Source organism: Tamandua tetradactyla, chromosome 3 (assembly GCF_023851605.1).
Source record: "Tamandua tetradactyla isolate mTamTet1 chromosome 3, mTamTet1.pri, whole genome shotgun sequence".
NCBI lineage: Eukaryota > Metazoa > Chordata > Mammalia > Pilosa > Myrmecophagidae > Tamandua > Tamandua tetradactyla.
The window spans coordinates 16,988,146-17,060,234 of NC_135329.1; the positions used below are offsets into that span (position 1 = coordinate 16,988,146).

The window sequence follows — 72,089 nt, forward strand, 5'->3', positions numbered from 1 at the left end:
AAGTTACTTCCAGAGGATCTCTTTTGTTGCTCAGATGTGGCCTCTTTCTCTAAACCCAACTCTGCAAGTGAAGTTATTATGTTCCCCCTTATGTGGGACCTGACATCCAGAGGTGAAAGTCTCCCTGGCAATGTGAGATATGACTCCTAGGGATGAGCCTGGCCCTGGCACCATGAGATCAATAATGCCTTCCTGGCCAAAAGGCGGGAAAGAAGTGTAACAGATATCAGTGGCTGAGGGAGTTCAAATAGAGTCGAGAGGCTACTCAGGAGGCTATTCTAACTCAAGCTTCAGCTAGACATGGCCACATATCATGGTTTGCCAAGTCCCAACCCAAACCTTTCCTGCCAACCCTAAAGAATACCTAGGGCTTTATGTGAGATTCTACAAAGTTTCCATGCACTATGATTATTTTCCAGAAACCTACAACTTCCAGATGAATTCCTAGGCCAGATAAGCCCTGAAATCCAGAGGGGCCAGCCTCTTCATAATATCAACTAGTTCCATCCCCCTATCCCATATTATCGAAATAACAATTATATCTCCTGACTAAATGTGACTGCTATAAGAGCTTACAATCTAGGCCCCAATTTTAAAAAATATATTTATTGAGAAATTTTCACACACATACAGTCCATCCATAGTATACAATTAATCATCACAATATCATCACATAGTTGTGTGTTCATCACCATGATCATTTTTAGAACAGTTGCATCACTACAGAAAAAGAAATAAAAAGAAAAATCTCATACATCCCATGCCCCTTAGCCCTCCTTCTCATTGACCACTAGCATTTCAATCTACCCAATTTTTTTTTATCCCTTATCCCCCTATTATTTATTTGTTTTCCCTTTTTGGGGGGATGGGGGGGGGTGCATGGTCCAGGAGTTTAACCTAGGTCTCCTGCATGGAAGCCAATTTTCATTGCTCCCAAGAGAAAAATAACTGATAAACACACCTCAGCAAATAGAAAATCCAAACCTCCCCTTAACTCTCAATTAATTATCCCTGGTATTGCTATGGTACTACCGATGTCATCCTGTTAAATATAGCATGCAACAGTAGTTTCCCCCCACATACCCCGATATTATATACTGTTTGTACAAGATTTGTACTTTTGAAGTAGTTCATGCAAGCACTTATTTATATTTCTGGTGTTAATCAGTAGAATATAAGGCTTTATATAATCCCTTTCAATCATGTTCACCTTCAATGTGGCAGTATTACTTAGAGATGGTGAGATCACTTTTGAGAAGATCCTATACCTGCTCCCTTCTGTATGATTGACATTTGATCCCTGGAAAACATATTCCTTTGCTGCACCATCATGGGAAGTGCAGCTCTTGTCCAATGCAGCCTCTTCACCAAGTCACCAGGAGGTGGCACCTATAGGCACAGCCTATAGGCTTAGACTTTCAGCCTTTAGACTCTTCATACATGAGTCCAAAACTAGGGTCTAAATTCCTCAAACTCCGGTGGACACACAAGAAACCCTCAGAATAATTCTCTTGAATCCTGTCTGCTATGGATTGAATTATCTTCCCCTAAAAAACATGTTCAAGTCCCAAATCCCGGTCCTGTGAATGTTAGCTCAGGTGTAAGTAAAGTCTTTAAAGATATTTTTAGTTAAGATTAAGCCAAACTGGATTATGGTGGACCCTGATCTAATATTACTTAGAGTCCCCATAAGGAGAGAAAATCTGGAGAGGCAGACACAGATGACTAATAAAGACACAGAGAGAAAGAGAGACAGCCATGTGAAAGGAGTAGAGATTGATTGCTGGCAAACCACCACCAGAACTGTATAGACATTACAGAAAGCACAACCCTGCAGACACGTTGATTTTGGATTTCTAGCCTCCAAAACTGACAGACAATAAATTACTGTTGGTTAAGTCAAATACTCTGTGGTACTATGTTACAACAGCCCTGGCAAACAAAGGCAGCTTTTAACTTGGTTTGAGAGGAAATGTCAGAGCATTCCAATAATCAATGAAAGAAGGTCCAAGAGGCTGGTAGAGAGATGGGTGATGGGCTGATGCAGACAGGATGGTTTTACAGTCTCCTTCTAATATGTCCATATAGGTGGTCCAGTACACTGTGACTCATTGTTTCCAGCATATATGGTCCTTGCAGAAGTCTGAAAAAGAAGGAGTTCCATTCTAACAAACTGTCATAGAAAATACGGGGAGGTGGATTTCTAACCAGCAAAAGATTTTTTTTTTTTTTAAATCATGGGATTAAAAAAAAAAATCATGGGATGGGGGTGGTACACAATGACACATAACATGACGTATTGTCCCCCTTCAATTCCTTTCAATCAGGATCCTCCTCTCAAATACCAAGAATGCTTTTCTTGGGTTGCTTTTGCCTTCCAGTTTCCTGGGCCAAAAAAAAAAAAAAGATTTTTTGTTTTACCACCTAGTCTTAGTGGCCAAGGGCTGCAGGGAAAACCCCAAATTAAAGACAGGGAAAGTGCACTGGGAAATATTTCAAAAAATATTACCCTTTCACACATGTGTGAAAATTGTCTGTTTTGTTTGTCTACTTCACTAGACTGAGAGCTTGAGGGCAGAGACTATTTCACTCCTTTTGCTATTCCCAACTGCAAAATACTGACATGTAGAAAAACTGCTCCTGGGAGATCTTACTGATATTGAGTCAGTAAGAAAGCATCAATTTCACTAGCAGACATTTAATGCAAAACAGGGTCAGATGATGGAATAGAATAAAAAGCCAGAAATAGCTGCACACATGTATAAACAACTGATTTTTGATACAGATGCTAAGGCAATTCAGTGCAGAAAGAGAATCTTTTCAACAACTGGTACTGGAACAATTGGATAATCATAGGCAAAAATACTAACTTCAGTCCATAGCTGTGGTTGGCAGAATAAGGCGACCCCCCCCTAAAAACTCCAATGCCCTATTCCCTGGAACCTGTGAATATGTTACTTTATATGGAAAAAAGACTTTGCAGATGTAATTAGAGTTAAGGACTATGAAGTGAGCAGATGATCCTGGATTATCCTGGCAGGCCTAATACTAATCACATGTATCCTGGATTATCCTGGCGGGCCTAAACTAATCACATGTATACTTAAAAACAGCAGATAAGGCGGAAGTGTAGAGCAGAAAGATGCAGCCTAAAAAGGGCTTGACCAGCCATTGCTGGCTTTGAAAACGGAAGAAGGGGGCCATGAGATAAGGAGTGTGGCAGCCCCTAGAAGCTGAGAATGGCCCTCAGCTCACAGCCAGAAATGGTGACCCAAGAAAGTGGGGTCCCAAGTCCTACAACCACAAGGAACTGAATTCTGCCAACAACTCAAATATGAGCAAGGAAAGGGATTCTCCTATAAATCTCCAGAAAGGAACACAGCCTGCTGTCATCTTGATTTAGCCTGGTGAGACCTGTGTGAAAACTTTTAAATCTCAATAAGGGGGCTATTAAAACATGAACAAAATTTTTGCAAAAGATATTAATAGGCTTCTGGCCTACAGAACTGTAAGATACTTAATTTGTATTAAGCCACTAAGTTTATGGTAATTTGTCATAGCAGCAATAGAAAATCAATAAAATAGCTCATACCACTTTCAAAAATTACTCAAAATGGTCCACAGACCTAAATGTAAAGCTTAAAAGCCGTAAAACTCCTGGGAGAAAACTTTTTATGTTTTTTGTGGTAGGCAAAGATTAGTTAGATATTACACCAGAAATATGATTGATAAATTCGCTTTCATCAAAAGGAGAAAGGAATTATATGCAAAAGAAACTATTAATAGGATAAAAAGACAAGCCACAGACTAGGAAAAAATATTTATAAATCATATGTCTGATAAAAGACTTGTCTCCGGAATATATAAAGAACTCTCATAACTCAATAATAGGAAAACAAAATCGAACAAAAAAAAGAGCATAAGATTTTAATAGACAATACACCAAAGAACATATACAGATGGGAAATAAGTACATGAAAAGATGTTCTAAATCATTAGTCATAGAAAAATGAAAATTACAACCACAAGGAGATTCGACTATACAAGTGTTCATGAAGATGTAGACCCACTGGAACTGTCACACCTGCTGGTGGGAATGTAAATGGTGCAACCACTTGGGAAAACAGGTTAGTAGTTTCCTAAAAAGTTAAACTTACACTTAACCGTATTATCTAGTCATTCTACTTTTAGGTATTTATCTTAGGGGAATGGAAACATATATTCTTGTAAAGATTGTAGATGAATGTAGCAACTTTACTTTAAATAGCCTCAAACTGGAAGTAATCCAATGTCCATTACCAGGTGAATGGATAAACAAGCTATGGGATATCCATGCAATGGAATACTACTCAGCAATAAAAAGGAATGAATTATTGATACACACAACATGGATGAATCTCTCAATAAGGTTGTGTGGAAGAACCCAAACAAACAAACAAAAAAGAGTACATGCTGCACAGCTTAATGTATATCAAATTCGAGGAAATGTAAACTAACATGTAGTGACAGAAAGCAGATCACTAATTGCCTAGAGAAGTGGGGAGTGGGAGGAGCAGGAAGCAGGGATTATGAAGGAGCAGGAAGAACATTTTGGGGGTGATGAATGTTTCACTGTCTTGATTGGGATGATGATTACATGGATGTATACATATGTCAGAACCTAGCAAACTGTTCCTTTTAAGTAGGTGTCATTTATTGTCAATGATACTTCAATAAGGTTGCTTTTAAAAATACAATAAAATAAGAGAAAATTTTATGAGCAAATAAAAGGCAGGATGAGACGGAGGTGCCAACAAATTGTTTCGTAAGGCACCATTAGAGAAAGGAAAGATGGGGTCTCTTTGGATGCCTTGGAAAGGGATACCAGCGGCCATGGAGAAGAGCAGAATTGCTTGTGGGCTCGGATCACCTGAAGAGGTGTAAGTCATAAGATACACAACATCTCAGAAAAGAGTGGGAGGAGGCACGCCTACAATGAAGCCCAGACAGGTATATTGAGGGGGCAAATGGATCCCCAGTGGTTTCTATTTCTAAATTCGTGCGCGTAGTTTATCTCATATTGATAGAGTTGGGTGGTGTCCCACGTGTAAGCTGCGACGTCCAATTAAGAGTGAAGATAACCCCTTAAAATCAATGATCAGAAAATGCCTCGCAATCAATAAAGAAGTGACACAAGGAGGAAATCACGAGTTTCAAATCCCTGGATTTTCTTGTCACCTCTGGTCCGCACAGTTCTCTCTCGCCGGCTCGCCCCGCCCCGCCCCGCTCGCCCCGCCCCGCCCCGCTCGCCCCGCCCTGCTCGCCTTTTCCTTCCGGAAAGGCTCCTCTCGGCTGCGCTGGAGGCCGAACTGGCTCCTCGGGCCCCTCCCGCACCGCAGCGCGCAGCCGCAGTAGAGTCGCTTTACGGCCGTAGAAGAGGGTGGGTCACAAGTTGAGGTAGGAAGACGATGTGAGGGGCGGGAGAAAGACGCTTTTTGCGACAGGGCGTAATTGACGGGGAAGGCGGCGCGACAGCAGCTGGAGGGCAGAGAGGAGGCGGGTTCGTGTTTCCCGGGCCGAACCGGGTTGTGGGGGGCGCAGGTCTTGGGCAGGGGCGGTAGCAAAAGACAGGCCGTGACAGCATGGGTGAAGGGGAGCGGGGTGAGAGAAGCTTTGGGTTGCTTTGGGTGATGGGTGGGTCCGAGCAGCTGGCGGGCCGGAGTCCTAGCTTCAGGCCGGGGATCTGACCCTTGGTTGGTGTCCCCCCCCAAATCCGCAGCGCGGCCGGTCCTGTCCTCGTCATGAGGCCGCAGCAGGCCCCGGTGTCTGGGAAGGTCTTCATTCAGCGAGACTACAGCAGTGGCACACGCTGCCAGTTCCAGACCAAGTTCCCCGCGGAGCTGGAGAACCGGGTACGCAGCCTGACTCCCCGGGGCGGGGGAAACTTCCCAGAGACCGGAGGGGGGCTCGCCTGGCACTCGCGGTTCTGGCAAGGGAGAGGCAGAGAAGGCGGCCTTGGCCAAACGTGTACGAAAAGGACCACTGAGCAACACCTGGTCTTGGCAGGAGGAAGAATAAGGTCCCGGGTGTGATGACCGACCCTGTAGAACTCTGTGATGCCCCTTACGGGGGTCGGTACCCTCTAGCCTGCTTTCCCGACTGTCCCCCACCCCGGGTTATTGACAGCAGTGATGAGCAGCTAATTCCTGAGACTCCAGGCCACCTCACTGTGCAAGTTGTAAGCTGTATCTTCCTAGCTCGCCACGCAAGAGAAATCATCATTCTCGTGACTGGCGTTTGTGCCACTGTTCTGGTCGCGCTTTTCGGCAAAGAGTTAAGAGCTGTGCCAGGCAATGCAGTCAGGCCTCCTTGGGACCTGAAAAACCGTAGAGCGTTAGATGGGTCTGGACTGGAAAGTAGCTAAGAACAAGGCCTCAAACTCTTCGCTCCCAGTTGTGATCACTGGGAGCACCTATATTGGCCTGTATATCAAAACTATTCTCAGAATATTTGGGGCAACCTTGACTACAAAAATGGAAGAATGGGATTTGTTTCCCCTTCCTTTGGATTTACCTCGAAAACAATGATAATAAAATGTATCTTATTGTAAGATTATAATTTGGGTGTGTGTGTGTGTGTGTGTTCTTGTGTTTACATGTCTGCACCCACCCAAAAAGAGATTGTTTTGGTCTTGAGCCGTGTTACCTTAGTTTTCTGTTCAGAGGTCAGTTACTGGTTAGATGGGAGCTGGTTTTGTGGCTCTTTCCTCTTTGGCAGTTTACTCAGACTGACAGATGATTAGGCATGCCTGGGTGTGGGGATAGGAAATGCTGGTTATGAAATGGTAGGTGTAGATGAGTCTGTACTAGAGAAATGTGTAGCAGTCATTTAAAGGCAGCTTGTAGCCAGGTGATTTACTCTACCTGATTACCGAGTTTGGAAAATCAACAACCATCAGTTATAGTATTCGTCTTTCCTTTAGCCTGATTTATATCCGTGGGCAGGATAGTGGCCCAAGTATGTTCCTTAAATGCCTTATAAAGATGTTTTGTAGATCAGCTTGTTTGTGAAATGCCATGTAAATACTGTTGTCTGTTTTCACGATGTTCTGCATTAACTCAGCCCGACTGTAGGTGGACTTCCATGGCTGTCTGAAGAGGCAGACATTCAGCAAGTTGCCTAATTGGATAGAGCTACTGGATGTTGTTTTTCAAATAATTTAATAACACATTTAACATGTTTTGCAAGTTGAGACAAGGAGTGGATCAAATGTTTTATTTTTAAACTTCTTATGGAAGCAAGACTAATACTATTTATGTAATTTCAGATCAGAATGTAAACTTTTTTCACCACAGTTATTTGAATGTTAACAAGATTCCTTTGTTTATAGATTGTGAAGTAACTTCAAACTCATAGTCTAGCCAAATTTGTGTGTGCAGAATCAGACATTGGCCTTCCACTCTCTGTGTGTGGTAGAGCCTTTATTATATAGTCTGAATACGGCAACACAATGTAGTCAGTACTCCACTGATTCTTACAATAAATTGATGTTCTTAAATTCTGGAGTCCTTTTATTCTTTGATTTCATGTAGCTTGGAAATGCTTGTGGTACTGAGTACTATACGGAATGTTATATGGTGCTGTTCAGTTGTGCCTTTGAAAAAAAAATTTTAATGTTGGGTTAAAACACTAGCTTATACTTTAAACAGCTTTGGAAAGCTTTGATTTTTTTTTTCTGTGCTGAGATTAAATTTAAATTATAGATTTGAATTTTTCTTGCTTTGTTTGAGGGAAAATTAAAAGGCTTCTCTCTTTTTCTACAACTTACCCTGGAAATTTTACTGATTGTTCTGCTACTAGGTCTGCTATTCCTTTTGTGAAAACATCACAGTTGGCAACTTAATGTAGGAAGAAACTAATATACAAACGTTTTTTAAAACTTGTAAGCATTTCAAAAAAAAAACATTTATGCTCTTTTAATTTGGGAGTGAAGGCAAGTTCTGTCAAAGAGTTTACTTTATCCACTGCCTGTTGGACTGTAATATTTTAAAGTCTTTGTGCTTTATTGCCAGAACATTTGTTTAAAGGAAGCTTTATTCTCATTTTAGCCAAAATATAAACATTTTAGATAGCCTTAGTCTCAGTTGAACAGAAATGAGTGTGTTATCTTTGGGTCATTTCATTATTCCCTTACATACCTTTAAAAATATGTCTCTACATCTTGTCTGTAGGGATTGCCTTTTGACTTGCCACTCTGATCACTTTAAGCTTTAGCATTATGCATTCTATCACATTATTCAACAAATAACAACAGTTCTGGGAAAATAAACCTAATTTGTACTTCCATTCTGATTTTCAACGTTTGTTAGCCTGAATTTGTATTTGGCTCCAACTTCACATATCTCCAAATTTTGACCTCACTCCTGTAGTAATTCCAAGTGCCCAAGCAGGACACAAACATCCCTTCATAGTGCCTAAAGAGAAGACAAAAATGCTGAAATTTGTCCTCTTGAGTCTCGTTTATTACATATATAATTTGCATTTACTGATATCTTCAATGCTTTACTTTTATTTCCCTTTTCTTTTTAAATAACCTTTCTTTTTTAAATGTTTTTTCTTTTTTTTAAATAACCTTTCAAAGATGTGGTTTTTTTTCTTTTTTTATTTTATTTGTTTTTGGTTTCAAAGACATGTTTTTATTTACTTTTTTTTTTTACCTTTTATTCATCTTTTTTTTCTTTTTTATTAACCTTTAAAAAAGTCCTTGACCTTGGATTTTTTTTTTTGTGACCTACAATTGGCTTCCATCCTTCAAAATATTGTAATCTCAGAATAACTCTTGAGAATTAATATTTCTGGTATATACAGAAATAATCTGAAAAAAATAAGATGTTTCTGGGTTGGAGCCTATGATTTCAAATCATTGTGTCTGAAGAATAAATCAGGGATTTCTTTATCAGATCAAATAGTATAAGCAAATCAAATGTGAGTATTTTATATCATCTAGACTTGTAAATTTACTAATTGGCAAACTGAAGGTATTTAACCTGGTTATAGTTACATGAACTTAATAATTTATAATTGTTATTCTCCCAAGTCTATTTTCAGGAAATGAAAACTCTTTGACTTAGGTTCCCTAGATGACAATCTTGATATCTCATCTTCAAGTAGTGGATCAAAGAAAGAACACTAGCCTGGCTCTTAGCACCATCTCCACCCACCTAATCCTTGTCAGTAAAATTCTAACATCCTGAAATTAAATGTAGCTCCTTTTGAAAATAGGTAGAACCACCACAACTTTAAGGTTACATTAAAGTTTTTCATGCCACTGGCTTGAGTCCTCATGGTTTTCCATGCAAAGAACATAAACGATATAGCTCCCTCTACCCTAGAGGATTTTAACAGCGTAAGGGTGATGATCATAAATTGTTTTACATTTAAAAAATTATATTCTTGAGATGTTTTATCCCAAACTGTATAATGAGGTTCTTTGATTTTTTTTTTCTGAATCTATTTCCATACAAAGATTGACAAGAGAGAATTAATATATTTGTAGTTGATATTTTTAGGAATAAGGGAGGCATTATGTGCGAAGGCAGCCAAGGGTAAGAACAGATAAATTGTGGCTTGTTATCAAGAATGATAGTATTGGATGAAATGCTCTACTAATTGGCCTTGAAAGTGCTAGGATAAAGAATTGAGATTTGAAATCTACAAATTACTGTTGGGAGAAAAAGTAAATTGATATTGGAAGAATAAAATAAAAGCAGATGATTAGAGTGAAAAATGAGTGACAATAATTGGGATATTACCTACTTCTCTTAAAAAGGGGAGAGGGTAAAAAAAAAAAAGGGGGGAGAGGGTTAACAATAATAGTATCAGTGTAAATGGAAGATAATGATGTCACTGTCTAGAAAGGGGTTAATAGGAAAGACTTAGCATAAAGAGTTATGTGATAGTTTAGAATTTTGCCGTATTCAGTGTGAGGTTTCAGTAATAAAATAGTTACTTTACAAGAGATGAGACATTGAGTAAACAGAATATAGAATTTGCACCTTTTAGATACTTCTGCTTAAAATGTCCTTTCTTCCTTTTTTTGCCTAGAAAATTCCAGTATGTAGGTACTCAATTTAAAATTACCTGTTCTCCCTAGATAAAGAGAACTTCTCCTTCTTTTGTGCTCCCGCTATACTTTATATCCCTCTGTTATAGCACCTTGTCAATTTATTACATTTTTCTATTTACATGCCTGCTCTGCCTCACATGAATATAAACTCTTTGAGGACTGAGACAGTATCTTATTCATCTTTCTTTAAGGCCTGTCAGTGTCAGGCCAGATGGTAGGTATTTAGTATATGTGAATATAAGTGAATGGATAGATTGTATAATAATTTACTTGAAGTCAGTGTAAAGAATAAAGTGCCAAATTGAGCCTTGAAGATATCCAGTGTCCATAAGAGGGACAAAATTAAATAAACTCAAGGCAGTTTCAATAACATAAGTCCAGATTAAATCATCTAAAAAAAGTTTGGTATTAGATAAGAATGGTGATAAATGGCAAAATAAATTAGTAGAAGCAAACATTAGTGAGTTACTGATCTTTTTCTTTCTTTCTTCCCTACAGATTGATAGACAGCAGTTCGAAGAAACAGTTCGAACGTTAAATAACCTTTATGCAGAAGCAGAGAAGCTTGGGGGCCAGTCATACCTTGAAGGCTGTTTGGCGTGTTTAACGGCATATACCATTTTCTTATGCATGGAAACTCATTATGAGAAGGTGAGGCTATGTTTGTTTTCACAAAATTTCTTAAAATCATAAAGAACATGAGTCTATTACATGTTTATGTTTACATGGTGACAATTGCCGCAAAATTTATAGGGGCGTTTCTAATCATTCACATTTTGTTTTCAGTCCTAACATCTGACTGAATGTTAGGGGCACATAGGAAAGAGTCCTGAGCCTTTCAGAAACAGGTCACAGTTGGTCTGTCAACTCAAAGTTGGCATGTCAGTGTTCATATTGTGCCTATAATTATGAAGAATGTAAGAAATCTGTATGTTTTCACTCTGCCCAACTCTCTGAGATTCTTTTTTAACTCGATTCTCCAAATTTCTATCTTCATTCTTATGCTCCAACCTGAGTTCTCTTTCAGACTGCCAGCTGGCTTCTCAATTGAGAATGTCCAAAAGTCAAACCTCAAGCCTCCTCATTTTGGTTAACAGCACTCCTGTCTTTTCAGTACCATCTTTAGGTGTGCAGGATAAGGAAGAGAGAAAAATTGATCAGTTGTCATAGAGTGAAATATTTACTGCTTTCCCATTCATTAACTTTTTATGGGTTCCTCTGTCACGCTGCTAGTTTATGCCTTTATTATCCTTCTCCTAGACTATTAAAATAGTCTCCCAATTAATCTCAGGTCCTCCATTCTCTTCTTTTCCAATATATCTATTGCTGTCTTCCTAAAACACAGCTTTATATCCCCCACCACTCCTGCCTTCCTTGGATTTCTATTTATAGCCACCAGTAAAATTCCCTCACTTCATCTTTCAGCCGAACTCACTTACTCACTGGTTACCGAACATACCCTCCATGGTTTTCCTCCACCTAGAAGGCCATTCTTTCTGTGTTCAAATCCCACCGTTCCCTTAGTCCCACTTCCACTTAATTTTTCCTTACTCTTCTAATTAGAATTCTCTCTTTTCTCTTTATCCCCACAACATTTTGTTTGGATCTGTTTTACGGCAGTTGTCACTCTCTACTTTGGACTATGGCAGTTAACATTCTTGTCTTATTTGCCCTTCAAGTATAAATTTTTCTTGAAGTCAAGGATAATGCCTTAACCTTTTTTTGTATTCTTCCTAATGCCTACTGCTGTGCCTTGGAAATAGTAGGTACTTATTAAATATGTATTAAATTAATGACTTTAAGTTATTCACAGTAAACCCCTAATATATCATTAAATTCTTACAATGTTTAGAAAATGAAATCCTGTCAGAATATCTGCATTATTACCATCTGATAGAGATGACCATGTGATTACCTTGCACTCCATGTAATGAGGAGCAGATACAGTTGCAACTAAAATTATTTTGAACTCCTAATTAAAAATGTTCCTGTGTTCTTCATAAAATCCTGACATGTATTCTTTCAGTGTTGTTATAATCCTATCTCATGTAAAAGGGTATATTTAAATAACTAAATTAGTAGTTTATATACTTATCCATATCATACAGAAAAGCAACCAACTTTCATTCGTGTTTAATGTCCTAGCATTCAAAGTAGTAATTAGTAAGGATTGGTATCAGTTTTCAGTCTGTTTGGTCTTAGTATCTCCTCTTTAAATAATAAATATCGAGTTCTGTTAGTAAGCTTCTTTTGGTGCCTGAAGGGACAGGGGCTTCATTCATTGCTTATCACATGCTAGGTAATGTGCAGGGGGTGGAATTGAACAAGGCAAACATGATTGCTGACCTTTTGGTCTTTATGATTTAGTGGCAACAACTGATAATAACAAGGAAACAAAACCAACAAAACTGTAAATTGTATGAAGTGAAAAAAAAAACTGTAAATTTGATAATTGCATTGAAGGAGACAAACTGGCCTAAGATAGAAAATAATAGGAAGGACCCTAAATTGATTGTGTAGTGAGAAAAGGCCTCTGAAGTGATAACACTTAAGCTAATATGTGAAGGATGAAAAGCCTGGGACAGTTCTTGGAGATCAATATATGCCAAGACCCAGAGGGCTTGATGGGTCCTCGGAAGTGAAAGAATGCCCCTGTGGCCGGAGAAGAGGGGGACAAGGATGGCTGTAGATGAATTTGAAGAATAAGCAGGAGCTGTATAATGCGGGACTGTGTAATCCATGGAAAGATGTTTAGATTTTATTTTTCCGTGAATTTGGAAGCTATTCAAAAGTTTTAAGCAGGAGAATGACATGGTCATCCAATATTCATTTTAAAAAGATCCCTTTGCTCTGTGGAGAAAAGGTGTGAGTGGCCTTAGGAAAGCAGTTGTTAGAAAGCTCTGAAGAAGTCCAAGCAAGAGATGATGATAGTTCACACTAGGTAATGAGCAGTGGAGATGGAAGGAGGAGGACAAAATCACCCGTAATTGAAAACAGAATCAAGAAAAGCTGACTGTGGGAGGGGAGAGTGAAGCTGAATTGATATAAAAACTGTCATCCACGGATGGCCACTTAAAGTCATGTATAATATTGCCAATTTAAGGTAGAAATACAACCTCTAGAAAATTTTATTCATGGTTAGTTGCTTGAGTCATCATTTCACTGTACCTTTTAGATTTGTTCATAAAATTTTACTTTTTATATATCAAAGTGTATTTGTTAAAATTGATACATCTCCTACCAATGTAAGTAGTAAAAGGAAATTGTAATTGAATGCCAGCCAACTCATTTACTAATTGTGAGATCTTGGACAAGTTATTTAATCTGAGTTTTTTCAGCTGAAAACTAGAGCTTAGAATTACTAAATTGTCTCACATATAGTAGATGCTTAGTATACAGTATTTTCTTAACATAGATTTTAAAATGCAGTTAGCGTTATATAACTTCTAATCTTCTATTTATGTACGCACGTATGTGATTTCTTTATTTCAAGTGTAAGTAATCTGTTTTAACAGCTGGCAATTTATTTAGATGCTAATACATTTAGCAGTTCTCAGTATCAAGAATACAATGAAAATTGATCCCACAGTAGGTTTGTGTGTGTAAAAACATTTTGTTTTATTTTTTGAAATAACTAGAAAAATCTGCAATCACATTCTTAGGCAGTAATTTCCACTTATAAGTAAGCTGGAAGTCAGTTAAAATTTTTGTGCAATCCACTATATCTTTTAACTTGAGTATATAGGGAGTATATAAGGTACTACGTTATGGTTCTAATCAAGATCTCTCTTTTGTAGGTTGTAGAGCAAGTATTACAGGACAAATAAAGACCAAATTAAATTAATCAAGCAATAATGATTAATTATGATTTAGTGGCATAGCCACTTTTAAAAACAAGTGATTTTTTTTAAGAAACTGGGTATACATAACTAGATATGTGAAATGAATAATTAGTGATCATAATTAAGATATAAAGAACCTATACTTTTAAAAGAAAAGTTTTAAATTTGTTTGTAATTTTGATCAAATGAGCACCCCACCCCCACTCTTTGTCTCCTAGGAATTTCTGTGCTATTGTTTTCTACTTTATGAAAGGACAAGGTTGAGTCATTTAGTCTTTATTGTTTTAAACACTAAAATTCCTACTCCACAAACAGCAAGCCAAATATAAAAGTGCTTAGTATCTGTCATGTGGGTTGAAATTATAAATAGGCCTTTTAAATCTCATAGAACAATCATGCCTTTTTGTCCTATAATATGCTGTTTATTGGTATAGAATGAAGATAAAGCCTTCACTGTCATTTCTCTATTGTTGTAACTCATTATAATTAAGGAACAAATGGGCTTGTAGAAGATTCTCCTCTCAGTAGCAGTATACCTTGTCCATCAACTAGAAAATGCCCCTTCTGCCTATAAGCTATAATCTGTAAAATGAGCACAGGAAATTTGGATACTTTATGAAAATACTAAGATCTTGCTGTTCTCGCTTAGCCTTGCTTAGGCTTAATATTCTCAGGGAGGAGAGTAGCCTTTCCTGAGGTTTGATTGTGTTTACCTTTGTAAACATTATACAAACTGAGGGGTTTTTTTGAGTGTTTGTGAATAACAGGAGTAATTTTGTTATATATAATGGTTTGTTTTGACATTGATTTACTAAAAATAATGTATGCATAAAATGTCAACATAATGTTTCTTTGGATGAGAATGGTGCTTTGTCTTGTCAGGGATGCTGTATGAGTTTACTCTTGTTAATGCTTTTATATTGCTAGAGACTGAGAGTTTAGATGCGTCATGCTTAGGACAGTAATGCCTTCATCAAAATACTAGAAGAGGATTTAAAGTTACACAAAAAGAAAACTAATTATTTTCTTTCTGAGCTGATACCTGAATACACATAAATGTTACTAAAGTTTAAATGAAAACTCTTCCCAACAAAGATTGCTTGATGCAAATAAAGGAATGCCATTTTTGTGTTAGTAATCTGTACCCAAGAAGAGAGGGAAGAAAGCTGTTCTGAAGGAATCCTTTTTTTGAAACCAGCCATGCAAGCATTTTTCTGAGTGTCTCCCCGAGCATTAATGGACAAGGGTGAGGGGAGACTGACTCTCCAGTTTCCAGTTCTGGCAGGTGAGCTAAGAAGGAAATTGGAGAAAAGATTGAGAGTCTGGAGCTGGGCACCTTTATGAGCTACTTCCTTCTATTAATTATTTGAGGATGATTGACAAACTATGATACAAAGATAGTACCAAAGATTTTTTTTTTAGCTTGTAAACACCAGGAAAATTCAAATTCCTTGAGAGTTGGAAATAAAAGAATGATATATATATATATTCAGGTAATTAGGTGAAAAATATCTTTTAGAAATAATATTCTTAATTTACTAAACACAAAATTCTGGACCTGCAGCTTGTTCTTTTTATGCTATTTTTAAAAAGCATAAAACATGAGATTATATTATCCCAGAAATTTAACCTGAATAAACTATTTTCCTTGAATGAAAAAATTCTTTATATGAACATGTTTTATATTCTAAATCAATTTATTTTGAAAAACATCTAAACTGTAATATCCCAATTTGTTGCTTTAGCCTGATAAATTATACACCCACCCTTAAATCATTGCTTATTTTCCAACTTAATTTTCATACAGTTCTTTTTACCCTTTCTGTTGTTATCACATTTGTCTATGACTTGATCATTTGCCAATAGTGTGAATGTAGAGAAATAGATATTAATTTAAAGAGCTGGATCAAAGCCTCTTTGAACATTAAGCCCAGAAAAGGGTTATGATGACTTTGAATCTGAAATAAAACATGTAACTCTTTGATTTTGGATATAGCTATTAAGATTTATTTCCTTTTAGTTTATCTGCCTCAGAATTGCCCTTATTAAATCTGGAGATTTGGCAATTTCCAGAAGTTCCTTTGTGTCTTATCTGGTTTTTGTCTGCATTTGCCTTGACTTTTACAACCTTAATACTAAACTTATAAATTGAAGGTCCCATCTAGGACATGAGAGCAAACTATGGAGTAGCACTACATGCAGCCATAGAAATGATATGACACTTAGGGTCATCAGAAACTCCATGGCAGCTAAAGCCCACATGCTTTACAAAGAAAATAAACTCTTCCGTTTTAAAATGACTGGGCTACTTTTTTGTTATAGGCTAACCTGTATCATTACTTAAAGCAGTTGAAAACATACAAAAGAAAGAAGGAACAATTCTTTAAGTATTAAAAAGAAAGCCACAGGGTAGGCCATGGTGGCTCAGCAGGCAGAGTTCTCGCCTGCCATGCCAGAGACCTGGGTTCTATTCCCAGTGCCTGCCCATGCAAGAAAAAAAAAGAAAGCCAGGAACTATGCTTTTTACAAGATGTCATATGAACAACACTTTATGAGAGTAGGGCCAGAGAAAAAGCATAACTAACTATTGTGTTCAGAACTGTATTCCTCCATATGAATAGCTATATGCCTTGCTTTGAAAACTAATTCTGCTGCCTGAATATTTTGAGATCTCGCTGACACTTAAAAAGAAATCTGATGAAATTTGTAAAAAGCTGTGGTGTTTCTTTCTGTCAGGTTCTGAAGAAAGTCTCCAAATACATTCAAGAACAAAATGAGAAGATATATGCTCCCCAAGGCCTCCTCCTGACAGATCCCATTGAAAGAGGACTTCGAGTTGTATCTTTTTAGTCCGGATCAAAAGGCCATAATATTTATAAAAAGAAAATTCTGAAAGTACTTTTTGACATTGCCTAGAAAGAATTTAATCCCTATCTCTTGTATTCACCATAGGAAGATTCTATGTTAATTGCATGCCTGTCTCAAACATTTTTCTGGAAGCATGTCTCTTCTCTGTGTGTATGGCGCAGGTTTTTGCAGATTGTTTAGTATTCTGGTTGTTGACTTTCTTGGTGGTTCTAGGGGCATATTGTAGTAATAATGGGGGTGGCATGAGTAATGCATTTCAGCTGCAGAAACTCTGAACCTAAAGCCCCTTTGAAATGCATAAACTCATAATGTGTGGTGAGACTTGTCATCCAAATGAATTGCAGTTCCATAGGTTCATCTGACTAGCTGAAATCAGTTACAGCTGCCAGATGTATAATTTCATTACCTTTGACATACTGTGCATATTTTTAGAGTCAGTAAGCTTTGAAAATCAGTAAGTGAATTTGGTAAATAAAATTGCAAAAAAACTAATTTAGCTTGATAACTGGAGTAATAAGTAAAATAATTTAAAAAAAATCAAGATCGCATAATCCAAGGCCTTTAACTGGTTATTACAGTATACAGCAATAATTCTTAAACTTTTAGGGGTCATGAACCCTCTCCTAAGGTATAATTTTACATACAATTTCAGGAGGTTTTCAAACCCCTTAATTCATACCTCCACGGACTCTCAGTTAAGAACTCCCTACTCTTACAATAAAGGAACCTTTTTTCAGAAGTGTTTTCAAAAAATGAAAATAAATAGTAAATGTTTAGGAAGGAACTAGATGTAGAGTCCTATAAGTAATTACATTTCTTAAAATTTTCAGCACCGTATTTAACTTGAGTAAAAATAAAGCAGATTTAAAGGAAAGTGTGTACAGAGCACATACATCTTCTTGCCATTGTTACCGTTTATGTTTTTTTTCTAAGGTGTGTTTTCTTAACAGCCATGCTGTTAGATTGAAATAACCATTTATGAAGACAGAGGCATGAGCAGTGGAAGATAAACCATAGAATTAAAGGTAAATGCAAAATTATATGATTTACATTCAGTTCTTGCAAATTTGGAGGATACATAGATTTTCTTCCCTGCGTGGTAAATAAATCCTTAAATAATGGTGTATTTGCTATATTGAATTAATATATAAGCTTATCACTATATTAATTTGATATTTAAAATTGTATTTAACCATAGCTCTATTTTATGATGCAGAATTTAAACATGATTTTTGGGGGTGCAAGGGTAGTTCAGTAGTAGAATTCTGGCCTGCCATGTGGGAGACACGGGTTCAATTCCCGTCCCATGCACTTCCCAAACAAACAAACAAATGAAAAGCCAAACAGGAAATTCAGCAAATGGTGCTGCAATAAGGGGATACTTACATGGAAAAAGAATGAAATGTGACCTCTACCATACAGCATATAAACAAAAACAAAACAAACAAACAAAAAAACTAAACATGATTTTTTTTCCTGTATTTTTTTCAGACTGGTTTTGTTGTGCCTTAGTTTTGTTCTAGGGGCAGGAATGTGTGTGGTATTTGTCTTCTTTTGTTTAATATTTCAGAACTATTATAGGCATTTAAGTAGTTGGGTTTTGCATATAAAAATCAATTCAGAAATTTTCCTGCCTATGTGACAAATGGTTTTAATAACCAAAGGGACATTTTGGAAGCGAATAGGAAACTCTGAATATTTCATTTACTGTATTTAAATAGCTTCAGAGCCCTATAGAAGAAACGTTAACCTAGTAGGTGGAGCCATAAATTTAATCCCTTTGTTTAAAGTTTTTATGCTATTGTAAGTCCATATATAATACCCTTGAATAAATGAGAAACAAAGTGATTAGTAGTAATAGGAATCTATGGCAACATCATGTTGTGACTTTCTGGAACTAGTTTCCAGTTCTTGAAGCCGTAGGATGTTAGCACAGCCTTCTAAGTGGCAGAAAATAATACTTCATTGTTTCTGTCAATTTCAATAATGTGCTCTTTCTACAGATACTGTTCTGCTACTGCATTTTTCTAATTGACTTTGTTTGCAGGTATCTGTCACTAATTAACAGGCACAAAAACAGAATGTACCAAAGCAGACATATTCCTTCCCAAAGCAACAATAGTAACAATAGTTATCATTTTGGGTTGCCTACTATGTTCCAGGTATTGTATAGAGGATTTCTAATTCTGACAAGATTTCTGTAAAATAAATATTTCTCTGACATGGGTGAAATGATATGCTCAAGGTCATACAGCTTGTGAGTGCAGTATTGGAATATGAACCCCAAGTCTGATTAGCCTTAAAACCCACACCAACACCAATTTCCTATGCAGCAGCAGAAACATAGAGAAGGGAAAGAGTTCATCAGATTATTCCAAGTATTTATCCCCCCCCTTTTTTTTGCAATACTTAAAATAATAATTGTTTCTGTACTGTGTATTGAATCCTCCAACCAATCAATGTTTCAAAGCTATTTTCCTTTAGCACTAGTGAACATATCACCTGAATTCTTAAAACTCAAAGATATAAATAATGACATGCTCTGCCATAGTTTATGTCTTTCAAAAAGCTCTGTTTTAGAACACTTAGCATTTCTTGCCCATATACTTTTCTCTTAACAATTTCTAAACTGATATTTCTCAAATGCACAATCAGGAACCTTATGTGTGGTTTTTGTTACATGCCATTGGAGTAAGTTTGTTTTATCAATTGCAGCTGCCTTGAATTGGCACAATCCATTTGTCATGACTCATTTTGCTGCTATTATTACTAAATAGAATGTTTTTCTGAGGTGGTGTGGGGTTTTGAGCAATTACACACCAGAGGCTAATCTATCAATATTCAAACAACTGTGAAATTTTGAAATGGGAAAGATTTACATTAGGAGCCTCTGGATAGTTTCATGAATGCAAATATTTTTGTTCAACACAATTTAGCTTTCAAAGCTATGTTCATCAGGGCCAGGACCTAGTGTGGGCTGAGATCTTGGAGGAAAGGGAAGATCTGTAAGGATAAATAATTCAGCTTTACTGTTTTTTTCAGGTGTGCAGATTGAAGCATTTGGTGGGAATTAATGATTTAATAAAAGAATACACAGACCATGAGGATGGCCTTTATTTAAAAAAAGAGCTTCAAACAAAAATATTTCTAATTTAATTTTTTAACTTCTTACAGATATTAAACAGTCACATCTTTATAGTCACATTATTAAATAGACATTATATTTTCTCTTTTTGAATTAAGAATGTTTTATTTTAAAAATGGAATAAATTATTATTCTATCACAATATATTAGTGGTAACAAAGATCGCTAACATTTGTTGGCATTTACTATGTGCCAAGCACTGTTATAAATGCTTAATTTAATCATGACAACAGTCCTACAAGGTAGGTACTGTTATCCCTGTTTTTCAGATGAAGAAACAGGCAGAGAGAAGGTAAGTTACTTGTCCAAGATTAAACAACTTGTAGGCAGCAGATCCAGGATTACAGTTGAGGCAGAGGGCTCCAGGGTCTTCCCTTAATCTCTGTGGTGTACTACCCCTCATGACACGATTGGGAAAAGATTTAACTATACTTGGATTTCTAGGCTATTGAGCTGTGTACTCACCTAGGCAAAAAGTCCAGATCTAAAGATTTTATTAAATAGAATCCTGGATTAACAGAATATAGTCCGCATATTATGAATTCATATCACTTGGGGTAAGAGAGACCTTTTTAGAGATTATTTTTAACATCCTTTCTAAAACTTTTATTTTTTCCCTCTCTAATTATAGATCCCACCTTAAGCTGGGACCCTCATCTGTCCACTGGCCAATCACAGAGTGTCCCCTACCTCCTCTCCAGAGCATCATTCCTTTGTATCTGCTGCCAGAGCCATGGTGCCATTTACTCCAAGGACTAACTTTCTAAAATTCCACGCCTGGGGTGACTCCAGTCGCTCAGCATCCACTTTGTGTCTCAAAATTGTGTAGGACTCTGTCATCTTTTGATTAGTTTCTGAGAAAACACAATGAAGCATTTCACTTTTTTATTCAAAGCCATGTAATAAAATATACCGTCATCCCAATGCAAAGTTGATTTCTTAAGTGCCATCAGTACCATTGGTTCTCTTCATTCCTCTTGGTAAGCTTCCCACATGACTTTAGATTTCAAGAAGTCATATCTTCACCAGTGTTCAGTTTTATTCCCCCAAGTTAATAAAATGCTCTTCTCTGGGATTTTGGTGAGGGATAGGCTGTACCTGAGGTTTTGCTAATAATGCACCTCCCTGATTTCAAGGAACTACCAGTTTTGCCATGAGTCAGATCTTAAAATCAATTTTTGCTGTTTAGTTTCTTAAACTAGAGCTCATTAGAAAAATAATGTATAATGTTATTTGTTTTATTATAGCAGTTAATCTTAATTAAACCAGTATTTAATGCAATTTCTAGTTATTTTCTTTGGAGAACTTTGTTATTATTGCATTACCATGAATGTTGGGAAGATGTGTGTTTTGCTTGTTCATTACAAAAAATACGTAAGCACAATAAAGTGGATGCTAAACCATCAAATACATAAATGTTTCCTGCTGTGTCCCTGAATGTGTAATAAGCAAGTGTAATAAATATTTTAATTATAGTTTTGTTATAAATATAACTTATGAGGAAAAATTTGATAGGAATAATACTGTATATTGCTGGTTTTTAACAGTCCCTTCTGGCAAACCTTAAGAATCCTAGACCTTCCTTATATACAGTATTCAGTGCACAGAAATCTTATGATTCAGATAAAGTGATTTCCAAGTACAACTCCCAAGTCTAGGTCAACATTTCTAGTCCTTTTGTCTGTACATTTCTTAGTATCAGGGTTTCGTATGCCCTTAGTTCACCTTTGGGAGTTCTGAGCACTGTATTTAGGAGAGAGTTAAGAAATGTATTAGGAGAGAATGAAACAATTATAAATTTTACTTTCAGAGATATTGTAGGTGCTAATACTGGATTTATCTTTCAGATTTAATTTTTCTTATGGGTTTGTTAGATAGTCAATAAATCCCATAAGTTGTGTATTATTTTAATTGTATAAAACCCTTTTGTTACTTTACAGCCTGTAATAGTGTGTCTGTCTGCCTTTTAAATCGTTGCAATAACTTTGCTGATATATTAACATGAGTAAAACTTTTCTTAAACAAATTGTCTCTGTGTCATATTTGGTGTGATTTGGTAAAGTGTTAAACAATATGGCATTCAATCTGGCAGATAGACACTACTAGAATCACTGGTGTAGTATAGCCTAGTATTTGTAAACAAACATCTCACATTTATATAGTGCATAACATCTTTCAGTTTTTACATGCTTTATATCATAAGAGTGGGTATGGTAGAATAGGTAAAAATCAAGAAATAGTCTTTAATAGCCAAAAATGTAGTAAAAGAAATAAAAGATTGAATCATTTCATTAGAAAAAAGGTATTGCAGTTATTGTTACCATTTTGGATCATCCAATGGCTCAGTGTTTAAAAATGATGTGGATTTATAGAGAACATCAGCTTATAAGATATAGTCTGTGTTCTGACATTTTCTTTTGTGAGCTCATTTTTCTACACAATGAAATTAATATTAAATAATATATGTAGTCAGTAATCAAAAAAGAGGTAATAAACCTCAGTTAAGTTCTTTCCATATTCCACTTGGCACTGGCTCCTAGGATAAGCTAAAATCAGTTTCTCAAGAGTTAACATGCTTTGTTTTGTTGTCTTATGTAAAGGAAATCAGAGATTTAGTGTTCTACTTGATTTATATACTTATCTACCCCACTCCCCACTTAGCATCGTTCTCTTCTTCCCCATCCCAACCCCTCTCCCCAACAAAGGAGATTATAAATTCCATGAGGACAGTGATTGTTTCATATTTATCCTTGTTTCTAACCAAGCATCATAAACAGTGTTAACATATAGTTAGTGCTCTCGTGTTTGTAAAGCGAATAAAGGAATGTGATATAGTCTTGACAATCAGATTGTTAACCTCACAAGAAAGTTACTCTACCACACGTTGATTAATAAGGTCTTTGACAAATTAGTGATTTGTATGCTCCCCTGTAAAGTCTTCTGCTAAGATTGGGAAGAGAGAAGGAATGAAGTTTTAAGACATGCAACTAGGTGAATGAATCTTAAGAACTCTGTTGAATGAAATGTCAGCAACAAAAAGACAAATATGCCTCAATCATATGGACTAACTATAATATAAAAATTCAGTGAACTTAAGTCGAGAGCATTGGTTATCAGGTTGGGGCTATTGCAAAGGGTCCTAGACTAAGCTCTTAAAGCGGTCACATACATTCAGGAGATGTAACTGTTAATTCTAAATTCTGAGGTATTGGGCTGTTTGTATATAACATGGTCTTTCCAGGAAACTTCATATATATATGTGACGCATGAGACTCAGAATTAGAGCTCTGAAGCTATGAAAGTCAGCAGTATCCCATACAGGAACTGTTTAAAAGTTGAAAAAATGATCAGACATCGAGTAGAGATATGAATGAAGCTGACCTGGATAGGACTAAGGTATATCAGAAAACTGGGTAAAGAATGATATGGTCCACATTTTAAAACTTCAACTTCTGTGTGAGACCAAAGGGAGAGATGTTGGTGCAAAATTTATATTTTGGGCAGTGCATTTCCTAATTTAACTTGTATGGTAGTTTAGTTGAACACCGTAAGTACATGGAATCTTGAATAGGGTGTGAGATTTTGTTGGTTTGTCCAAGTTAGTGTGATGCCCCGATAAATCCCAGAGTGATTTGGGCAGTGAATAAAGAAGTATTTGCAAAGTCCCCTTGGGGGAATGGGGAGAAAGGAGGACATATTCAACTTCCCTGTTTGGAGAATTTCTGATATTCTCGCAAGCAATGAAGACAACCAAATCAATAGGCCAAGCCCTCAATCTTGGGGTTTGTCCCTGCAAAGGATAAGCTAACCCTACTTAAAATTAGGCCTAAGAGTCACTCCCAGAGAACCTCTTTTGTTGCTCAGATGTGGCCTCTCTCTCTAAGCCAACTCAGCAGATGAGCTCACTGCCTTCCCTCTTATGTGGGACATGACTCCCAGGGGTGTAAATCTTCCTGGCAACATGGGACAGAAAGCCCAGGATGAGCCGGGCCCCAGCATCAAGAGACTGAGAAAGTCTTCTTGACCAAAAGGGAGAGGACAGAAATGTGACAAAGTTTCAGTGGCTGAGAGATTTCAGAGTTGAGAGGTTATCCTGGAGGTTATTCTTATGTATTATATAGATATCCCTTTTTTAGTTTATAGAGTGGCTAGAGGGAAGTACCTGAAACTTGTGAAACTGTGTTCCAGTAGCCTAGATTTTTGAACACGACTGTATAAAGATAGAACGTTTACAATGTGACTGTGTGCTTGTGAAAACCTTGTGTTTGATGCTCCTTATATCCAGGGTATGGACAGATGAGTAAAAAGTATGGATAAAATAAATAAATAAATAAATAAAAGGAGGGATAAAGGGTAAAATAAATTGGGTAGATGGAGATAAAAGAGTGGTCAATAAAAGAGAGGAGTAATGGTATATATGAATTTTTTTCTTTTTTTATATTTCTTTTTCTGGAGTGATGCAAATGTTCTAAAAAATTATTATGGTGATGAATACACAACTATGTGATGATATTGTGAGCCATCAGTTGTACACCATGTATAGAATGTGTGTGTGTGAAGATTTCTCAATTGAAGAAAGAAAAAAAAAAGATTGGGAGGAGCAAAGTATCTGTGGCTCATACTCCATTAAAGTGGGCTTTTTGCCCAGAGATAACTACTCTTGAGGAGTCCAGTGACCTTTCTCTTCAAGATTAGTCATTCCTAAACCTGGCTGATATCAGAATAATCTGCATAGTTCTTTTAAAATACAGATTCCTGAGGCTTAACTCAGACAGGCCTTATAAATTACAGTCTAATGGGAATTAGAAACCTGTATTATTAAGCTCCCCGAGGATGTCCTGATGCAGTCAGGTTTTGCACCATTGCTCCAGAATCCTTGTTCACACTGGTTCCATAAGTCCAGGTTTCTGAGAATTGGATACCTTGCTGAGGTAGAATAGTAGGCCTAGAGAAAGAAAAGGAATTGCATTCAAAACTTCTGGGGTAGAAATAAGATAAATAAGGAATAAAATCTCTTACTCATACTTTGTCATTATTTTCTATATCCTCAACATTGCTAATTTATTGTGATGTTTAATCTAGCTAAGAACAAAACTAGAAAACATTTTAGAGTATATTTATTTCTCCTTAACTCTTTTACATTAATTTAATTGGATAAAAGTTCATTTTTAGGATTACCACTTGTCAAAGCTCTCCAAGGACCTAATAAAGTGTCAGTGATACTTTGTGCTCATTTGCATCCCTGCTAGTATATTTCTCTATACAAAGTTTTTTAAAAAAAGTGTACAAAATGTGCATGTCTCATTAGCAGATGAAATGAATCAGTTCGTAATCTAACATCACCAGAGGTGAATCTAAGAGTGCAAATCCCAACTGTGAGTAGGGCAAAGTGGTCCCCGTCCTCATTTGTGCATCAACATCAGTACATAGAACCATCATATGTGACCAGCTTGAAATCTCTTAACTCAGCAAACGTGTAAGTGTGGAGGATTTCATTTTTACCCCCTACAAGAGCTGGAGTAAATGATTTTATAACATTAACTTGCAATAACCAAAACTTGGAAATGTATAGAAGACAGCAAATACCCAATTAGCATCTTATTTGTCCTGAACTGTTGTTGAGATTGCCAAATACGCCCTAGGAACAATAAAATAGACTCCAGTTGAGGATACAGGTTATCTCTAGAGAAGCGAGAAGAGGAAAGGGGCCAGGAAAGCACTAAGGGTTTAGACTGAATTCTTTTTTTTTTTTTTTTATAACTCAGATGCAGCTTCATTCAGTGTTTTAACATGATTACTTTACAATTAGGTATTATTGTGCTGTCCGTTTTTGAGTTTTTGTATCTAGTCCTGCTGCGCAGTCTGTATCCCATCAGCTCCAATTACCCATTATCTTACCCTGTTTCTAACTCCTACTGAACTCTGTTACCAATGACATATTCCAAGTTTATTCTCGAATGTCAATTCACATCATTGGGACCATACAGTATTTGTCTTTTAGTTTTTGGCTAGACTCACTCAGCATAATGTTCTCTAGGTCCATCCATGTTATTACATGCTTCATAAGTTTATCCTGTCTTAAAGCTGCATAATATTCCATCGTATGTATATACCACAGTTTGTTTAGCCACTCGTCTGTTGATGGACATTTTAGCTGTTTCCATCTCTTTGCAATTGTAAATAACGCTGCTATAAACATTGGTGTGCAAATGTCCGTTTGAGTTTTTGCCCTTAATTCCTTTGAGTAGATTCCCAGCAATGGTATTGCTGGGTCGTATGGCAATTCTATATTCAGCTTTTTGAGGAACCGCCAAACTGCCTTCCACAGTGGTTGCACCATTTGACATTCCCACCAACAGTGGATAAGTGTGCCTCTTTCACCGCATCCTCTCCAGCACTTGTCATTTTCTGTTTTGTTGATAATGGCCATTCTGGTGGGTGTGAGATGATATCTCCTTGTGGTTTTGATTTGCATTTCTCTAATGGCCAGGGACATTGAGCATCTCTTCATGTGCCTTTTGGCTATTTGTATTTCCTCCTTTGAGAGGTGTCTATTCAAGTCTTTTTCCCATTTTGTAATTGGGTTGGCTGTCTTTTTGTTGTTGAGTTGAACAATCTCTTTATAAATTCTGGATACTAGACCTTTATCTGATATGTCATTTCCAAATATTGTTTCCCATTATGTAGGCTGTCTTTCTACTTTCTTGATGAAGTTCTTTGATGCACAAAAGTGTTTAATTTTGAGGAGTTCCCATTTATTTATTTCCTTCTTCAGTGCTCTTGCTTTAGGTTTAAGGTCCATAAAACTGCCTCCAATTGTAAGATTCATAAGATATCTCCCTACATATTCCTCTAACTGTTTTATGGTCTTAGACCTAATGTTTAGATCTTTGATCCATTTTGAGTTAACTTTTGTGTAGGGTGTGAGATATGGGTCTTCTTTCATTCTTTTGCATATGGATATCCAGTTCTCTAGGCACCATTTATTGAAGAGACTGTTCTGTCCCAAGTGAGTTGGCTTGACTGCCTTATCAAAGATCAAATGTCCATAGATGAGAGGGTCTATATCTGAGCACTCTATTCGATTCCATTGGTCGACATATCTATCTTTATGCCAATACCATGCTGTTTTGACCACTGTGGCTTCATAATACGCCTTAAAGTCCGGCATCGCTAGACCTCCAGCTTCGTTTTTTTTCCTTAAGATGTTTTTAGCAATTCGGGGCACCCTGCCCTTCCAGATAAATTTGCTTATTGGTTTTTCTATTTCTGAAAAATAAGTTGTTGGGATTTTGATTGGTATTGCATTGAATCTGTAAATCAATTTAGGTAGGATTGACACCTTAACTATATTTAGTCTTCCAATCCATGAACACGGTATGCCCTTCCATCTATTTAGGTCTTCTGTGATTTCTTTTAGCAGTTTTTTGTAGTTTTCTTTATATAGGTTTTTTGTTTCTTTGGTTAAATTTATTCCTAGGTATTTTATTCTTTTAGTTGCAATTGTAAATGGGATTCGTTTCTTGATTTCCCCCTCCGCTTGTTCATTGTTAGTGTATAGAAATGCTACAGATTTTTGAATGTTGATCTTGTAACCTGCTACTTTGCTGTACTCATTTATTAGCTCTAGTAGTTTTGTTGTGGATTTTTCCAGGTTTTCGACGTATAGTATCATATCGTCTGCAAACAGTGATAGTTTTACTTCTTCCTTTCCAATTTTGATGCCTTGTATTTCTTTTTCTTGTCTAATTGCTCTGGCTAGAACCTCCAACACAATGTTGAATAATAGTGGTGATAGTGGACATCCTTGTCTTGTTCCTGATCTTAGGGGGAAAGTTTTCAATTTTTCCCCATTGAGGATGATATTAGCTGTGGGTTTTTCATATATTCCCTCTATCATTTTAAGGAAGTTCCCTTGTATTCCTATCTTTTGAAGTGTTTTCAACAGGAAAGGATGTTGAATCTTGTCAAATGCCTTCTCTGCATCAATTGAGATGATCATGTGATTTTTCTGCTTTGCTTTGTTGATATGGTGTATTACATTAATTGATTTTCTTATGTTGAACCATCCTTGCATACCTGGGATGAATCCTACTTGGTCATGATGTATAATTCTTTTAATGTGTTGTTGGATACGATTTGCTAGAATTTTATTGAGGATTTTTGCATCTATATTCATTAGAGAGATTGGCCTGTAGTTTTCTTTTTTTGTAATATCTTTGCCTGGTTTTGGTATGAGGGTGATGTTGGCTTCATAGAATGAATTAGGTAGTTTTCCCTCCGCTTTGATTTTTTTGAAGAGTTTGAGGAGAATTGGTACTAATTCTTTCTGGAATGTTTGATAGAATTCACATGTGAAGCCATCTGGTCCTGGACTTTTCTTTTCAGGAAGCCTTTGAATGACTTATTCAATTTCTTTACTTGTGATTGGTTTGTTGAAGTCATCTATGTCTTCCTGAGTCAAAGTTGGTTGTTCATGTCTTTCCAGGAACCCCTCCATTTCCTCTAAATTGTTGTATTTATTAGCGTAAAGTTGTTCATAGTATCCTGTTATTACCTCCTTTATTTCTGTAAGGTCAGTAGTTATGTCTCCTCTTCCATTTCTGATCTTATTTATTTGCATCCTCTCTCTTCTTCTTTTTGTCAATCTTGCTAAGGGCCCATCAATCTTATTGATTTTCTCATAGAACCAACTTACGGCCGTATTGATTTTCTCTATTGTTTTCATGTTTTCAAGTTCATTTATTTCTGCTCTAATCTTTGTTATTTCTTTCCTTTTGCTTGCTTTGGGATTAGTTTGCTGTTCTTTCTCCAGTTCTTCCAAGTGAACAGTTAATTCCTGCATATCTGCCTTTTCTTCTTTTCTGATAAAGGCATTTAGGGCAATAAATTTCCCTCTTAGCACTGCCTTTGCTGCATCCCATAAGTTTTGATATGTTGTGTTTTCATTTTCATTCGCCTCGAGGTATTTGCTAATTTCTCTAGCAATTTCTTCTTTGACCCACTCGTTGTTTAAGAGTGTGTTGTTGAGCCTCCACGTATTTGTGAATTTTCTGGCACTCCGCCTATTATTGATTTCCAACTTCATTCCTTTATGATCCGAGAAAGTGTTGTGTATGATTTTAGACTGAATTCTTAATGTTAGATGACTTATTAATTCCCATCATTTTCAAATTCCTAAAAAAAAATTATTGTGAAAACAAAAACTTGTATTTGTCAATATAAATTATCAAATCATAAAAATTCTGCACACCAGTTAATATCTTCAGTGTCACGAGGTGCTTTGACAGTATAGATAAAATACCCACCACCCTGGGATATCACTCAGGGCCCCAGTGTCAGTTTCCTTTAAGCCTTCATCCCTATTTGTCCCTTTGGTTTTGTTAATTGTCCAGAGGCACTAGTCTCCGGGCTCTGCTAGTTTTAATTACACCCAAAAAACATGAGAAATAGCGCTTTATTCTGCATACAAGTATGTGAGTGGGGCTCTAAAATAAATAAATAAAACTTCCAACCTAGACACAGTATACAGGCCAGGGTAAAGTTCAGGGTCAAACTGAATTTCTCACTTAAAGTAAACATGTCTAAGATAATGCAAAGAGAAGGTGACAGGAGAACTTTGTAATTTCATTTTTCCACAAACAGGGAATGTCCGACAGAATTTCAGCCCTCACAGAGCTTTATGGGTCACATCCAAATCTTACTGGTTCAAATAAGTTAGCAACTCAAAGAATGGCAGCTGCTCACAGCAAGATCAGCTAGAATAGATCAAATGACCCAAGGCTTCTGGTTTCAAAAAATACCAACTCTGGGGTATAATTAACACAATTTCATGACAAAATTTCAGCTCATATTATTTTCATAGCTGAGCTGAACATAACATAAACTGAAAAAAGCTAATATTTTCTCTTACTTTGGGGTACCTGTAAGGTAGGATTCTTACATTATTTGTTTTGAGCTAATTTCATAGTAAAATATTCAGTTAATGGTATACGTCAAGAAACATAATTAATCACCCCATAGTCTTACCTTCTCATAAATAGGGGGTGAATTTTGAACTCAGTTAATTAAGATGCTTCCATTTACCAGTGAGAAACCTGTAAGAATTGTTTAAATGAAGAAACCTAGACATGAAATCAGTATGTTTTTAAGATATCACAAATTTAAAATTTCACAAATTCCTATTTCAAGCCAGGTCTTTTATTCCTTATACTTTAAGTGTTGACACTTCAGGAGAGTTATAATTTTAGATGTTCTATGTAAAAATGAAAATAATAATGGCAATAATTGCAATATAATTACATCTCTATAATTCTAATTAGAAAATTAGGAACGTGGGGAAATTTTTAAATAAATCAAATGAATGTTGTTTTAGTTTGCTAGCTGTCAGAATGCAATATCCCAGAAATGGAACTGCTTTTAAAAAGGCGGAATTTAATAAGTTGCAAGTTAACAGTTTTTAGGCCGTGGAAATGTCCCAGTTAAAGCAAGTCTATAGAAATGTCCACTCTAAGGCAGCCAGGAAAAGATACCTTGGTTCAAGAAGGCCGATGACATTCAGGGTTTCTCTCGCAGCTGGAAAGGCACATGGTGAACACGGTCAGGGTTTTTCTCTTGGCTGGAACGGCACATGGTGAACACGGTGTCATCCGCTAGCTTCCTCTACAGCTCCCCCAGGAGGTGTTTTCCTTTTTCATCTCCAAAAGTCACTGGCTGGTAGACTCTCTGCTTCGTGGTTCTGCAGCGTCCTCTGTTGCAGCTTTCTCGTGGCGCTCTCATTCTTCTCTGCTCTCTCTGAATCTCCTGCTTTCTCCAAAACATTTCCTCTTTTATAGGATTCCAGTAAAGTAATCAAGACCCACCTGGACCCACCTAATCCAGTTTAACACCCAGTATTGAGTGAATCACGTCTCCATGGAGATAATCTAATTAAAGTCTCCAACATACAGTATTGAATAGGGATTAGAAGAAATGGCTGCCTTTACAAAATGGGATTAGGATTAAAAAATGGCTTTTCTAGGGTATATACATCCTTTCAAACTGGCACAGATATGAATTGTATTCTAAGGGTTGCCCCCACAGGGAAATACTATTTCAATAAACTTTAGTCTAAAATAGGATGACCCATTCCATTAGTTATATGAAATTCTCAAAATAGTGTCCATGTAATACTTTTAAAGACACTAAAATTAATAAAGGTGGAAAAATAAATTTTGTTACAGGGTACATTCTTGAGCAAGGCTACACTTTCGTGCTTGAAAAAATTCAAAACTTTTCCTATGACTACATTTTAGAAAAGAGCATTACCCTAAGCTGTAAGCATTTAGAAATACTGAGTTTGGTCAGGTTTATCTTTGGAACTAAGGACAATTCTCCAAAATAAAGTGTATGGACTCTAATAAGCATGAAGACATGCCGGCACTTAGACAAATGAGCCTTTTACGGCCATGACGTAAAGGCAAATGAATTTCTTGATGGAAATGTCACATTTCTCTTTGACCCCAATCCAGAAACTTAGAAAAGATTATTTTACTCAATCTGCTAACTATGTTGGCAACAGTATATCGATGATAAAATAAAAGAGAGAGAAAATTCATGATCATTGTATATTCTGCAAGGAGCAAATGACAGTATAGTTTTTTGTATTGCTTCCTCACAGGGTGTCACGTTAGCTGTCTTGGGACTTATTCATTCTTTTAGCAAACTATGATCAATGTCACCTCCTCAGGGAAAGCTGCCCCAAACATCTTTAGAACCATATTCTAAAATGTCCCCATCCTCAACATTCTCTATCATTTACTGGATTTGTTTTTCTACATCGCGTTTTACCTCCATTTGACAAACAATTGTTATTTGTTTATTGTCTGTCTTCCATCCCAGGGTGTGTGTTTCCCATTCACTGCTTTATCCTTAGCTCCAACACAATGTCTGGCAAAGCAGATCCTCAAAAGCATTTGTTGAATGAAGAAATGAATGAATGAATGAATGAAAGAATGATGAGCACTCCGCAAGTTTGGGGGTTACCTTCAGGGAATTCACAGTCTAATGTGAGAAAGACATGTTAAAATTGCAATAGAGCATAATAAATGTTTTATCAGAATCTTATAAGGTATAATGGTGACCAAAGGTGGGGGAAGATGTGTTAGGGATGGTTTTCGGAGGAAGAGATACTTTAAATGGGTCTTAAAGGATGAATAAGAGTGCACTGGGTAGATAAATGGAAAGAAAAAAATTCAGAAGGAGGAAACAACAGGTATAAAGAAAGGAGGCAAAATACCTCATATCTTTAAGTAGTTCAACATGACTGAAGCAAAGAGAATGCAAGGGAAAAAAAGAGAGAGAGAGTGCAAGGATGGAAGTCCCAAACTAAAAGAAAATTAACAGCACTAACTTCTCAGCAAGAGGACTAAAACCATACCAGCACCTCAGTATCCTCCCTACTTCTCGCAAGAATATTGTGCCAATGTGAAACTATTTTGTATCCAAGTTCCAATACTGATCCAATCTTGTGGGGCCAGACCTACCGTTTACGGTATGATCTGTTGCTTTGATTACTTCCATAGACATGTGACACACCCAATTGTGGGTGTAGCTTTTTGACTAGATGGAGATGTGACTCCACCCATTCAAGCTGGGTCTTGATTAGTTTACGAGAGCCCTTTAAAAGGGGAAACATTTTGGAGAAAGCTCAGATACAGATGCTTGGAGAAGAGGTGCTTCAGAGCTGACAGAAACACGGATGTTTGGAGATCCTTGGAGTGCCGACAGCGAGAGCAGATGCTGAGACATGGGCAGAGCCCAGCAGATGTCATCATGTGCCTTCAAGAGGTGCCAAGCAAGCCAGAACCTAGAAAGAGTCACGGGAAGCCAAAAGATGAAACCTAGCCCCAGAGAAGCCAAGTGAGGAAACCCACAGGAACAGTCGGAAAGCAAAAGAGCCCAGGAGCAAGGCATCAGCAGATGTCAGCACGTGACTTCCCAGCTCACAGCTGTTCTGGACAGCATTAGCCTTTCTCGAGTGAAGGTAACCGCTTGTTGATGCCTTAATTTGGATATTTTCATTGCCTTAGAATTGTAAACTTGTAACATAATAAATTCTCTTTATTTCTTTTCTGGTATATTGCATTCTGGCAGCTTTCACAAACCAATACAAATATGTACTCTATCCTCCAGCAGAATTCTTTGGAACTAATCAGAATTAAAGAAGCAGAGGCCAGACTCTAGCTCCCTAATAGAAGAGCAGGAGGAGATTAGAAAAGTCAGGTTAGCACTAGAGAAGGAAGTCCCTAAATCAGTAAACTATTGGTACTTCCGTGTAGAAGTTATCTGTGCCAGAGTAAATATGAGAATACTTGGCCTCAAATCTATAACACTTAAAGAATATTAATAAAAAAACACTGAATAACTATGTGGTAATGATAATTATGGAAGAATGGAATTGTGCACAGTAATCTAATGCTGCAAAACAAACCACCCCAACATTTAATGCAAATATTTGTTTTTACTCACAAATCAGTAGTCTGGGCAGGGTTCGGCAGGGACAGCTCATCTCTGCTTCTCTCCATGTTAGCCCTGGTAGCTCTAGGTCTGAGAACCATCTGAAAGCTCATTCACTGAGACAACCGGGGAATGGAAACACTGGGGCTGCTGAGCTCTTCTCTGTCTCGCTGTGGCCTCTCTACATGCTCTTTCCAGCATGGGAGCTTCAGGGTAGCCAGACTTCTCACATGTCAGCTCACGGCTCTCAAGGGACATGGTTCAAGAAAAGGAGAGCAGGGTGGAAGTTGTATCACCCTTATGAGAGTGCCTTAGTACTCAAGCAGTATCACTCCTGCCACATTCTCTTGGTCAAGGCAATTACAAAGGTCTTCCCAGATATAAGAGGAAAAAAAGATGGACTTCACCTTCTAATGGAGGAGTGTCAACATCACATTGTAAGAGGACCACATGGGATGAGATATATCTTAGGGCAGCTCTCTATGGAAAATGCAATCTGACACAACTAAAACGTGCTGGATTACCAAAGTAGAGTTTAAACGAACCTTGAAAAGTCTATTTGTCATTAACAAAACTCGTTCTTCAAGATGTGGCCCAAATACCCCTTTCTTTTGGGAATTTCCCTTGGTAAATATGCCCACTCTTTCACTTGGAATATTCTATGTAATTATTGTTTATAAAAGGACTGTAATCAGGTGGGTTCTAGCAACCTGTCAATTGGTCAACTTTTTTCCCTAATAAATCAGTATGGCACATGAATCATCACAAAGAAAAGAAGCTTCAGACTGATGGGGAAGAAATATTTATAGAGAATCCAGAGTGATACTTTACACAGAAAACAAAGGAGAGCATCAGCAATTCAGAGACCAAAAAGCTGACATCTCACAAAGAAAAAATACCTATATCGATATCCTTATGTCCTTGTTGTTCCCCCTGCAGTAAGAGCAGAAATTATAAGCAGCCTAAGTCAAAATAACCTAGAGAATTAAGCAAACACCTGATGTAGTAGCAAGGCTGGAAGCAAATTGCCTAAAGCAGTGGTTCTCAAACTTCACCTGCATCATGATCACCTGAAGAGTTTGTTAAAATAGTGTGTTGTGTCCTATTCCCAGAGCTTCTGATTGAGTAGGTCTGGGTGGGCTTGAGAACTTGTATTTCTAGTAAATTCCCAGAATACGTTGTTGCTTGAAGTGTGGGAACACACTTTGGGAACCAGTAGTCTAAAGGTTTTTAGAGGAGCTGGGGTTAAGAGGGGCCAGCCTCTCCAGAACATCAACTAGTTCCATCCCCCTACCCCATATTATTGACAGCCCTTTCCAACATTTAAAAGTTAGCATGGGCACAGTCTAAATACCCCTGAAAACAGGGAGAAAGATCAAAGGTGATGGTGGAGTTATACAGAGAAGATAGGATTTAGCAAATGAGTATGACTGTGGAGTCATTATATTGATATTTCTTTTAGTTTCCAGTGTCTCGGAGTAGCTAGAAAGAAAAACCTAAAATTGTGGAACTATAAACCATACCAAACTCTGAAATCTGTTTTATATCTAATTGTGGCAGTGTGTTTTGAGATTTATTGCTTTTTTGTACATATGTTATTTTTCACACACACACAAAATTTTTCTCATAAAAAAAAAAGGAGAGGGCAGTGCGACAGTGGCTCAGTGGCAGAATTCTCACCTGCCATGCCGGAGACGCGGGCTCGATTCCCGGCGCCTGCCCATGCCAAAAAAAAAAAAAAAAAAAAGAAGAAGAACTGGGATTAATGGTCGTAGCTGAAGCCCTACAAGAGAGGTCAGTGGAAAAGATGAAACAAGAGGCTATGGCCTAAAACTAGCACAACACACTTCTCCATCGGACCCACTGCTGGTCCAAGGTATATGCAGACGCTTGCTCCCTGGTGGCCCGAAGGCAGACAGCGCCGCATCTCGGAAGAGCGGTGGCAAGGCGCCCCCTCCCGACAGCCCTCGTACTGTACCGCAGGAACCGCACACGGAACAGCAGCCCAGGTGGGCGGAGCTAACGCCGAACCAGCCTCCCATCGCCCTTATTCGGAGTGGGAAGATTCTGAGAGTGAACTGCGCATACGCAAGACCCGCCCCTTTATATTGGGCGGGGTCAAGAACGCTGCCTGTCCCTTCTCCCGAACTCTGATTGGTTTAGCGCCTTCCGTACGCGGTGACGTTGTACCTGCCCGGAGTGTTTTCGAGACGTGCGCGGGAGCCGAAAACCCGGGAGAGTTGCTACGTCCCGGAAAGGCCTCGTGCGCGTTGCTCAGCTGTGGTTCCGTTCCCAGATTCTGTGTGGAAGAACCTGGGCTGCCTCCCCGCGATTTCCCGTTCTGACCGCTCGCTACTTTGGAGTGCCTATCTGCCGCCCAGTCCGCGACTGCGTGTCCGAGTGGGCCCTGAGGTACTGCGCGAGCTGCGTGCGTAGGGGGAAGTGCTGCTCTGGGTTCTCCGCAGCGAGAGGGGCGGGACGGGAGGAGTAGGCCCTCAGTTTCCCTGAGAATCCCCGCGGCTCCCCCCCCGCCGCGCACCACACAGCTTTCTCAAGCCTTTGGGGTCAGTGACTGGTCGGCGCCCCTGGGCCTGGCGAAAATCGAGCATTGATTTATTCCCCAACGATTTTAAGTACTTGCCATGAACTAAACTCCGTACCTGCACGCGTTGTTGTCTCCCACAACTTATAAGTGCCAGGCAGTGAGCACAAGCGCAGTTCATATTTGACCTGAGGTAAGCACAGCCCTTGATGACAAGGAGATCTATCGGGAAGACCAAACAAAACAATAATTATTTTATGGTGTGATAGGTGCTCAGTTCCAGGTATACACAGCGGGAACAGATACGAGGGGCTACCTCTTTGAGAAACTTATTCTCTGACCTAAGCTTTGAAGGAAGAGGCAAAGAATTGAAAAATCCAAGTCTGTGAATTCTCTAGCCACTACTGTTGAATCTCTGCAATCCCTTGTAACCCTTTCCCTTCTCCAGATACAGTTGCACTGTATGGTAAATAAATGGAAAACACATTGCGCACACAATGTGTTGGTTCGTTTATGTTCGTTAGGTTCCTGGTTTCAGTGAAAATGACAGAGGAACTGGATCTCATGGGACAGGATTCTGATGGTAGTGAGGAAGTCGTCCTAACTCCTGCAGAACTCATTGAAAGGCTGGAGCAGGTAAGCATTCCAAATAAAATCCCCTTGCTTCAATCTTAGCCTTTTTAGTTAGTCTAACTATACTAATTACAGACTTAGAAAGTAAAGAAATAGAATTCAAGACTTACTTTATTTCAGAAGAATAAAAGCTGGATCTTACCTCTACACAGAAATAGAGGAATATCCTCTATTAGAAATCCCATAATGTCAAATGCAGAGTTATCCAGTGGAGTCAGTAAGGGACAGCTTTGGGCACATTTAATAGAACAGTGCAGAGAACAAGAATGTATTTCATATTTTGGGAGGACTGCAGACATGTTGTGGTAGAGACTTGTAGGCTCCCCTATCTTAATCCTTTGAAGCATTTACTGGATTAGCAAGAAAGTGTCAAAACACCTTTTTTTAAGAAGGAAACTGGTCTTACTCTTCATTTTCATTCGAAGTATCTTCTTGAGTCAACTGTTCTCTTTATTTACACTAAATTGTCTAAAAGTCTGTTTCAATTTGCTAAAGCTGCCTGAGTGCAATATACCAGAAATGGATTGGCTTTTATAAAAGGGATTTATTAAGTTACAAGTTACAATTCTAAGGCTATGAAAATATCCAAATTAAGACACCAATAAGAGGATACCTTCACACAAGAAAGGTCAATCAAGTCTGGGATTTCTCTGTCACATGGGAAGGCACATGGCAATGTCCTTCTCTTTGGGCTTCTGGTTTCAAACAGCTCTCTCACCATCTCCCAGCATCTGTAGTTGAGCTTTCTCCAAAATGTTCTCTTAAAGGACTCTAGTAAGCTAATTAAAAACCCACCTTATGGGGGTCACATCTCCATGGAAATAATCTAACCAAAAGATCCTGCCCATAATAAGTCTGCACCCACAAGATTAGATTAAAGGAGCATGGCTTTTATGGAGTACGCAACAGTTCCAAACCAGCACAAAGTCCTAAAGTAATTTCTAGACTATCGTTTTAGTCATAATTGTGGTTTGTTGGGTACATCCTGTGTTCTTTCTAGGAATTGCATTATGTTCTTTACAATTCATCAGGCAGGCATTTTTAGAGTTCAGGGTCTGGATTTAAATACCTCTATGTCTTTGACCTATTATTTAACCTTAAACAAGTTATATAGCTTGTCTCAAGCCTTTCCTTGACTGTAAAATGGATGTAATAATAGCAGCTACTTCACGTAGTTAGGAAGATTAAATAAGATAAAGTAAATGAGATATGTAAAGTGCCTAGCTTGTTGTCTGGCTATAATAAGCACTCATTAAACGTTAGCTATTAGTAGTAATAACCCTCAAAACAACCCTGTCAGGCAGGTATTACTGTTACCCCATTTTAAAGTTGAGGAAACTAAAGCTTAGAGATGTAAAGTAACCTGCCTAAGGTCACACAGCTGGCAGCCGAGCCAAGATAGGAGCTCAGGTCTCTTTGACTCCAAAACATGGTGTTAAGCCATTATACCTATTGCCTTATTCCCTCTTTTCTTCTCCCTTTAACTGCCCTTTTCCAGAGCTCTTTCGTGTTTGTTACTTTAGTATTCTTCATTCTTTGCTGCTGTGTTAGTTTGTAAGCTACCAGAATGCAATATACCAGAAACGGGACAGCTTTTAAAAGGGGGAATTTTTTTTATTAAGTTGCAGGTTTACAGTTCTGAGGCCGTGAAAATGCTCAAATTAAGGCATCCCGAGAAAGATACCGTTCAAGTTTACAAGCTGCCAGAATGCGATATACCAGAAACAAAACAGTTTTTAAAAAGGGGAATTTATTAAGTTGCAAGTTAGCAGTTCTAAGGCAGTGGAAATGTCCAAATTAAGGCAAGTCTGTGTAAATGTCCAATCTAAGGCATCCAGAGAAAGACACCTTGGTTCAAGAATGCTGATGATGTTCAGGGTTTCTCTCTCAGTTGGAAAGGCACATGGAAAAACATGGTGACATCTGCTAACTTTCTCTCCAGGTTTTTTGTTTCATGAAGCTCCCCCAGGGGCATTTTTCTTCGTCTCCAAAAGTCTCTAGGTATGTGGGCTCTAATGCTTTTCCCAAAATGTTTCCCTCTTAAATGGCTCCAATAAGCAACCCCACCTTGAATGGGTGGGAACACAGTCCATGGAAACCATCTAATCAGAAGTTACCACCCACAGTTGGGTGGGTGATATTGCCATGGAAACGATCAAAAAGCTCCCACCTGGCAATATTGAATGAGGATTAAAGAACTTGGCTTTTCTGGGGTACACAGCAGATTCAGAGTGGCACAGATAACTTGATGATGTTCTGGGTTTTTCTCTCAGCTGGGGAAGCACATGGCAATGTCTACTAGCTTTCTCTCCAGGCTTCTTCAACAGCTTCCCCAGGGATGTTTTCTTCATGCATCTCCAGAGGTCTCTGAGTGTGGGCTCTGGTGGCTCTTTCCAAAATGGTTCCCTCTTAAAGGGCTCTAATAAGCAACCCCACCTTGAATGGTTGAAGACATATCTCCATGAAAACCATCTAATCAAAAGTTCCACCCAGCAATATTGAATGAGGATTAAAGGACATGGCTTTTCTGAAGTACACAACAGATTCAAATTGGTACGCCTACCGTACATGTCATTATGAGTGACAAAACCCAAGAATATTAATTTAAAAATTATATCTTGTATGATAATCTTTACAGTGATTTGTAATCTGTTATTATGTGTGCTGGTTTGAAAGGATATATGTCCCCTAGAAAAGCCATGTTTTAATCAAAATCCCATTTCATAAAGGCAGAATAATCCCTATTCAATACTGTATGTTTGAAACTATAATCAGATCATCTCCCTGGAGGTATGATTTAATCAAGAGTGGTTGTTAAACTGGATTAGGTAAAGACGTGTCTCCACCCATTTGGGTGGGTCTTGATAAGTTTCTGGAGTCCTATAAAAGAGGAAACATTTTGGAGAATGAAGGAGATTCTGAAAGAGCAGAGAATCCTGTCACACTACAAAGCAGAGTCCACAGCCAGTGACCTTTGGAGATGAAGGAGGAAAGCGCCTCCTCCTGGGGAGCTTCATGAAACAGGAAGCCAGGAGAGGAAGCTAACAGATGATGCTGTGCTCGCCATGTGCCCTTCCAGCTGAGAGAGAAACTGTGACTGTGTTCGCCCTGTGCCTTCTCACTAGAAAGAGAAACCCTGAACTTCATCGGCCTTCTTGAACCAAGGTATCTTTCCCTGGATGGATCCCTTTGATTGGACATTTCCATAGACTTGTTTTAATTGGGACATTTCCTCGACCTTAGAACTGTAAATTAGCAACTTATTAATTTCCTTTTAAAAAGCCATTCCGTTTCTGGTATGTTGCATTCCAGCAGCTAGCAAGCTAGAATATTATACTACAGACCTCTTTGAGAATCCAATGAAAATTCTGGCCCCTTTTTTCAGAGTGATGTACATATGCATTATTTCTGTAAGAAATAAGAAAAGTATGGAGCATGAAGGAAAAAATCTCATTTAACTACATTAAAATTAAGAACTTCAGTTTATTAAAAGACACCTTGCTGAGAGTAAAAAAGACAACAAAACTAGAAAACATTTGTGATATATCTGACAAAATACTAATATTCACAATACATAAGCAATCCTTACAGACAAACTGCTAGAATAATGAAGTCATAACAGGCACCTCCCAGAAGAAAAAACCAGGATGGCCAGTAAGAATATGAAAAAGATGTTCAACCTTTTTACTAATCAGGGAAATTAAAGTCAAAATCAGTAAGGTAGCATTTCATACCCATCAGATTGGCAGAACTGAAAAAAGATGAACAACATAAAGCATTGGCAGAGGTGTAGAATAATTTGAACTCTTATATTATCTGCAAAGGGGGTGTGACTTGATACAGTCATCTTGGAAAATAATGAAGATACACATACCTCGTAGCCTAGAAATTCCACTCCCAGGTATTGGAGTAGTGGAGGTAGTGGGAATCTAAAAATTCTACTCTAGAGAAAACTTCCACATGAATTCCAGAAAACATGCACAGAATGTTGATAATGTTGCTTGTAATAGTTAAAAATTGAAAATAACCCAGATATCCATCTAAAATATAATAGATTAAAATATATATATATATGGTATATATATATTTAATGAGGGAAGAACAGCAGAGAAAAGGAGTAAACGATAGCTCCTGCACTATCATGGTGACTCTCAAGAACATAATGTAGAAAAAAACACAGGTTGCCAAAGAAACCATTTATATAAAGTTCAAAAATTTGTTTAAGGCTGAGCATCCCACCCATGTAATGTGGCACATTGGTGTCCTGCCAGTGCCTCACGATGTTCACCTCTCAGTACTCTGGACATCCAGAGCCCCATGTTAGTTGCCTCTTCCAGGGAGTCATCAGAGACCCCTCTGATGACTCAGACTAGCAGTGGGTGAGCTTCAGTTTCAGTGAGTGCCAGGTGCTCTGTGGGAATGCCCTGTGCAGCCAAGGAGATGATCTGCCACCTGGACAGCTTCTGCAGCCAGATAGAGGTCTTAGGCTGCGTGGCACAGCGTAGGTAAAATCTGATGGAGACACTGGATAAGGCCACAGCTCTATGCACATATATAGGATACTCTTGAGTGCCTTTTTAAAACATGATTTAAAAGTTATTAGCTATAGTGCAGAGTTTCTTGTTTTAATGAAGAACAGATCATCCTTTAAAAATTATCATAATTTGACAGTATGGATGAGCATTCCCCTAAATGTGGTCTGCTATGCAACTGTACTATACAAACACCGTCATTTTCTTTCAGTGTCCTGACATGAAAAAATTGGGAGGCACTATGTAGAGACACAAACAAATGTAGTGAAACTGTAAAGAAAATTAAACACTAAATTCAGGCTAATGATTATCTTTGAGGTGGCAGGAATGCACAGGGACTTTTATTTTTTTTAACTGTGAAAGATAACATATACAAAAAAAACCAATAAATTTCAAAGCACACTGCAACAATTAGTTATAGGACAGATTTCATAATTTATGGGTTACAGTTCCACAATTTTTGGTTTTTTCTTCTAGCTGTTCCAAGACACTGGAGACAAAGAAATACCAACATAATGATTCAGTAGTCATACTCATTTGTTAAATCCTGTCTTCTCTGTTATAACTCCAGCTTCTCCTGTGAGCTTTCACCCAGTCTTTAGGGGTATTTGGGCTATACCCATTCTAACTTTTTCGTGTTGGAAAGTGCTATCAGTAATATGGATTAGAGGGATAGAACTAGCTGATGTTTTGTAGAGGCTGGCCCCTCTAGATTTTAGAAAGTCTGACCTAGGAGAAGGTTGTAGGTTTCTAGAAAGTAATCAGAGTGCATGGAACCTTTGTAGAATTTCAGATAGAGCCCTAAGTGTTCTTTAGGGTTGACAGAAATGGTTTTGGTTGTGGTTTGGCAAACTATCATGAATAGAGGTATCTAGCTGCTTGATTTTTGAAGTTTACATTAGCATAGCTAATGAAGTTTACATTAGTGTAGCCTCCAGAGTAGTCTCTCAATTCTATATGAACGTTTTAAACCACTGGTACCTTATTTATTACTATTATTTTCCCCCTTTTGGTCAGGAAAGCATTGTTGATCCCACAGTGCCAGGGCTAGGCTTATCCCTAGAAGTCATCTCCCATGTTGCCAGGGAGACTTTCACCCCTGGATGTCATGTCCCATGTAAGGTGGAGGGTAATGATTTCATCTGCAGAGTTGGGCTTAGAGAGAGAAAGGCTACATCTGAGCAACAAAAGAGGTCCTCTGGAAGCAACTCTTAGGCATAACTATAGGTAGGCTTAACTTTTCTGCCATATTAAAAAATTTCCCAAGAGCAAGACTCAATATGAAGGACTTGGCCTTTTGACTTGGGAGTCACATGGGAATTTTTGAAATAACAGCAGTATTCTTTAAGTTGTATGTGAATAGGTGTTTGTATCACTATTCTGCATATTTAATATGTATTTCATAAATACTCTTGTACCTATTCAAAATTTAATAAAATCAGTTAAAAAGAAAAATTACTTCATAAGTCCTTTAAGACAGTTTGATCTTTTCTTATTCATTAGGCTGTTTAAAAATACAGGTTGTCTTTCTGGTTAATTTTATATATATGCAACACTATTACAGAAGCTCAAAGACTTGAGAGCTTTTTATGTATAGTAACAATATCCAGTATTTAATAATGTGTCTTGATGGTATTAACTGGAGAATCAGCAACTCAGGGAAATCCAAAGAAAGAAATTGAGCTGATTGACTTTTTTGTATATATGGTTTTAGTGATGCTAAAACTAAATTTTCTGTAACTGAAAAATCAGTATAGTTTCCTTAGTCACCAGCGTACCCGTCGTCATTAAACATAGTTTATCTTCAAATCATTTCCAGTATTTCCAGCTGCTGGAGCAGGCAGTTTAGTTCCTTAAGCCTGCATCTTGGGCTTAAGTCCGAAATTAGGGATTTACCTCTTGTTCCAAAACTGTTTAACAGATGAATATCCATTTTCATTATGAGTTTTCATACTCTTCAGCCTGTAGTTTATTAATCTGTTTTTTTCATCAATAAAATAAGGATAACTATGTCCATTTCCTTTCAGAAATGTCATGATGATGAATGAACAAGCATTTGTAAAATGCTCTGAACTTAAGGAGTGAAGAGATATGTAGATTTATATAAAATGTTATTTCATCTCTCAAAATAGAAATGGTGCCTGTGCCTCTTGGTGCGAAATATCCTGTGAAGAAAGTAGAGATGTGTTAATGCTACTTGGTGAAAGGTGCTGTTTGAACACTAGGTGGTATTACTCTCGGCTGTGGTGCCACACTGATGAGAACATTTTTTTATGTAAACAGTGTGTTTTTTAATGTCATATGAATATAAGGTTGTGAGCACAGCCTCCCCACTAAAGTAAACAGAGAAGTCATCGTTAAACATAATTTATCTTCAAAGCATTTCCAGCATTTCCAATGGGTAGAGCATACAGTTTTCTTTGCCTAAGATATCTGTGATTTTCATCAGGTGTGTACTGAACCACAGGGTTATTTTGCTCCAGAGTGAATGAAGCTCATTTTTTCTTGCTCTGTTTTTCAGGCCTGGATGAATGAAAAATTTGCTCCTGAGCTGCTGGAAAGCAAGTCTGAAATTGTAGAATGTGTCATGGAACAGTTAGATCACATGGTAAGTGTTGCTTGTCTCAGGGTTTCAGAACAAGAGAAACTGGAAAGGGGTTCATCAGTTTAGTTAGACCTGACAGTCTAATAGCAAATCAGTTTTGTTTGGCCTGCTTTTTGTGGATTTTTTTTATTTTTTTGAGATATTGATATTGGTTGCCTACGTTTAGAAAGCATGAGAGTTCCTATAGAAATCTGAGCATTGAATTTCCCATGAAAACTCTAAAGACCACTCACTACCAGTCCCACATTTCTTCAGGAGAAAAGTTTGACCAGAGCAGGATAAGGGCCATTCGCCTTTCTAAAGGTGCTCTCCCCTTTCCGACAAGCCTAACTTCATCTTTCTCATGTCCCTTACCTGCCTTGACCGTGTAGGCATTTGAGTTTGCAATCCTTGGCTTAGATGTTCTGAGCTTAAATCATTATCAGCTCAGAGGAGCATTAAGAATGTGGTATCTGTATAATGATAGTGACTAAATGTACAAATTTTAAAATGTTTTTGCGTGAGAAAGAACAAAAGAATGTCAATTCTACAGGGTGTTGAAAATAGATGGTAATGAATGTTTTAAAACTTTAACTTATGTGTGAGATTAAAGCAAAAAATTTATTTGGTACAAAATTTATATTTTGTGTAGTGCATTTCCTAATATAACTTATTAGAACAGCTTAATTGAACACCATAGTACATGGAACCTTGAGTAGGGCATGAGATTTTGTAGGTTTGTCCAGAGTGATGCCCTGATAAATCCCAGAGTGATTTGAATAGTGAATAAAAAAGTATTTGCAAAGTCGCAAATACTTGGGGGAATGGTGAGAAAGGGGGAAAATTCAGCTTCTCCAAGTGAAGAATTCTTGATAGTCTCACAAGCAGTGGGGACAACCAAAGCAATAGGCTGAGCCCCCAATCTTGGGGTTTGCTCATATGAAACTCAACCTTGCAAAGGATAGGCTAAGCCTACTAAAAATTAGACCTAAGAGTCACCCCCAAGAGAACCTCTTTTGTTGCTCAGATGTGGCCTCTCTCTCTCTCAGCCAATAGGACATGCAAACTCACTGCCCTACCCCGCTGTACAGGGGTGGGACATGACTCCCAGGGGTGTGGACCTTCCTAGCCATGTGGGATAGAAATCCTAGAATGAGCTGGGACTCAGCATCAAGGGATTGAGAAACCTTCTTGACCAAAAGGGGGAAGAATGAAATGAGACAAAATAAAATGTCAATGGCTGAGAGATTGCAGAGTCAAGAGGTTATCCTGGAGATTATTCTTACATATTAAATAGATATCACCTTTTTGGTTAGGGTGAAATGGAGAGGCTGGAGGGAACTGCCTGAGGATGTAGAGCTGTGTTCTAGTAGCCATGTTTCTTGAAGATGATTGTATAATGATATAGCTTTTGCAACGTGGCTGTGTGATTGTGGAAACTTTGTGTCTGATGCTCCTTTTATCTACCTTATCAGCAGACGAGTAAAACATATGGATTAAAAATAAATAATTGGGGGAACAAATGTTAAAATAAATTTAGTAGATTGAAAAGAAAAATGTGGTTTCTTACAGTTTCTCAGCTTCTGTTTTTGAACATTGCATTTTAGACATTTCTTCTATATCCTGTGCTGTCTCTACTATAATTGGTTTACAGCTCTTCTGGACCCTTCTTACTGACCATATTCATATTCTATTCAAATGGTCATTTTCTAAAAGTGAATGAATATTTGAAATTTATATAATAAGCCTATAATCCTGTATTACTTTTGTAATTGAAAAATTAAAAGAAAATGAGAAGTTTTAGATGTTTTTTAGTTTTTTTCTCCCTCCACTGAAATGTCCCAAATTATTGCCAGTGATTTAACAGTCCTTGTGTGCTGTATGCAGATTAAACAGAAAAGGTCCTTAGTTTTTATATATGATCTTTAAACCTGGCTTTCTCCTTTAATAGGAAGAAAATCTCAAGAGAGCCAAAACGGGAGATCTGAAGGTCAGTATCCATCGAATGGAGATGGAGAGGATCCGCTATGTCCTTAGCAGCTACTTGCGATGTCGGCTCATGAAGGTTTGACCTGGAGATTAAGCAATGCATTGTATAATATAGGCTGAGTCCTGGGAAAAAGTTGGGCTAGAGTCTGGGAAAATCCAGGGCCTAAAGATGCTGCTGCGAGCCCAATAGCAGGGTTCCTGAAGAGTAAGGAGAGCAAAAGATTGTCTGAAAAAGCAAAGATTGACCACTCCGGGGACACTATATATATTTTAAATTAATCTACTATGTGAATGGTGTCCCCTGGAGTTACAACATATCAGTTGCTAAGGGTAGAGTTTGCATTGGTTGCATTAGAAATACTGACTGACTACAGGAGAACCGGTTTTAAAATTATTTTGCATTTGTCATACAATGAATATCAAGTGGCCTTGACAATTTGACATTCTGCTGTAGCTTTGTGGTCATCTAATTTATAAAATGAAATTGCGGGGAGTGCAAGGGTAGTTTGGTGGTAGAATTCTCACCTGCCATGCAGGAGACCCACATTCAATCTCCGTGTGTGCACATCCCAAAGACCAAACAAATAAAACAAACAAACAGAAAAGAAGCAAGCAAAAAATTTCAACAAATGGTGCTGCAATAATGGGATACTCACATGGAAAAATAATGAAATGTGACTCTGCTATACAGCATACAAAAAAAAAAGAAAGTGCAAAACCTTCCTATTTTCTATGTCTGTTTTAACCCTGGAAAGTTCTCACCTTCTTGAAGTTTCTTCTCATTTGGTTCCACTGTCACCTTAGGTATTCCAAAACAAGTGCATTCTTTCTTCTACATGAGAATACTTCATGTATCTGAAGACAGCTAACAAAGTCTCATCTGAGTCTTCTCTCAGCTAAATATTTGAACCATTTGAATCAGTTTACTCTCTTGGTCTCTTCTCTGCAAAGGTTCTAGTTGTCAGTATCCTTCCTAAATTATGTTTACTATTGCTGAATACAATATACCAGTTGTAGTTTGCCCATTTTTGTGAAAAACAGAATGATTACTTTCCTTATTCTGGGTATTTAACTGGTAATGATGCTGTCCAGCATCACATTAGCTTATTTGACAGGCACGTCATCCTAAATTCATCCTGCATTCACCATGAACTCTAACCCCTACTGAGGTTGCTATGCCCTTCTTTCCTCATTCTTTCACCACTCTGTATTTGTATGCCTTGGGTTTTGGACCCCTAAGTACAGGGCTTGGTACAAATCCCTCTTAAATTCCATCTGTTAAACTGGGCTGTTTTCCTGGTTTCTGGATCCTAATTTTGTCAACTAATATAGCTATATAACTTAACACTTTATATCATCAACAATTTTGATAAGTGTTGCATCAAAGCTGTTCTCTAATTCATTAAAAGGGCTGGGCTAATGATAGAGCATTCCACCAGAGTCTTCCCTCCTGGTTCATATCCATCAATATTCTTCAGTCAACCTTTCATGATTCTTTGTACATGTAAATCACCCAGCCCCTCAATTATAATGTGTGCACAAGGGTGTCGTGAAGACTTATCATATTGAGGTACATGTTCCTCCACACTCCACCCCAAACTACCAGGCCAAACGTTAATTTTTTTCAGTTGAGTAAATCCTCTTCGTGTTAACTACTGCCTTTTTTTTTTTTTGAGTTCACAAGCAACCTTTTAAATCACCTATTCTAATTTATTACCACATATCAGTGTTAACACTGTATTTGAAGTTTCCACACTTTCAATTTTTGAGAATCAGGAAATTTGCTCCTCTCCAGTCTTTCACATCTCTTCTTCTGGGTGCAGTAATTCTTCTGAGATTAGGAAACTATACTTTTAGTACAGTAAGTGATAACAGTAGCAGTAGTAATTTATATGTAATAGGAGAAAAGCTTCATAACTTAAGCTCCATACAAATGTCAAGTTAGTCTATCCCAAAACATAATTGGTCTAAACCAGAAGATTTAAACTCCTTTAAAACATGTAAGTACTCCTTTATCTTGGCCTTCAGTTCCACCTTACTGTTTTCATTCCATACTTCCAAAGAGCATTTTCTTTGAAAGAAAAAACTATAACACCATTGACTCCAGACAACAGGCAAATCCTTTCCTGGTTCCTGACTACACACCTTTTTATAGTTTTTAGCATTGGAATGGAGGTTGGGATTTGTTCTTGACATTTCTTCCAAGCCCTAACTCATTCTGAACGTTAGCTTCCTGATTCTAATCTTAAAATTCAGTGTCACTCTTCTGTCTGCTTATATATTCTGTGTATTTCTTTTTAGCATTTGTATATTTCAACTTAGGAGTATACTGTGCAGTTACAAAAGTTTTAAAAATGATACCCTCCTCTCTTCCTCTTAAATATTTACAATTGTATTTTCAGATTTTCTTTTTTGAAAGTTTCTCATCCCTTTAAGTGCTCTTTCTTTTTTAGAGCACTTATCTTTTTCTCATTCTTTGAAACCTACCCTCTTGAAGTCCAGAGTGTAAGTCTTAATGTTAGAAAGAATTTTGGCCACTAAGACTTGCCATCTTTGCAGTCACTTTTTAGATTAACCTTAACCTTTTTTCAGAAAATGAATAAATTTGACATTTGAATGTTGACTGATGTTTTAATTATGATTTTTGTTTATTCTGACAGATAGAGAAGTTCTTCCCTCACATCCTTGAGAAGGAGAAAACACGCTCTGAGGGGGACCCTTCTATCCTTTCTCCAGAAGAGTTTGCCTTTGCCAAAGAGTGAGTAAGCAGTAAGTGTGGGTATTGCCTTTCTTTCCCTTGGCTTATGAGATTGAGGTTTGCTGGTTCTATCAGTGAAACCTTGTTGAAGTCTTACAGATGTTTACTCAGAGCCTTATCCTCCTGCCAGTTGCAGATGTCACAGCAATTCCAATTTATATATTTCAGGTACATGGCTAGCACAGAGACGTATCTAAAAAATGTGGCCTTAAAGCATATGCCTCCTAACTTACAGAAAGTGGACCTCTTAAGGTCAGGTAAGCAAACCATTCTCTTTCTATCAATCTTGAGGGGCCATCGTTTACAATCCAAGTCTCTTCAGGTGCCTTAGAATAGGATCTTCATCCCTACTCTTCTTTATCAAATATGGAAAAATAAGCCTTACTAGGTAGAGAAGAGAGGAAGGGTTCTGGGTTAAAATAAAAAGATCATTAAAGGAAGATGCAAGAATAGCTGTAAGAGCATTATTTCTGTGTTCTTCAGGTTGGATGAAATTATTATGTGTGCCATTGTAAATAATGGACTAATTTGTGTGTTCAGTCATTCATTAATTCAGCGACCACCTACTGAGTATCTCTGATGGCGCCTAAGCCCTTTGGAGCACTGAAGAGAAAAGGTCACTGCAGCATAGTCTTTGCTTTCTTGTAGCTAGGCTCTTTTCCTCCTTGCAGATTCCGGAGTGGGTGGGGACTATCCAGTGAGAATGGAAGAGTTGAATAGGAATTGAGGGAACTTGGGAAATTTCTCCTAATTACAATAGGGGTTCCTAATTCTTTTTGTTGGGAGGAGTTTCTCTAGTTATGCGAAGTAGGAAGAGGATTGGGATACTGAGGGAAAACAGGGGAGGAAAGGCATGGCCAAAGCCTCTGCCTCAAGCCCTTTGTTTCTGTTTGCTAAAGCTGCTGGAATGCAGTTTACCAGAAATGGGTTGGCTTTCACATTGGGAATTTATTGGCTTACAAATTTATAGTTCTAAGTCCATAAAAATGTCCAAATTACGGTATCAGCCATACAATACCTTCTCTGAAGAAAGGCCTCTGGCATATGGGACACCTCTGTCATGGGAAGGCACGTGGCTGGTGTCTGCTGATCCTTCTTTTCTGAGTTTCACTGCTTTCAGCCTCTGGCTTCAGTGGTTTCTTTTTTCAGCTTTTTTCAGGGGGCTTTTTAGCTCAGCTGTCTTAATTTTGTCTTTTAGTTTCTCTGGGGCTTTTGAGCTCTCTGGGCTTTTTCTCTCTTTTATTTATAAAAGACTGCAGTAAAATGATTGAGACCCACTTTCAATGGGATGGCACACATCTCAAAGGAAGTAACCTAACTAAAAGATCCTTCTGACAATAGGTCTGCACCCATGGGAACGGATTAAAAAAATATGACCTTTTTGGGATATCAAACAGCTCCAAACTACCACACCATTCTCTCAAGTTACCCTTAACATTCTGTTAAGTTGAGGAAAGAGAGTTATGGTAGTAACTCCTAACCTTGGCGCAACCAACTGGGGGCCCCTGGCTTATAGATTAAAGTCTATATTCCTCAGTCTTTTACAGTTTGCCTTATCAGGCAAGACTTTAAACATGCAGAAATGCCAGATCATATCAAATGGTTCTCTAGGAAACTGGAATCCATCTTCTTCACAGGCTGAGTTGAGTATGCCAGGGCTGCTAGCTCAAATACAAACTGCCCTGGGAATTTGTCTCTGTCCCAGCTTGTGTGCTGGGAGCCTCAGTGTGACCCCTGTGGCTGAGGGGAACAAGGATGAATGGAGATGTTTTTCACCAGGAGCAATCCAAACCCCGTATCAGATTTGTGGTACTCATTTTGTTAAGTCTGATTAAGAGAAACAGGGCACAATCTGTGTCCAGTTCCATTCCTGGCCTGGAACAGCCGCTTCTGCCTGTACCTTAGAAGACTAGGAATGGAGAAAGGACCATATCCCTTTTAGTTTCCCAGTGGGCTATCTCATCCAACCGATGGAATCAGCAAAGGGGCTACTGATAGATGAATCTGAATTCCTAGAACTGTATCTGGGCCACTTCCCAACAAGGCTGGAGCTTCTACTTGATGCTGGTGGACACGTCCTAAAACACTGACCTGTGTTGAAATTCCTTCCAAGGACTAGAGCCAGGCTCCTGGAATTGAGAGCTGTTTGGTATAACCAGCCTGCCTTAGTGAAGCAGACTCTTGTTTGTTAGCGCAGGTGACTTTGTCCACCCGAGGCTTCTAGAGCATTGTTGACCCTTATGGCATAGTGGGTAAAACGTATTGAAACCTCAATTGGGTTTCTTGGAATCAGAAGTTGCCCTGTGAAGTTGGAGTCTTTGTGGCAGGCCCAGAGCATTGAAACAGCCCAGGGGATTTTCCTTAGACCTCTGGAGCCAGTTATCCTGGTTCCCCTCCTATAACCTGAACTGGGCTGTTGGAACTGGGAGTTATCCAGTAGGTTCTGTTTACCCTGAAATTGATGGAGTCCTCTAGCTACAAATGAAGCTCCAGGAGATGAGCTATCAAGGAGCAGCCCAGCTTGGGATACTTAATATGTGAGTATATATTGGCTGGTGGTAGAAAGGGGAGGATGGCAGCAACTTAGTAACCTGTAATCAACCAATGGGGGACCACTTGCAGGTTATAACCTATGTTCCTTAGTCTGTGTTTCCAGGCTATCACCATATGACCCAATCTAAATTTCTAATACTCTCTTTTCCTACTACTTTATATATCAGTATTTTCTAACCTGACATATATTCTGTGCTCACCACTCCTAAACCTCAATTCCTATTTCTACCTAGGTCCTTGCTATTACCTCCCAGCCTCACTTTTCCTCTTTAAAATCTTTCCCTGTCCTTGAAAGCCCATATCTACTCTTTTCTCCATCATTGAAATGATGTTATCCCCTTACCTAAAAAGACCATGTGTCAAGCTTATTTGTATCCTACACAATATGTATCAGAATTTCCTGCACATTTAAGTATTCAACATATGTTGACTAGATAGTTGCTGTGGGAAACCTTAGATGGGAAGTGCTGTTTTTCCATAAGGAGCCCCAGGTGTCTCCATATCCCTCTCCCCAACAATTTGATTTTGGAGGTCTCTTAGTGCTGAATGCCATTAATCCCAGTAATTTTTTCCATATTGCCCTTGTTAACTGAACATTTTCTGGTTATATTGTTTCTCTGACAGTTCCCAAACCTGATCTAGATTCATATGTGTTTCTGAAAGTGAAAGAACGTCAAGAAAATATAATGGTAGAACCAGAAATAGATGAGCAAAGGTAAGTGACATGCCTTTCTCAGAGTGGGGAATGTTTCTCCTCGTGGAGAACCAGCTAAGCTCTGCAGTAAATATTTTTTCCTCCCTTTTCAGGGACTATGTGATTGACTTGGAGGAGGGCTCACAGCACTTGATCCGATACAAAACCATTGCACCTCTGGTTGCTTCTGGAGCAGTACAATTAATTTAAAACTAAAGCTAAACAAACAATAATGAATACATGGAACCTAAGGAGAAAATAACTCGAACTCCCCCCACCCTGTGCCACTTTTTGTGCCTAAGGAGAGTAATGAAGTGGTTCTCCAAATATCAGATTTTTCTCAGCAGTTCTGTAGATCACTTGGGAATTGAAAAGCAACTCAAGGCAGATTCCTAATATCGTATAGCCTTCTAACTAGTAGCCATTTTATCTAGTATCAGCAGATGGGGCCATTGCTCTGGTTTTTTTAAATACCAGGTGAATAAATGTAGACTCATTTTGTGAACCTTTTCCCTTTGTGATACTTTTTAAGCTGTCTAAGGAAGCTGAGGGGAAGATAGTTCATAAACAGGTATCATGCCTATAAGTAGGGATCTCTTTAGCTCTGACCTGATAATGGTGAAGAGTTCATTTAACCTTCCTGGCAGACAATTGTAAATAGATTAATGAAAAGAACAAATGTAGCCTGCTTATATATCACCAGATTGTGTGAACTAACCTTTTGGAACTCTGATAGTGAACTTAAAACCAATTTGTCATGCTTAATTGAGAATCACAACTAAACCAATAAACCATTACTAAGTTCCAGTTTTGTGACTGAAAGAGCCTCTGGACAGTCTTGGCTTATAGGACATTCCCCATACTGTTAACCTGCAGCTTTCCCTGACTCACAGGAGTGTCACCAAGCCAGTTTCCAGGCCATCTGGCCCTCCTTGTGAAGTGCCTGTTACCAGAGCGACATTAACTCTCCTAACTTGTGACCTCAGTAGCAGCTTTTCTTTTTTTAAGCTTTTCACTTTTTCAGAGAAAATGAATGGAACTAACCTAACATGAATGAAAAGTGCTGTCGTGATACTTGAAGTATATTCATTTCAAGGAGAAATTACTACATGAAAACAAGAGAATTTTTTGCTTTTTTTTAACTGCAGGTTTTATTGAGATGTATTCATATACCATATAATCCATCCAAAATGTGCAATCGGTGTCTCTCAGTATCGCCACATAGTTGTACAGTCATCATCACACTTAATTTTAGACCATTTTCATTACACCATAAAGAAAAATAACAAAGAGAAATAAAAGAAGAAGCAAAACACCCGATACTGAGAAAGATCAAAGGTGACGGAGTTATATAGAAAAGGTAGGGTTTAATGAATGAGTATGATTACTGAATCATTATATTGATATTTTTTTAGTTTCCAGTAACTTAGAGCAACTAGAAGTAAAAACCTAAAATTATGGAATCGTAACCCATACCAAACTGAAATTTGTTCTACAACTCATTGTTGTGATGTGCTTTGAGATTTATTGCTTTTTTGTGTATATGTTCTTTTTTTTTTCCCACAAAAAGGCAAGTCATCAGTGGCAATAAAAAATTCCTTCTAGCCTCCAGTGGTCTGGAGCAGCTACAAGGAAAACTCTGAAGTAATGGATTGTTAGCCCAAGACAAACTCTGGGATCTATTCTGTAACTACTTGTTAAATGAAGAGTCCTTTGAAAATTATTGCTTTTTTCTTTCTTTGCTTTGTATATATATATATTATACAATAAAAAAAGTTTTAAAAAAAAGTTACCCCATAGCTTTATTCCCCCCATTACTGACCCCTAGCATTGGTGTGGTACATTTGTTACTGTTGACAAAAGAATATTAAGATATTACTGTTAACTATAATCTGTAGCTTGCAAATAAGGTACTTTTTTCCCATATACCACTCTATTAATTCTTCAAGTGTTGTACATGTATACTAGTATGAGATATCACTATTTGTGTATGGCAAAGATCATAAAGTTTGATGGTATGCTATTTTGTCAAGGATGCAGAAAAACATTCACCTTCATGTTTTCTTCATGGATCATAAATTAGTGTAACTATTCAGAAAGCAATTTTTTAGAAAGTACCTATCTTTTTTTAATAGTTAAGTAGCAGAAAACCCAACTCCAGTAGGCATAAATAATTAAGAGGATATGTTGGCTCACACATGGGAAGTCCAAGGAAAAACGAGGTTTCAGCTTTCAGATTGGTTGATTCCATAGATCAACAGTGTCATCAAGAGTCTAATTTCTTTCCACCCGTTAGCTCAGCCTTTCTGTCAACTTCACCATAAATTGTATTGCCTTCCTGGTAGCAAAAGAGCTGTGGCATTTGAGGGCTTCATCAGCCACACCACACTATCCAAAAGAAGAGACAAAGCTGGTTTTTGGTATTTCTGTGAGAAAAGCAAAGAACTTTATTCCTTCAAATCCTCAACAAATACCCTTTAACATTTCATTGACCTGAATTGGGTCACACAGACAAAAAATCAATTAGCCATATGTCTGAGGGTGTTTCTGAACTCTCGATTCAATTCCTTTGATCCATATGTCTATCTTTACGCCAGTATCAAGCTCTTCTGACCACTGTGGCATCAGAATTGACGACTCAACTCAGTCTCTTTACTTGTGATTGGCTTGTTGAGGTCTTCAATTTCTTCTTGAGTCAATATAGGCTGTTTTTTTCTATGAAATTGCCCGTTTTATCTAAGTTGTCTAGTTTGTTGACATACAGTTGTTCATAGTATCCTCTTCTTTCTTCAGAGTCGTTGGTAGTGACCACCCTCTCATAATTGATTTTGTTTGTTTACATCTTCTCTTTTTTACTTTGTCAGTTTAACAGTTTGTCGATTTTATTGCTCTTCTCAAAGAATGAACTTTTGATTTTCTTGATTCTCCCTATTATTTTTTTGTTCTCCATTACATTTTATTTTGCTTTACTCTTTGTTATTTCTTTTCTTCTGCTTGCTTTGGGGTTCGTTTGCTGCTCTTTCCCTAGTTTTTTCAGTTGTTCGGTTAGAGCTTTGGTTTTAACTGTTTTTTTGTTTTTGTTTTTTTTTTGCATGGACAGGTACCGGAAATCAAACCCGGGTCTCCGGCTTTTTTTCTTTTTAATGTAGGCATTTAGGGCTATAAATTTCCCTCTCAGCACTGCCTGCACTGCATCCCATGAGTTTTGATATGTTGTATTCTCGTTTTCATTTGTCTCAAGCTATTTGGTAATTTCTCTTGCAGTTTCTTCTTTGATTGTTTAAGAGTGTGTTGTCAAAGGGGGAAAATTCAACTTCCCCAAGTGGAGAGTTCCTGATATTCTCAGAAGCAGTGGGGACAACAAAGCAATAGGCTGAACCCCCAACCTTGGGACTTGTTCATATGAAACTTAACCCTGCAAAGAATAGGCTAAGCCTGCTTAAAATTGAGTCACCCCCAAGAGAACCTCTTGTTGCTCAAATGTGGCCTCTCTCTCTAAGCCAACACAACAAGCAAACTCACTGCCCTCCCCCTCCCTCCATGGGACATGACTCCCAAGGGTCCCAAGGGTGTGGACCTTCCTGGCAGCTTGGGGACAGAATCCTAGAATGAGCTGGGACTCAGCACCAAGGGATTAAGAAAACCTTCTCGACCGAAAGGGGGAAGAGAAATTAGACAAATTAGTGTCAATGACTGAGAGATTCCAAACACAGTTGAGAGGCTATCCTGGAGGTTATTCTTATGGTTAAATAGGTATCACCTTTTTATTTAAGGCATAACAGAGAGGCTGGAGGGAACTGCCTGAAAATGTAGGGCTGTGTTCCAGTAACCATGTTACTTGAAGATGATTGTATAATGATACAGGCTTCGCAATGTGACTGTGTGATTGTGGAAACCTTGTGTCTGATGCTTCTTTTATCTACCTTACGGACAGATAAGTAATACATATGGATTAAAAATGAATAAAAAATAGGGGGAACAAATACTAAAATAAATTTAGTAGATTGAAATGCTAGTGATCAATGAAAGGGAGGGGTAAGGGGTAGGGTATGTATGATTTTTTTTCTGTTTTCTTTTTTCTTTTTGTGAATTGATGCAAACGTTCTAAGGAATGATCATAATGATGAATATACAACTGTGTGATAAAAAAATGTTCATATTGTATGATTGGTTTTATTAATAAAATTTTTTTTTAAAAATCGTGTTGTCTGACCACCATGTATTTGTGAAAATTCCGGTTCTCTGATGGTTATTGATTTCCAGCTTTCTTCCATTATGATCAGAGAAAGTGCCTGTAATAATTTCTTGTTTGGGGGGTATAACAATCTATATACATATATATGTTAGGTCTAATTCATTTAGAATATTATTCAGGTTCTCTATTTCCTTATTGATCGTCTATCTAGATGGTCTGTCTTTCAAAGAGAGTGGTGTGAAGCCTCCCATTATTATTGTAGAAATGTCTAGTACTCCCTTCAGTTTTGCCAGCATTTCCCTCATGGACTTTGGCGCCCCTTGGTTAGGTGCATAAATATTTATGATTGTTATTTCTTTTTGATGAATTGCCCCTTTTATTAGTTTATAGTGTTTTCTTTGTCTCTTATAATATTTTTGCATTTAAAGTATTTTATCTGATATTAGTAAGCTGTCCCAGGTTTTTTTGTGGTTGTTGTTTTTTTGTTAGTGCTTGCACAAAATATCTTTTTTTCCCCTGCTCACTTTCAGCCTATTTGTATCTTTAGTCTTTGAGTCTCCTTTAAACAGCATATAGTTGGATTATATTTTTTTACTCCGTTCTGCCAATCTTTATCTTTTTACTGGGGGATTTAATCCATTAATATTCAGTGTTATTACTGTCAAAGCTATCCTTCAGCCATTTTTATCCCTTGGCTTTTATTTGTAATATCTAGTATTTTCTCTCTTTTTATCCTTCTGCTTACCTTTACTGATAATCGTCATTTCTCTGCTCTCCTCTAAGCCTTGCTCTCTCCTGTCTTTTATTTTTTACCCCGCAGCAGCAGAACTCCCTTCAGTATTTCTTGCAGGCAGTTCTGTTAAATTCTCTCAGCATTTGTTTATCTGTGAAAACTCTAAACTCTTCCTCACTTTAGAAAGCTTTGCTGGATTAAGAATTATTTGCTGGCAGTTTTTCTCTTTCAGAATCTTAAATTTTTCTTACCACTGCTTTCTCACCTCCATGGTGCCTGGTGAGTAGTCAGCATTTAATCTTATGTGGCTTCCTTTGTATGTGGTGAATCACTTTTCTCTTGCTCCTTTCAGGATTCTTTCCTTTTCTTCAGCGTTTGATAGTCTGATTAGTGTGTCTTGGAGTGGGTCTATTTGAATTTATTCTGTTTGGAGTACATTGGGCTTCTTGGATTTGCATATTATGTCTTTTGTAAGGGTTGGGAAATTTGTCATAACTATCTCCTCAAATAATCTTCATGGCCCTTTACTCTTCTCCTTCTGGGACATTGTGACTTATATTTGTGTATTTCGTGTTGTCAGTCATTTCTCTGAGATCCAATTCAATTTTTCTCATTTCTTTCTCCATTTGTTCCTTTGTGCGTTGTATCCAGTTGCTCTGTCCTCTAGTTCACTTATTCTTTCTTCTGCCTCTTCAAATCTGCTGTTATGTCTCTAATGTATTTTTTTTTTTTTTTTTTTTTTTTAAAGGAAAGACAGAGAGAAGGAAGGAAGGATAGAAGGAAGGAAGGGAGGAAGAAAGGGAAACATCTTTTAACCATTTTCTTGTTTTATTGTATTTTGTTTCTCCGTTTTTGTTACATGGGCTGGGGCCGGGAATCGAACCGAGGTCCTCCGGCATAGCAGGCAAGCACTTTGCCCGCTGAGCCACCGCGGCCCGCCTCTAATGTATTTTTAATTTGATCTACAGTATCTTTCATTTCTGTATGATCTGTTGCTTTCCTATTTGTTCTTTCAAATTGTTCTTGAATGTTCTTCTAGTGCCTTCTTGTTATCTTTTATTTCTTTAACCATTTCATTGAAGTTATTTAGGAGATTTGTTTGAACATCTTTGATTAATTGTTACAAATTCTGTCTCCTCCAACTTTTTAATTTGATCGCTTGGCTTGGCCAGATCCTTGTTTCTTTATGTGCCTTGTGATTTTTTGACATCTGACTATCTTGATTGTTTTGAAAGTTGGTTTCCCTCACTTGTCTGAGATTTTGTTCTTGCTTGGGTTTGCATTGACAGTCTCCTTTGGCACTTAGTTTGTTGGTAAATTCCCAGCCAAACTAGAGCCGGGGTCTCACATGGGGCTGCAGCCTCTTTTGAAAGGCTCTTAGAGGCTGGCCAGAATATCTGCTTGCCAGATTGCAATTTCCCAGTCTTCCCAGCAGATGGTGATCTTGGAACCCCTATTTTTCACAACCCTCCCTCTCCCAGACTGCAGTGGCCTGCTGGGCAGGGACCAGACCAGATCAAAGTCCAGTTCAAGGCCATGGGTCCCAGAGAGTCACCCTCTTCAGCCACCTATTTGCTTAGAACTGATTTGGTTCTCTTTTCCCAAGGGTCTGTCTCTTCCCTGTCTTTCTGAGGCCTGGGCTCACTGGAAACTGCCAGCTCTGGGGGTAAGAGATGGGCACTATGCACCATGGCCAAGACTCTGTTTGTGGATACAATGGAGCTGGTGGTTCCCAGACTGCTGCATGGAAAAACTCCAGACTAGGGGCCTGAGAAGTTCAACTTTACAGGCCAGCACCTGGCCCAGAAGTGCGCTGCCTTTCGCTGGCCAACAAGACCCAGGCCAGTCCACAGCCTTTGGCCTCGGGTATGGAGGGAGGGTTCCTGGCATTGCGGTGCAGCTCCCTCTCTTGCCCCCACCTTTCTGCTTGGATAAGCAGCCGAGCCGTGACACCTTCGTCTCCCATGCAGAAAGGATCAAGACTGGGAGACCCAGAGGAGACCTTGCCAACCAACCATCAGATCAGCACTGCTCTTTGTCCTCAAGTCCAAAGAGGAGGACTTCCCTGTCTCTCCCAAATCCGGGCGCCCACAGTGGGAGGTGGACAGTAGGCACTGCAGCAGGGTTTCTGTATGTGGATATCTGCTAGTTCCCAAGCTCCTGTGTGAAAATACTCCGTGCTGCAGGACTGAGAGAGTTAATGTGTTGGAAGGTGCCACTTCTTTGCTTCCTGGTCTGACTAGTGTACAGCCGCAGGCCTCAGGGGTAGTCATGATTGAGTCTACTCACCCTATTTTTTAGTCATGGTTTCCAAGAGAGGTTTTAATTGGTTAATAAAAGCATTTGCTATTTTGTGTAGTGCCTTGTTTTTTCCAGAATGTTTTTACTCCCTTCAGCCATTCAGTAACCAAATGCATAATGTGCATATAGCATGTCCTGTACTGTTAAAGTCACCACTGGGGCTACAACTAGCTCTGTTCTGATGGTGATAGTGCTGCACAGACACAAAGTGACTAGGTTGGGTGACCTTGGAGGGTCTCACTAAAGAAATAACATTTAGGCTGAGATCTGAACAAGTGAAAGCAGCCAGACATGGAGAGATCAAAAGAAAGGGTGTCTGGAAGGAGGAACAATGGTGTATACATACAATGGACTACTGAGTGGCTGCAAGAAGGAATGAAGTTGTGAGGCATGCAACTAGGTGAATGAATCTTGAGACCAGTATGTTGAATGAAATATCAGAAACAAAAAGACATGTTATCCCTCACTTATATGGACTAATTATAATATACAACCTCGGAGAATTTAAGTCAAGAGCATGGGTTATCAGGTTGGAGCCTATTGTAAAGATTCCTAGATTGTAAGCTCTTACTGCAGTTCGTATCTATTCTGGAGTTGTAAGTGTTTAAATTCAGAGATACTGAACTATTTGTGTATAAACTGATTTAACTTCTGTGGTCAGTTTATTCAAACACCATAATTACTTGGAATCTTAAATAGAGAGTGAGATCTTGTTAGTTTGTACAGGTTAGTGTGATATTCTGATATATCCCAGAGTAATTTGGGCAGAGAATAAAAAAGTATTTGCGAAGTTCCCTTGAGGGACTGGGGAGAAAGAAGAAAACATTAAGCTTCCCTATCTGGAAATTACTGATATTCTCACAAGTATTGGGGACAAACTTTCAAAAGGTTGAGCCTTCAGTCTTGGGGTTCACCACTATGAAACCTACTCCTGCAAAGGAGAAGCTAAGCCTACTTATAATTATGCCCAGAGAAACTCTTCTGTTGTTCAGGTGTTGCCTCTCTCTCTATAGCCAAATCTACAGGTATACTCACAGCCTACCACCACCACCACTACACGTGGTACATGACTCCTGGGAATGTAAATCTCCCTGGCAACATGGAACGTAACTCCTGGGGATGAGCCAGGACCCAGCATCATGGCATTGAGAAAGCTTTCTTGACCAAAAGGGGGCAGAGAGAAATGAGATGAAGTTTCAGTGACTAAGAAATTTTAAATAAAGTGGCTAAGAAATTTTAAATAACCATTGTGGAGGTTATTCTTATGCATGATATAGATATCCCTTTTTAGTTTATGGTGTATTGGAATTTGTATCCAGGATATGGACAGATGAGTTAAATAAATAAATAAATAAATATATAGTAAAGAAAAAATTGGGTAGATTACAATACTACTGGTCAATGAGAGGGAGTGGTAAGGGGTATGTATGTATGGTGTGTGAACGTGTCTCAATGAAAATGGGAGGAAAAGAAAGAAAAAGAAGGGCACCCCAGGCAAAGAAGACAACTAGTACAAAAGCCCTTAAAGAGCAGTGAGATCTACTTGCGTTCGGTATGGCTAGAATGCAATGGGAAAAGAAAAATGGTGCATGACAAGGTCTGAGGGGCAGACCAGGCCAGATCATGTTGGGCTCTGTTAGCAAGACTCCCATTTTTGAAACACAGAAGATATTTAGTGATGTCTAGAGCAGAACCCAAGTCTACTGCCTCCTAGTCGTGTGTACTGTCTGTTGCCTTGGTACCAAGCAACCAAGAGAGGGTCACAGGTTGTTCCAGTTTGTTAAAGCTGCTGGAATGCAGTATACCAAAAATGGATTGGCTTTTGTACAGGGGATTTACTCTTACAAATTAAAATTCCAAGGCCGTGAAATACCCAAATTAAGGCACCAACAATAAGATACCTTCTCAGAAGAAAGACAGCCAGCATCTGGAACACCTCTGTCAGCGGGGAAGGCATGTGGCTTGCATCTCCTGGTTCTTGCATCCAGTTCATTGCTTTCAGCTTCTGATTCCAATAGCTTCCTCTCTAAGCATCTCTGGATCCTCACTTAGCTTCTCCAGCACAGAGTTTGCATTTCATCTCTTAGCATCTCCAAATGTCTGTGTCTGAGCTTTCTCCAAAATGTTTTCCTCTTAAGGAACTCCAGTAAGCTAAGACCCAACTTGAATATGTGGGGTCACCTCTCCATTGAAACAACCTAATCAAAAGGTTCCATCCAAATATTGGATTATAAGAACATGGCTTTTGAGGGGTTCATAATAGTTTCAAATGAGTGCATTCCACCCTCTGGATCCCCAAAAGACGTGTTCTTTCCATATACAATATACATTCATTCCGTCACAGTATCACCAAAGTCAGTGATATATTCTCATATTTTAAAGTATGAGAATAATATATAGAATGATGTTTCATTCTCAAGGCTTGAGAGAGTGGCAGTTCCACCCTTTCCAAAGGCCTATGCAGCAGCCCTGTTGTCTCCAAACACTAGGATGAGGGTTGCAGCACTGGAGAGATCATCTTGGTCTTGGCCTCACCCACCTCAAGCATCTGCGTGGCACCTAGAGTCTCTGCCATATCCGAGGCACATGCTCAACCCCTTCAGAACAGTGGGGTAGTGGCCAGGGTCTCCCCAATTCCCAGGAATGTGCTGTACTGTCCCTGAGATCTGAGGCAGAGACACTTTTCTATCTGCCCTCTGTCTCTAACAAACTTTCCCTCTCCACATATATGGCTGTATCTGCTCTTCTGACCCAAGATTCCCTGACTCCAGACCTTAGCTTCCATGATTCTGCCTCTGAAGTCATTTTTCCTTTAATTTGTCCCTTTTCTGTCTCTTTGTCAGACCGGCAATGGTTCTGTTTATACATATCTTGCAAATGTGTCAGTATACAGGGACCAGAACATCAGACGATAGGACTTTCCACAGATCCTTACTGGATAATTCCATTTCCAATCCTGGCTTGTGCTGAAATGGCTGAGTAGTTCCATGTCAAATCCTCATATGGGACACTATTCTCTGGAGTCCCATTTTTTGGAAGCTCAGAATTTACCAGACCAATTTCTGGTTTCTTTATACCTAAAAGTTGTGTTCTCAGCTTATCCCTTTCCTGTTGCATTTAAGTTGCAAGGAGAAGCCAGACTGCACTCTCCACATTTAGTTTGGAAATTTCCTCAGTTAGATATCCTAGCTCATCACTTTCAAATTATGCATTCCATCCAACACCAAGATTAAATTTTGCCAAATTCTCTGCCATTTTAAAACAAGGATTTCCTTTCTTACAGTTGGCAACACCACGTTCATCATTTCTGTCTAAAGTCTTATCAGAGAGATCTTTAGAGTCCACATGTCTACCTACAGTCTGTTCAAAGTAATTCAGGCCTTTTCTGCCAAGCATATCACAATTTTTCCAGAAACTTCCCCTTCCAGCAGCCATTGCAGCATTTTTCATATCTGAGAATCGCAGCACCCCACTTCTGGTATGAAGATCTGTTTCAGTCTGCTTAAGCTGCCAGAATGCAATATACCAGAGGTGGATTCGCTTTTGTAAAGTAGATTTGTTAAATTACAATTCTAAGCCTGTGAAACTGTCCAAATTAAGGCATCAACAAAAGAATACCTTCTCTGAGAAAAGGCCTCCAGCATCTGGAACACCTCTGTCAACTGGGAAGTCACATGGCAGGCATCTGCTGGTCCTTGCTCCTGGTTCATTGCTTTCAGCTTCTGATTCCAGTGTTTGCAAACACTTCCTAAGTGTTTGCGGATCCTCACTTAGCATCTCTTAGCTTAGTGTGCTGGTTTGAATCTTGTGTACCCCAGAAAAACCATGTCCCTTAATCCTCATTCAGTATTGCTAGGTTGTTCCTTTGAGGGAATGGGGAGAAAAGGGGAAATATTCAACTACCCCATTGGGAGAATTTCTGATGTTCTCTCAAGCAGTGGGGACAACCAAATCAATAGGCCGATACCTCGATCTTGGGGTATGCCTGTATGAAACTTATTCCTCAAAGGATAGGCTAAGCCTACTTCAAATTAGGCTTAAGAATCACCCCCCAGAGAACCTCTTTTGTTGCTCAAATGTGGCCCCTCTACCTAAGCTGACAGGCAAATGAACTCACTGTCCTTCCCCCCTACATGGGACATGACTCCAGGGCTGTAAATCTCCCTGGCAAAGTGGGGCAGAATCCCGGGATGAGCTGGGGCCCAGCATCAAGGGATTAAGAAAACCTTCTTGACCAAAAGGGAAAGAAGAGAGAAATGAGAAAAAGTATCAGTGGCTGAGAGATTTCAGAGTCAGGAGGCTTTCCTGGAGGTTATTCTTACACATTATATAGATATCCCTTTTTGGTTTATGATGTATTGTAATAGCTAGAGGGAAGTATCTGAAACTGTAGAGCTGTGTTCCAGTAGCCTTGTTTCTTGAAGATGACTGTATAGTGATACAGCTTTTACAATGTGACTATTTGATTGTGAAAACCTGGTGTCTGATGTGCTTTTTATCTAGGATATGGACAGATAAGTTAAAAATATGGATAAAAAATAAATTAATAGGGGTGACAGAGGTTAAAATTAATTGGGTAGATGGAAATACTAGTCAATAGGAGAGAGGGGTAAGGGGTATGGTAGGTATGAGTTTTTTCTTTCTTCTTTTTTCTTTCTTTTATTTCTTTTTCGGAGTGTGGCAAATGTTAAAAAAAATGGTCATGTTGATGAAGACACAACTATGTGGTGATATTGTGAACCATTGACTGTATACCATGTATGAAATGTTAGTATGTTAAGAATGTTTGTATGTTAAGTTTTATTAATAAAAAATATTTTTGAAAAATATTGCTGGGTGGGAGTTTTTTGATTGTTCCCGTGGAGATATGACCTACCCAATTGTGGGTGATAGCTTTTGATTAGATGGGCTCCATGGAGATGGAAAGCTAGCAGATGTCGCCATGTTAGCCATGTGCCTTTCCAGTTGAGAGAGAAACCCTGAATGACATCGGCCTTCTTGAACGAAGATTTCTTTCCCTGGATGCCTTGGAGTGGGCATTTCTATAACCTTGCTTTAATTTGGACATTTTCATGGCCTTAGAACTATAAACTAGCAACTTAATAAATTTCCCTTTTTAAAAGCCGTTCATTTCTGTTATATCGCGTTCCAGCAGCTTGCAAACTAGAATGCTTAGCATCCTCCAAATGTCTATCCTGAGCTTTCTCCAAAATGTTTCCCTCCTAAAGGACTCCAGTAAGCTGATTAAGACCCTTCCGGAATGGGCAGGGTCACATCTCCATTGAAACAACCTAATCAAAAGGTCCCACCCAAAATAGGTGTGCACCCACAAGATTGGATTAGAAGAACATGGCTTTTCTGGGGTATATAACAGCTTCAAACAACACACAAGCCATCTAGACAGGGCTTCTTAGACCTTAATGTGTATACCAACCACCTGGAGATGTTGTAAACCTGAATATTCTGATTCAGTGGGTCGAGGGAGGGGCCCAAAATTCTGCATTTCTACCAAGCACCCAGGTAATGCAGTTACTCCTTTGGCACTAAGTGTCAAAGTTGTAAATCATAATGTCTCCCTCTGATGTGTGATGTCAGGCCTCATGTGGTTTAAGGTTTCTACTAGAGTCAAAGGGAGTTGCTCCATTTCGTAAGTAACTTCTTCAAAGGAAGGCTGGCTTAAATAAGTTAAAGTAAAGGCAAAGCTGAATTTCAAAACCAAATAAAACGGAAAATTATTTGGATTTGTGGATGTTGATTTAACTTTTTCATGTCCTGTGAGTGTTTTGCCTACTGTTTGTTTATTTAAAAAAAAAAAAAACACTTCTAGAAGCATGACAATATTTTCTTGAAATAATTGCATCATCCTTTATCATAATCTTTTTTCTAGTAAGACAGCTATTCCTGAGAAGTGTGTGTAGGTCCATATCTGGGTTTTCCCAGCCACAGCAATGATAATACAGCTCTGACCTCACAGTAAAATTACAGCTATGTTTATTCCATGTCCCTGCCCCTGGAAGTTAATGTGGCTTTATTACTACCTTCTTATGCATCAAACTTGCTTCTATTTTGTAGAAGGGTTACCAAAAAAATTCTCTGAATTTTTAAGCAAGCACGTTATAAAATCAATTCTTTATAAGATGTTCTCTTAAGTAATTTATCTTGGGAAGCAAACCATTTCAAAAACAGTTTAGGAATTCTAAAATTAATTTTTTTAATGTAGCTAATAAGCTAGCTGTGAAAGTAATTTCATTATTTTGTCAAGCAAACCTCATTTTTTAAAAAGCAAAATCAGTAATTTTATTTACAAAACTCAGTTTTGAATAGCTTGACTATTTCTAAAAAAAAAAAAAAAATGCATACATAAACATTCCATGGCTGATAAACAGCTATTGCTGGTATTCAAAGAAATGTACTTGTGACAGATTCTGGTGTCAACTTGGCCAGGTGATTTTGTCTAGTTGTCTGGTCAGGCAAGCACTGGCCCAACTGTTGCTGCAAGGATATTTCATGGCTGGTTGATACACTGGAAGACTGGTGTATTAAATCATCCGTCAGTTGATTGCAGCTGTGGTTGATTATATCTGACATCGACTAAGGGGGTGTCCCCTGCAAATGAGATAATCCAATCAGTCAAAAATATTTAAGGAAAAGGAGAGACTTTTTTCAATGCTTCTTCAGCCAGCAAACCTCTTCTTTGGAGTTCCTAGAGACTCTTCACCAGTGTTGCCAGCTTCACAGCCTGTTCTGAAATTTTGGACTCTTCCATTCCCATGGTTGTGTGAGATACCTTTATGAATCTCATGTTTACAGCTATCTTCTGTTGGTTCTGCTTCCCCAGAGAACCCTAACTGATATAGCTTTGTACCAGGAGTGGTTCTTGAGAAGTAGAATCTTAAAAAATGGGTTCGAAAGTTAGTTTTCTACTTTGATTAGACTCAAAGGCACTAATGACTGTTTTCAGTAATCAAGATGGTATTGATAGTCCAGGAGATGAGTTGGCAGGAAAGATATGCAAAATATCACCATTTGATTCTGCTAATTATACACTTATACGAGGCAAGGCACTGGGTCAGAGGATTTTTGACACCTAAACAGATTTTGTGGCATTAAGAGGTATAATGATGTTGGCTGGTTACTGTTAGATATGCTGGATTTTTATGAGAGAAAGGGATAAGCTCAAGTCTTCAAACTTGCACCTTAAGCGCTTTCTGAGAGATATAATAGTTTCCATGTGTGCAGGTAGCAGATTTACAACAAAAACGAAAATTTCAACCTTACAGGGCTTTGATTGGAAAAATCCTGAAACTTAGGATGGGGGCATATGGCTTGCTAATGATGGAGTGGGGACATGGACTCCCTGAAATCTGCTCAGCCTTTTCTGGATAGACCTGTAATGGACTGTCCTGAGAAAACAGCTGCCTCACCTCCAGCCTGCCTTGAGGAAACAGTTTCTTGGCCTCCACCTGGCACAGAGGAGTTTGCCATCCAGCCTCCACCTAAAGAGATAAACCCTACAGTGTCTGATAAACTTGTAATCACCTCCCCTGGGGAAATAGCCATCACTCCCCTGTCAGGAGCGACTACTCCTGTTTCACCAGATGAAACTGCAAGGGAATACCCTAGGTAGTTGGTTTGTAAGATACTTCTGTTTTATTTTCATGACCCACCCTCATCCCTCTTTTCTTCGAAACCTGTATCTAGACTAAAGACCCAAAAGACCCCAAAAAGTGAGGTACAAAGTGTGACATATTAGGAAGTACACTATACTCCAAAAGCAGTGCATGAGTTTTCCAATCTATATAGCCAGACCCCAAACATCATCAGCCTTCTTGAACCAAGGTATGTTTCCCTGGCTGCCTTAATTTGGACATTTTCATGGCCTTAGAATTTTATGTTTGCAACTTAATACTAATTCCCTTTTTAAAAAACCCATCCAGTTCTGGTATATCCCATTCCAGCAGCTTGCAAACTAAAACATGTTTTGGTCCTGAGAGTGGTTGTGCTGCTGTGGTTTACAAATACCAATAGTGTTGGAATGGTTTTTTAAATTTTGGAAGAATTGTAAGGAGCTTGATAGAGAAGGCCTGGAATGCTTTGAAGAAACTGTTGATAGAAATTGAACTCTAAGAAACCTCTAAGCAGTTGTCACCATGTGCCTTTCCACCTGAGAGAGAAATCCCGAACATCGGTCTTCTTGAACCATCATTTCTTAGAAATGATATGTATGTATTGAAAACTGGAAGAAAGGTGATCCTTGTTTTAAAGTGGCAAAGAATCTGCTTTGAATGGAAGGCAGATTTTAAAAGCTATGAACTTAGATATCAGGTGAGATTTCCAAATTAAATGTGGAAAGTGAAGCCTGGTTTCTCCTTGCAGTTTATAGTGAAATGTGACAGGAAAGAGATAAGTGGAGACCTGAACTCTTGGACACGAAGAAACCAGAAATTGATGTCTGGAAAATTCTGGGCTTCCAGGAAGGGAGACCCCAGAGAATAGTGCCCCACGTGAGGATTTAACCAAACCCGGACCAGTCAGCCATTTCAGAAAAAGCCAGGATTGAAGATAGAGTTATATTTGTGGAAAGTTCTTTTGTCAAATGGGCATGATCCCAGCACATTGCATAGGAAACTAACAAGAGTGTTGTGAGAGCTGAATAAATGGAACCACTGCCAGTCTGGACTAAAAGGGAGAGGAAAGGGACAAATTGAAAGAAAAATGACTTCAGATGCAGAAATATCGAAGCTAAGGTCTGAAGTAAAGAAACCTCAGGCCGACTTCCGGAGAAGATGGCGGCTTAGTAAGACGCGCGGGTCTTAGTTCCTCCTCCAGAAAAGCAACTAAAGAAACAGAAACAATACAAAACAGCTCCCGGAGTCACGACAGAGACCAAAAAAGACAGCGTACCCCATTCTGGAACGGCTGAACGGGTAGGGAGAATCCACTGCTGTGAGATACCCGAGGGGTGCACGTTTTCCCGGCTGGGGTGGCTGGCGTCTGGGGTCCCCTCCACGCACGTGGCTCCCCGGTCTGACTGGGAACATTGGATAGCGGGGCCCTCCCGTCACGCTTGGCGTCTCGGGCCAGCTGGGCAATTTGGACCGGCACTCCCCCAAGCCACGGCCAGCGACCCCCGCCTCCACGCGCGGTTTCCCGGGCCGACTGCCCCGCAGACAAACGACCGCCACGAGCGCCACCTACTGGGCAGGAAAAGAAAAACAGAGCCCAGAGATTCCACAGAAAAACCTTTCAACCAGCTGGGTCCCACACCCAGGGAGATCTGATCAAATGCCCAGACACCAGCAGAAAATAATGGATGACGCTCGGAAAATTGAAGATATGGCCCAATCAAAGGAACAAACCAATAGTTCAAATGAGATACAGGAGCTGAGACAACTAATGCTGAATATACGAACAGAAATGGAAAAACTCTTCAAAAACCAAATCAATAAATTGAGGGAGGACATGAAGAAGATATGGGCTGAACAAAAAGAAGAAATAGAAAATCTGAAAAAACAAATCACAGAACTTATGGGAGTGAAGGACAAAGAAGAAAAAATGGAAAAAACAATGGATACCTACAATGGTAGATCTAAAGAGACAGAAGCTACAATTAGTGAACTGGAGGATGGAACAACTGAATTCCAAAAAGAAACAGAAACTATAGGGAAAAGAATGGAAAAACTTGAGCAGGGAATCAGGGAACTGAATGACAATATGAAGCGCACAAATATACGTGTTGTGGGTGTCCCAGAAGGAGAAGAGAAGGGAAAAGGAGGAGAAAAACTAATGGAAGAAATTATCACTGAAAATTTCCCAACTCTTATGAAAGACCTAAATATACAGATCCAAGAAGTGCAGCGCACCCCAAAGAGAATAGACCCAAATAGGCGTTCTCCAAGACATTGACTAGTTAGAATGTCAGAGGTCAAAGAGAAAGAGAGGATCTTGAAAGCAGCAAGAGAAAAACAATCTGTCACATACAAGGGAAACCCAATAAGACTATGTGTAGATTTCTCAGCAGAAACCATGGAAGCTAGAAGACAGTGGGATGATATATTTAAATCACTAAAAGAGAAAAACTGCCAACCAAGACTCCTATATCCAGCAAAATTGTCCTTCAAAAATGAAGGAGAAATTAAAACATTTATAGACAAAAAGTCACTGAGAGAATTTGTGACCAAGAGACCAGCTCTGCAAGAAATACTAAAGGGAGCACTAGAGTCAGATACGAAAAGACAGAAGAGAGAGGTATGGAGTAAAGTGTAGAAAGAAGGAAAATCAGATATGATATATATAATACAAAAGCCAAAATGGTAGAGGAAAATATTATCCAAACAGTAATAACACTAAAAGTTAATGGACTGAATTTCCCAATCAAAAGACATAGAATGGCAGAATGGATTACGACCCAGCAATACCACTGCTAGGTATCTACTCAAAGGACTTAAGGGCAAAGACACAGACGGACATTTGCACACCAGTGTTTATAGCAGCATTATCTACAACTTCAAAGAGATGGAAACAGCCAAAATGCCCATCAACAGACGAGTGGCTAAACAAACTGTGGCGTATACCTACGATGGAATATTATGCAGCTTTAAGACAGACTAAACTTATGAAGCATGTAATAACATAGATGGACCTAGAGAACATTATGCTGAGTGAGTCTAGCCAAAAACTAAAGGACAAATACTGTATGGTCCCACTGATGTGAACCGACATTCGAGAATCAGCTTGGACTATATCATTGGTAACAGAGACCAGCAGGAGTTAGAAACAGGGTAAGATAATGGGTAATTGGAGCTGAAGGGATACAGACTGTGCAACAGGACTAGATACAAAAACTCAAAAATGGACAGCACAATAATACCTAAGTGTAATGTAACTAGGTTGGAACACTGAATGAAGCTGCACCTAAAATATGGTTTTTTGTTTGTTTGTTTGTGTGTTTGTATCTTTTGTTTTTGTTTTTTTCTTTTTCCTTTATATATATATATATATTATTAGTATTATTATTTTAATTCTCTTCTCTATATTAACATTCTATATCTTTTTCTGCTGTTTTGCTAGTTCTTTTCCTAAATCGATGCAAATGTACTAAGAAATGATGATCATACATCTATGTGATGATACTAAGAATTACTGAGTGCATGTGTAGAATGGAATGATTTCTAAATGTTGTGTTAATTTCTTTTCTTTTTTTGATTAATAAAAAAATTAAAAAAAAAAAAAAAAAAAAGAAACCTCAGGCCAGGAGTGCGGATTCACCCATGCACATGGAGAGGGTGAGTTTGCCCCAAAGGCAGAGAGGATGGGCCTTCCACCTTGTTGCTCAGGAATAGTTATGCCACCTCGGACCTTGAAAGGATGGAGTATATTCCTTGGGAATTTGGGAGAACCTCGCTGCCACCCCATTGTTCTGGAGGGGTTGACCATGTGCCCTGGAAATGGCCTAGAGAGCCTGGGTGTGCTGCAGTGCTTGAAGAGGGTGGAGGCACGAAAAAGTTGCTCTTCCTAATATCCCCTAAGTTTGCATTTGGATAGAGCTGGGCCACTGCATAGGCTCTTGGAAAGGGTGGGACTACTTTGTATTTGTGTTGTTATGAAATTTTTTAAGCCTTTCTGATATTGTTATGAATGAATGTATTTTGTGTTTGGAAAGAACATGTCTTTTTGGAATGTGCCAGTTTGAAGCTATTAGGTACCCCATAAAAAACATATATTTTAATGCTCATTCTGTATTGCTGAGTGGAATCTTTTTTATTGTTTACATGGAGATATAACCCACCCAATTGTGGGTGGTAACTTTTGGTTAAATGATTTCCATGAAAATGTATCTCCTTGCATTCAAGGTGAGGTTGTTTACTGGAGCACTTTAAGAGGGACCCACTTTGGAAAAAGTTTTAGAGCCACCAAAACCAACAGAGCTAATAGAATGGGCAGAGCTCTGGGGAAGCCACTGAAGATGCCCTGGAGACAAAGCTAGCAGATGTCGCCATGTGCCTTTCCATCTGAGAGAGAAACCCTGAACATCATCAGTCTTCTTGAACCAAGCTGTCTTTCCCTGGATGCCTTAATTTGGACATTTTTCTAGCTGTGCCTTAATTTGGACATTTACATGGCCTTAGAACTGTAAACTTGCAACTTAATAAATTCCCCTTTTTGAAAACCGATCCAGTTCAGTGGTAGAATACTCATCTTCCAAGCAGGAGACCCAGGTTCAATTCCCAGACCATGCACCTAAAAAAAAGCCATTCCAATTCTGGCATACCACATTTGCAACTTGCAAACTGGAACACTATATAAGAGAGAGGGCTTGAGTAGGTCCTCAAGGCACAAGTAAGTCACATGATGTTTTAGTTTGTAAGCTGCCAGAGTGCAATATACCAGAAACAGAATGGTTTTTAAAAGGGGGAATTTGTTAAGTTGCAAGTTTATATTTCTAAGGCCATGTAAATGTCCAAATTAAGGCACAGCTATAAAAATGTCCAAACTAAGGCATCCAGGAAAAAATACCTTTATCCAAGAAAGGCCAATGGATCCAGAACACCTCTGTTAGCTGGAAAGGCACATGGTGGTGTTGTTATCTTTCTCTCCTCACTTCTCATTTCATAAGAATTCCCTGGGGGTGTTTTCCTTCTGTATCTCTAAAATCTCCAGCTGTGTGGGTTCTGTTGGTTCTTTTGACTCTATTGGCTCTTTCTAAAATGTTTCCCTCTTAAGGGCTGCGGTAATCAACCCCACTTTGAATGAGTGGAGACACATCTCCATGGACAACCATCTAGTCAAAAGTTACCACCCACAATTGGGTAGGTCACATCTCCATGGAAACAGTGATAAAGATCCCATCCAGCCATAATGAATGAAGATTGAAGAACATGGCTTTTATGGGGTACATGATAGCTTCAAACCGGCACACATGAGGAAATGGCCCAAATGTCCATGGCCCCAGCTCCTGCCACATTACCATCCATTTCCCAGACCAGAGCTATGGCCTCTTGGGAGTTCCTTACAGTCAGCTGACTGAGAAGGAGAAAACACAGGCCTGGTTTACAGATGCTTCTGTATGATATAAAGATATCGCCCAGAAGTGGGCAGCTGCAGCACTACAACCCCTT

At 38.6% G+C, this 72,089-nt stretch overlaps 2 protein-coding genes across 4 annotated transcripts; both read left to right on the plus strand.

The window, feature by feature from the left end:
* Positions 1-5,411: 5,411 nt before the first annotated feature.
* GOLGA7 (golgin A7) lies at positions 5,412-21,998 on the plus strand. Of its 3 annotated transcripts, none has more exons than XM_077152571.1 (6): positions 5,412-5,436; positions 5,759-5,891; positions 10,604-10,756; positions 16,684-16,785; positions 17,778-17,840; positions 20,592-21,998. In XM_077152571.1, the coding sequence occupies exons 2-5, from the start codon at positions 5,781-5,783 to the stop codon at positions 17,823-17,825; spliced, it is 414 nt and encodes a 137-aa protein (XP_077008686.1). In that variant the 5' UTR covers positions 5,412-5,436; positions 5,759-5,780; the 3' UTR covers positions 17,826-17,840; positions 20,592-21,998. The 3 variants fall into 3 exon arrangements, with proteins under 3 accessions (XP_077008686.1, XP_077008684.1, XP_077008685.1); XM_077152569.1 differs by lacking the exon at positions 5,412-5,436 and adding an exon at positions 5,442-5,539 and having other exon boundaries at positions 20,592-21,997; XM_077152570.1 differs by lacking the exon at positions 5,412-5,436 and adding an exon at positions 5,525-5,640.
* A 13,641-nt stretch (positions 21,999-35,639) lies between these two features.
* On the plus strand, positions 35,640-54,707 carry GINS4 (GINS complex subunit 4). The gene is made up of 8 exons (XM_077152572.1): positions 35,640-35,869; positions 36,524-36,635; positions 43,686-43,772; positions 45,700-45,813; positions 48,398-48,495; positions 48,664-48,752; positions 51,673-51,763; positions 51,856-54,707. The coding sequence occupies exons 2-8, from the start codon at positions 36,543-36,545 to the stop codon at positions 51,950-51,952; spliced, it is 669 nt and encodes a 222-aa protein (XP_077008687.1). The 5' UTR covers positions 35,640-35,869; positions 36,524-36,542; the 3' UTR covers positions 51,953-54,707.
* The last annotated feature ends 17,382 nt before the right edge of the window (positions 54,708-72,089 follow it).

Bases quoted from the DNA above. Each gene is read 5' to 3' on its own strand.
- GOLGA7 (XM_077152571.1), top strand. From the start codon at position 5,781: ATGAGGCCGCAGCAGGCCCCGGTGTCTGGGAAGGTCTTCATTCAGCGA. The intron at 10,757-16,683 runs GTGAGGCTATGT...TCTTTCTGTCAG, and splicing joins TGGAAACTCATTATGAGAAG to GTTCTGAAGAAAGTCTCCAA. The intron at 16,786-17,777 runs GTATCTTTTTAG...CCATGCTGTTAG, and splicing joins TTGAAAGAGGACTTCGAGTT to ATTGAAATAACCATTTATGA.
- GINS4 (XM_077152572.1), top strand. From the start codon at position 36,543: ATGACAGAGGAACTGGATCTCATGGGACAGGATTCTGATGGTAGTGAG. The intron at 45,814-48,397 runs GTTTGACCTGGA...TTATTCTGACAG, and splicing joins TGCGATGTCGGCTCATGAAG to ATAGAGAAGTTCTTCCCTCA. The intron at 48,753-51,672 runs GTAAGCAAACCA...TTTCTCTGACAG, and splicing joins AGTGGACCTCTTAAGGTCAG to TTCCCAAACCTGATCTAGAT.